This window comes from Leuciscus leuciscus (assembly GCF_965113295.1).
Source record: "Leuciscus leuciscus genome assembly, chromosome: 17".
Lineage (NCBI taxonomy): Eukaryota > Metazoa > Chordata > Actinopteri > Cypriniformes > Leuciscidae > Leuciscus > Leuciscus leuciscus.
Genome location: NC_138741.1, coordinates 34,479,640 through 34,551,728, shown reverse-complemented (window position 1 = coordinate 34,551,728; position 72,089 = coordinate 34,479,640). Strand labels below are relative to the sequence as shown.

At 42.7% G+C, this 72,089-nt stretch overlaps 1 long non-coding RNA gene across 1 annotated transcript; it reads right to left on the bottom strand.

Annotated features, from left to right (window-relative positions):
* Positions 1-36,706: 36,706 nt before the first annotated feature.
* Positions 36,707-38,017, bottom strand: LOC309478872. Its single transcript, XR_014199115.1, has 2 exons — positions 37,589-38,017; positions 36,707-37,225 (listed from the first exon to the last, which is right to left on the bottom strand). It is a non-coding gene; the product is annotated as an uncharacterized lncRNA (long non-coding RNA).
* Between the last annotated feature and the right edge of the window lie 34,072 nt (positions 38,018-72,089).

Genomic DNA, 72,089 nt, shown 5'->3' with positions numbered 1-72,089 from the left:
TAATATTATTTCCCCCATTATAATATTATTTTCTCGACCAGCACTGGATCTAGCAAGCTAATAATTGTCTCATATTATTCTGTTTGTTTTTCAGAGTCCTTTGAGTCTCTCTATAATGTGGGAAAGATGATTGGATCCGGAGGATTTGGCAAGGTGTACCTGGGAACACGCAGATTTGATGGCAAAAAGGTAAATCTTACTTAATTGTACAAACATTTTGCTCTTGCAAAACACATTTAAAACAATTTACAGATGGTTTAATACTCAGTGCAAGTTCAGGCGCTTGAATACTGTTACTGTTATTGAAACTGGGATGTTTTGTTTTTTTTGCAGGTTGCCATCAAGCGGATGTGCAAGATTCACAACGATCGTTATCTTAATATTGTAAGTTGTCCAAAAGCTGAATGTGTATTGAGTTGTTTAAGTGCAGATTACTGTAGTTAATACACCCGTAGGAAGCATTAGGTGTAAATGTGATCAACAAATAAGCCTAGAGGCACCAAATAACTTTGAGCTGAAAAGGCTCTTTTGAACGGATCTAAAAAGATCAAAGAAAAGTACATTTCAAAATGATGTTTTCTTCAGATTTTTACCCAGCTAACCTTCAGTCTGCTACTTCTCTCTAGCCTGGGAATCCCGAACCTCTCGTTACAGAAGTGGCGCTGCTGATGATGATGAGGCAAGAACCCATAAGCCCCTTCGTCATCCGACTATACGAGTGGTTTGAAGATCCTAGAGATTTCACTCTGGTTATGGAGTATCCCGAACCCTGCGAGAGCTTGCTGGACTTCATCACTCGTAATCATCAAGTGTTTGAAACAACAGCACGGGTCATCATGAGACAAGCTGTGCTGGCAGTGCAACACTGCATCCATCGTGGCGTTTTCCATAATGACATTCATGCGCAGAATTTCCTGTTGAAGAAACCCCCGCTACAGCTCAAGCTGATAGACTTTGGATGCGGTCAGCTGTTTAGTAGCGATGGCTACGACAGCAAAATATACATTGGTGAGCATTCTGGGAGTGTGGAAACCTGAATGTATAGACTTACTAATTATTTGATGGTTTAAAAAAAAAAAGCTCAACATTGTGCAAATGTCTTTCTTCCAGGAGTTCCGAATTACCGCCCACCTGAAGTCTTGACAGAGCCTCGATTCCACGCCGTCCCAGCAAATGTCTGGTCTCTAGGAGTGTTGCTGTACCAGATGGTGAACGGATGTTCTCCTTTTCACAATAGAACGGAAATCACACGAGCCAAAGTTACATTTCTGAAACCCAACTTATCCAAAAGTGAGTGAATAATATTGATAACATTGATAAACACACACATAAAGCAAAGGCTTTGTACAGAAACAGTTTAAGGTGAAGTATGTAAGATGTTTTATATATAGCTGTTTTATTTGGTCATTTATTCCACTCGCTGCCACTAGTGTCACAGAAACGACATACTTCACTTTTAAACTGAAGATAAGGAACATTTTACAGTATATTAATCATGTTTTAGATGCTGTTTTCAAAAATGCCAGGTCACATGGTCATGACTAACCAGCTCTCTCCTTATTGTACAGAATGCAGGGATCTGATTAGCCAGTGTCTAGCCAGGGATCCGACTAAACGCCCGACGTTAGAGCAGATGTTACAACATAAATGGATTAGTAATGGTCTACAGTAGATTGGAGAAGTTCAGGAGATTCACTCCATCAGTTTCAGGTGTGAGGAAGTGTAACAGGCAGAGAAGGATTATTATCTTTTGTCTTAAATTCTGGATTATTTGTAGTGAGATTTTCAAATGTGTGTTCATTGTAATGTTCTTGTTATAGTCAAGTCACCTTCATTTATATAGCGCTTGATACTATACAGATTGTTTTAAAGCGGCTTCACTGTAGTAAACAGGAGAATAACAGAATCAGTGAACCAAGCAGAATTCAATTCTGTTCTAGCTCTAAAAAATCATTCATGAGTTGACTTGTTCATATCATCTTTGTATTGGATAGGAAATCACAGCTCACAGGCGGCTGCTCTGCGCGGGTGTGTCCGACTACCACGTACCCGGCCGTCAGCGGACTAGTTCACCGGTTAGCAACCTACAATACTCTGACAAGAGGTTTGTGTTTAAAAACTCTGGCCAACCAGCTTCTCATCAGCCATTGTCTTTCTCCATCCGAACTATTATTTTTCACCGGTGGGTAACTGATGTTAAAGCAAATGACTGATGAAAATGAAAATAAGTCTAAATACGTTTTAAGTGCATCAAGACTTTTAATAACTATTCTCCTGTTTATTGGAAATGTTGAGCTAAATCCCGGGCCGGACTCAAATACTTGTTTGACAACTTTAGGCATATTGCATTTGTGGGGACTATATGCATTTGCAAACTATAGCAGATTTCTTACCGCTGTACCGCAACCACAGCGCATGTTTTTACTGATAACTCGCGAATATTTCCTCCATTCTAGACTTCCAACCCCGATTATCTTTACTCCCCCATTTTTTCCGATCTTACCCTCTGAAGTATCTTCTTCTAGTCCTTTAGTCAAAACAGTTAAAGTACAAAGAAGAAGACCTCATCCAAGAAAAAGTCCAACTAATTTAAGTCAAGTCGGTAGCACCAGAGGCTTTAAGATTTGCCATTTAAACACCCGAAGCCTTGTTCCCAAACTAGACGAATTTAAAATCTTGCTTGCGCAGTCGAAAGCACATGTAATGGCAATCTCTGAATCATGGTTAACTCCTAATATTCCGGATTCTTTTATGAATTGTATGGTAAAGACCGCATTAGCAAGACCGGCGGCGGAGTGGCCTTCTATGTGAGTCGGAAATATGCACACTTAATATCAAAGTTTGAAACCGAAACATTAAAACTGATCGTACATTTTACACCTCAACATGCAATTACCATTATTGTCACCTACAAACCCCCTAATGTCAGTGAAAGTTCTTATCTATCTCAGCTTTCTGACATAATTAAATCTGTTATATCAAAGGAGCTTGTAATTCTGGGCGATATCAACCTTGACTGGAATGATAGCTCATCAAAATCTTTAAAAGCTATTGTAATGAAACTCGGACTGTATCAATTAATTAAGGATCCAACAAGAATAGGCAAAACACGCAGCTCCATTTTCACATTTAGCTCCTAAACTCTGGAATGGCCTTCCTGATATTGTTCGAGGCTCAGACTCGCTGTCCCAGTTTAAAACTAGATTAGCATTCACATAATACTTACCTTTTATTCTACAGCTGAAGAGACGACTCGACGCCTGGGAAGAGACGACGCCACGCCTGGGAAGAGACGACGTGACGCCTGGGAAGAGACGACTCGACGCCTGGGAAGAGACTACGCGACGCCTGGGAAGAGACGACCCGACGCCTGGGAAGAGACGACGCGACGCCTGGGAAGAGACGACGCCACGCCTGGGAAGAGACGACGCCACGCCTGGGAAGAGACGACCCGACGCCGGCGATATGTTGTGCCCTAAATTAATACATGATTAACTAACTGTAAACTGTAAATTACTCCAACTTTAAATCTGATGATCACACCCTTGTTTCTGTCATGAATTTGAGGATGAACCCAAGCGCAGACATGATGCTTGACACACAGTTTATTTATGGTAGTGATGTTACATATGACACTGAAGCTTCGATGCGCATATCACACAAGCGAAACAATTTGTAGTGAAGCCCCGTATCGGGGCGTGTATCGGTTTACTAGAGTCACGTGATCGATGACAAACGAAGCCTCACTTTCTCTCCAGTCACGTGCGCGTTTCGCTTTGGGTGTCAGAAGGCTCGAACTCCAGATCTTATTTAACGAGTCATTGTTGCCTCAGTCTGGTTGATGTGTTTGTGAGGAGAGTGCTGTACTTTGAAAGTTAAACAATATATTACATTTAAATAAGCAAAATAAATTTTTCGCTACTTAGGCTATTATTTTTTGTTGTTGTGTCTTTTTGTTTTTGTAAAATCTTTGCACTTTTTGGTGATTTTAGGTAATTTGGTGTTGGTATTGGGGTTTAGGGTGGGATTAGGGGGGAAGGGGTGTTGGTGTTTGGTGAAGGGTTTGTATTTAGAGCAATGGCAACATCCAAAAATATAAAAATAATTTAAAACTTTATCAACTTTCTGTCATTCCTACAGTTGATTAAGCACTATCAGTAACAAGTGTCATAAGCACATTTAATAACAGATGATCCTATCAGACAATGTCCTTATTCATTATGTGTGTATAGAGAGAGAGAGAGAGAAATATATAGAGAGAGAGCCTACATTAGATCTTATTGAATCATATAAGCTCATTTTATATTTTAATTGTCACACTTTAATGGGTAAAATAATTTATTTAATGAACAAATCAAACACAAACATGTAAGGTTTTTATTTGTACACATAACATTGAAACTATGGAGTGTGTTGTGGTTGCTTGATCTGCCAGAGCTTCTAACACAGGCTTCTGGCTGCTTTATTTTAAATAACCACCAGATGGCGCTGTTCTCGACCAGTTCTCGACACTCTCGAAGCTTTGAATCTTTTCCCGGAACAGTCAGGAGAAAGCCTCAGTGATTCATGAGGCTTCATTTCCCCATCCCTAATTTATGGACAAAAAACAGGGAAAACAAAACCCACGAGGGGGCAAAACATGGACAGGACAAGGAGTGACTAAACTAAGACATGGCTGACGCGAAACAGTCGTTCCGAAGCTTTGCGAGATCCCGAAGCGCAGATGTTTCGAAACACTGATCCGAAGCGTGATTCAAAACACCCATGTCACGTGACTATGGCCAAACGAAGCCTCGAAGTGTTTCACTAGTGTTTCATCAGGTGTGGTCCACCGAATCAGCGTTTGATTGACACGGTCGGGAACAGACCACACAATCGCACATCTGTATAAAAGTGAAATCATCGCATATGACCTCGTGGGTTTTTGTGAGAGAGTTTGATTTTGAGATAGCGGATTTTTGGTGATATAGTGACATAGTGCGATTTGATTAGTTATAGGCTATTTAGGCTTACATTTAAATTTACACAACACATTGACTGATAGGCTAGAGACAGACAGAGTCAGAGTGTATATAGTGACACATTAATAGATACATAGATATAAATATATATAGACAGCTAGATTAATAGATAGATACATATATAGATTATATATAGCCTACATATATAAATACATAGATAGATTATAGATAGATACATACTGTATATAGATAGATTATAGATTCATATATAGATACATAGATTTGGATAGATAGATAAAATGGAGGCTCCCCAGAAGAGATGCCGTACATCTGTGGTGTGGGAGCATTTCCGTTTAGAAACCCCAAATAAAGTGAGATGTGTGTATTGTGATCGGCTGCTAGCCTACTGCAACAATACATAATCCATGATGCGCCATTTGAGGAGAATTTGAAATTTGCGTATTTGCCCAGAACTCATGATCCACTAACTTACTGGAAAGAGAGAGCAGTAATCTTTCCTCATTTGTATGTCCTAGCTGAAAAATATATTTGCATGCCAGCAACAAGTGTCCCTTGTAGAGGAGTTTTTGAAAGGCTGGATAAATTATCTGTAAAAAAAGTAGTAGGCTAAGTCCTTCCACAGCAGAGAAATTTATTTTTAATAAAAATCTCTGAAATAGTGAGACATTGTGGCTTGATTTCTTTTATTAATATTAATTTTGCAGGACCAAAATAACATTATGCACAGTGAGGAGCCTATAGGTTACAAGCTTCACATATTAGAAAAATAGCCTACAATAATAAAAAAACTAAAAAAAATTAATGGCTCGTCAAGGTTGTTTCAGATCAACACCTGCAAGTGACCACTAGGTGTCACCGTTGAGACGGGTGTCGGATTGATTCGAAGCCTCGAAACAATATGGCCCATTTGGTTCAACTGTTTCATTGCTTCACGAAGCCTCGATCTGCCACCACTAACTAAGACTTGACAGATAACTAGACAATAAACCAACAGCAAATACAGAATCAGCACTTTCTCTAGTCTAGACAATACTCTTGAAAAGATACTCACAAGGTAAGATAATGAACCGGCACAGGACAGCAAACACAAGGGGATTAAATAGGGAGACTAATGATAACATAACAGGTGACACAGGTAAAGCAATAATGACAAAACGAGGATAACAAGGGGGCGGGGTTAAGTAACGAGACAACACAAGCACATGGCCCAAACAAAAGACCATGTGCTTGCACACAAAACACGGGTCTGTCATGATCCTGCCTCAAGACTAGAGAAAATCAAGGACACGAGGGCAGAATCATGACAGTTTCAAATTACAGACCTATTGCAATACTTCCAGCAATGTCTAAGTTGCTGGAAAAAGTCTTGCATAACCAGCTAAGGTTTTACCTTGAAACTAATAACTGGCTCAGTGACTGTCAACACGGTTTTCGTGATAAGAGATCAACCATGTCGGCGTTATTACTTTTCACTGAACAATTACGTGACGCTCTTAACAAAGGTCACATTACTGGAGCTATTGTTATTGATTTCCGTAAAGCCTTCGACACAGTGAACCACCAGATCTTGCTAAACAAACTTCACTCATTTGAACTGTCTCCATCTGTGATAGAAATATGGGTCAAAGACGATATGTCACCATTTTGTGTCTGCATCTGAAGACTAAAATTTCATCTTTGAATAAAATTTCATTATTTAATATTATGTATCTGTATTATTCTTTATTAATATTCATAATCAGTTGTATTATCAAGTGTAAAATGCACGAGTTAGACTATAGATTGCATGGACAAAAGTGTTTAAGGAACATATTTTAGACACAAGGAGGGTAGCTGGGAGGATTATGTATTCTGCTTAAAGGTACGAGTAAAATGCAATGTTCACTTAGCAGAGAGTTCCAGTGATGATGATACTTCAGATGTGTACACTTGGTTTTGCTCTTGAATGTTTCGACTGATGCAAATGTAGCATTTGTATACCACTAATATACACTGAGAAATAGTTTCTTAATGTGGAAAGGGGATTGTATCATGTGTAAGCATTAGCATATACGTTCTATCTTTAAACAATGTTTTTTCTCCCTGACAAGGAAGTGGAAAGTCGTTCAGTTGTGTATTTAAGCTCAATCTTACTGAACTACGGCAGAGAAACACGCAAACGCATAGACCTGGCATGAATATAACATCTTCTCAGAGTTTCTCTCCTGACATATAAGAATAAATATTTTTCTTAGCAAGATAACTGGTGTCCAGTCCCGTGAATCAAATAATAACGGGGAAAAGGCTTAATTCCAAGTCTACAGCATCAAATAAAATTTACAAAAGTAAAGTCTACTTTAAAGGTGACATATTATGCCCCTTTTCACAAGATGTAATATAAATCGATGGTGTCCCCAGAATGTGTCTGTGACATTTCAGCTCAAAATACCCCCAGATCATTTATTATAGCTTGTCAAATTTGACCCTTTTTGGGTGTACCTGAGTAACAAACGCATGTCATCCAGTGAAATGCCACAACACACTTAGCCTATATTGTTAGATTTTTTGAAAAATAAGTAGATGTTGTGAATAATTGTGATTAACTTTGCTGGTCAAGCTCATTGTTTAATATAGGTGGCCAGTTGATGGCCGTCAATATAAGCTGAAGTAGAAGTTTTTGTCATTCAGTTTAATGCAAATTCTTCAAAAAACTGAATGACAGTATCTCTGTATAAATAACAATTTCAGTATCGTATTTATATTACAGATAAATTAAGAATGATTTCACTGACAAATATGTTCAACTTAATATTTTTTGTATTGTTTGTTAATAGTTATAATTTATAAGTTGAATCACTTATATTTCCCACTGGGGGCGCCATAACTAAAACAACTATACAAAACCATACATTGTTGAGTGACATTTAAACTAGAAGCAGAACACTCCCCGCCAGACATCCTAAGGATGTCTCATTTAAGTCTTAATTTTCCTTAGGGAACAGAAGAACAACCTCTGTAATTGGTCTGAGATCCTTTACTTCCTTTCCAGATCCATTTTTAGTAACTTTCAACTGAACCTTGCGTACTCTCCCATCAGTGCTTTAAATACTTGGGACACAAGAGCCATAGGCCACTTGTTACGAGGGCTCTGATTGTCTTTTAGAAGTACAAGATCTCCTTCTTCAAGTTTAAAAAAGGCAAGCAGTTTCAAAACATAAATCATATAGGCTAAATGGGGAATCATATTAAATACAACAACTGTGTTATATACTGCTACTGTATAATTTCTCCTGTTTTTGTCTACTTTATCTCTCTTTCAACACAAGAAGTCAAGTCAAGTATATTTGTATAGCGCTTTTCACAATACAGATTGTATCAAAGCAGCTTCACAGTATTAAATCAAAATAATACAACAAGGTTTGTTTCAAGTGGAATTTATTGATTGATACAATTAAATTAAATATCCCCAAAATATCCCCAACTGAGCAAGCCAAAGGCAACAGTGGCAAGGAACCGAAAAACTCCATCAAGTGACCTAATGGAGAAAAAAAACCTTGGGAGAACCCAGGCTCAGTCGGGGTCAGTTCTCCTCTGGCATTTATGAAGTAGAGGCCGGATTGTATTTTGAACTGTAAGATTAAAAGAAGCACAAAGCGGGATCAGAGGATCCTGAAGACTCCCTGCAATGACACTGTATCCTCACCCCGAGTCTCAGCTCAAGACTTTCCTTGCTCCTTTTTATAAATAAACCTTAAATAAACATTAAACTAAACATAAAACAAAACATTAAAATAAAACATTCCAGAGATCCCGAAGACAGATCTCTACTTTATATTGAAGATGACATACTGAGTAATATCTTTCCATGAGCTAATAAACACATACAGTAGACAGTATCCCACACACAAACCCTAAACCCATCAGAGTAGAAGACATACCACTGAAATCATGCACTAAACATTAACTAAACAACATGCAATGCAAAATAAGACACCAGAATCTGTTTTTTACAGTAAATTACGTCTTGTTAAATCGTTTTTCACTGCATATGGTAAGTTAACCTGCAGTTAATCAGCGTAATTTTTTACGCTTATTATTGTTTAGGAGAAATGTCTTATTCAGACAAGGCAATGAGGTAAACATTTGAACCAGGGCTTAAAGGGATAGTTCACTTTGAAATTAATTTTTGGAATGTTTTAGCTTACCTCAAGGGCATCCAAGATGTAGGTGTCTTTTTTTCCGCAGTAGTTTCAATTTTGATATTTTTAGGTCAAACCGTTCTTGTCTGTCAGTCATATAATGCAGGTCTATGGTCATTATCATAAATTAAAACAATTCCCCGTCGTCCAAATTAAACAATTCCCCATCGTAAGTACACATTGATGGCCTAAGACACGAAACGAGCGGTTTGTGTGAGAAAACGAACAGTATTTATATCGTTTTTACCTCTTATACGCAGCCATGTCGAAGTGATCTGATCTGACGTGTGCGCAGACTGGTGCATAGATATATACACTAGATGTCGCTTTAAAGACATTCGTTCCAATGAACTGCCGTAGACAAGGCGACATCTAGTGCGCACACGTCAGATCAGATCACTCGGACATGGCTGTGTATAAGCGGTAAAAACGACATAAATACTGTTCGTTTTCTCACACAAACCGCTCGTTTCGTGTCTTAGGCCATCAATGTGTACTTACGATGGGGAATTGTTAATTTGGACGACGGGGAATTGTTTTAATTTGGACTCTGTGCTTGTGTTTTGAGATAATGACCATAGACCTGCATTATATGACTGACAGACAAGAACGGTTTGACCTAAAAATATCAAAATTGAAACTACTGCGGAAAAAAAGACACCTACATCTTGGATGCCCTTGAGGTAAGCTAAAACATACCAAAAATTAATTTCAAAGTGAACTATCCCTTTAAGACCGAAAAATATTGTAATATTTTAGACATATTTTAACGTTTATGTTAGGGTGACCACGCGTCCCGCTTTGCGTTGCACCAGAGAATGTCTAATATGGCGAGAAGTTCCAGTCAAGTCAAGTCAAGTATATTTGTATAGCGCTTTTCACAATACAGATTGTATCAAAGCAGCTTCACAGTATTAAATCAAAATAATACAACAAGGTTTGTTTCAAGTGGAATTTATTGATTGATAAAATTAAATTAAATATCCCCAAAATATCCCCAACTGAGCAAGCCAAAGGCAACAGTGGCAAGGAACCGAAAAACTCCATCAAGTGACCTAATGAAGAAAAAAAACCTTGGGAGAACCCAGGCTCAGTCGGGGTCAGTTCTCCTCTGGCATTTATGAAGTAGAGGCCGGATTGTATTTTGAACTGTAAGATTAAAAGAAGCACAAAGCGGGATCAGAGGATCCTGAAGACTCCCTGCAATGACACTGTATCCTCACCCCGAGTCTCAGCTCAAGACTTTCCTTGCTCCTTTTTATAAATAAACCTTAAATAAACCTTAAACTAAACATAAAACAAAACATTAAAATAAAACATTCCAGAGATCCCGAAGACAGATCTCTACTTTATATTGAAGATAACATACTGAGTAATATCTTTCCATGAGCTAATAAACACATACAGTAGACAGTATCCCACACACAAACCCTAAACCCATCAGAGTAGAAGACATACCACTGAAATCATGCACTAAACATTAACTAAACAACATGCAATGCAAAATAAGACACCAGAATCTGTTTTTTACAGTAAATTACATATTGTTAAACCGTTTTTCACTGCATATGGTAAGTTAACCTGCAGTTAATCAGCGTCATTTTTTACGTTTATTATTGTTTAGGAGAAATGTCTTATTCAAGGCAAGGCAATGAGGTAAACATTTGAACCAGGGCTTAAGACCGAAAAATATTGTAATATTTTTAGACGTATTTTAACGTTTCTGTTAGGGTGACCACGCGTCCCGCTTTGCGTTGCACCGCACAGCATTTTCACCCCTTGTCCCGCACGTCGCATATTGAGAAAATGAATGAGCATCAAAAATAATATAATATACATGACCATGATAACATGTCTAACCTTTGTGTCTCTCTCTCTCTCTCTCTCTCTCTCTGTGTGTGTGTGTGTGTGTGTGTGTGTGTGTGTGTGTGTGTGTGTGTGTGTGTGTGTGTGTGAGAGAGAGAGAGAGAGAGAGACACCTGAATAAATAATTGTGAAAATAGATAGAAATGTAACAGTATGACTGTAAGCGTTGAGGACTCAGTTCACACAAATAGAATGAGATAAAAAAAGATAATTGAATCAGTTGAACTTGTAGGATACTGAATACCTGACAAAATTATCAGGGTTTGAGAGTAACAGTTGGATTGCATTTCTAATCCAAAGTAAACTATTAACAACATTTTTTTAATAACCAGTAATTTAGTGTATTCTAGCCTATAACGTTAACAGTACAGTTCCTATTCATATTTAAATTTAAGGCCTATAATACAAAAATAGCAATTAATGAATTGTGATCTGAGGAGAGTTTCTGCAGTGGTTCAAATTAAAATCAGTGTTAAAGTCGGCATGAAACGGAAGTTGAGATTGTCATTTTTTTCCTTGTTGTGACGTATATCCGAGTGAAACGGCTTCTGAAATTAGAAAAAAAATGTAGGGCGGGGCTTGATTTCGTCCTTCGGGAATTGATTGGATCGTTGGAGGTGGGGCGTTGCAAACAAAATGGAGGCAGATTTGAATGCCAGTTTACATTCAGTTGTGGAGGATTTCTCTCCACCGGACTCCCCACCGTTACTCTCCCATGAAGGATTTTTTTATTGAGGAGCCCGGCGACGAGAACGAGGACGAGCTGCTACATTTTTAGGCAGGAATCAGCCCATATTTATATGAGCCTCCCGCGAACCAAGATGAGTCAAGTCAAGTTATCAGTCAAGTTCACCGTCGAGAGCATCTCGACGTGTCCGATAAGTAAATAACTAGATTTAGATAAGATAGATAGCCTACCATTCGGACTCTTCGAGATGCTCTCGAGGGTGAACTTGACTGATAACTTGACTTGACTCAAAACGCTCAAAACGAGACAGACACCGATAGCCGCACCCTCATCGGCTCTGGCCGCACCCTTTCGCCATGGCACGTGACCGAAAGAGAAGAGAGGTCGTTTCGAGGGGGGAGGGAAGGGTAATGTATTTGATTAAAGATTATAAGGGTAAATTAATTTTTAAAAAATAATGAAGTGCACAGATAAATCATTTATAATAAACACTACAATATTACATATAAAAAGAAGATTTGTCAAATTTGATTTCATGCCGACTTTAAACAAATAATTCTAAATTAACTGGATCATGATGCTTTAAGTAATTAACCGAATACATTAATCTACAAATTACATTTAACAGATTTTATCATATGTAATACAATTTAAAACCAAGCCTTTTAACACTGTAAAATATAAGACAGCACTTTTTAAGTTATTATTGTTACATGCTCAATTGTTTGATGTTTCTCTGAGATTTGCTCATTTCTTTCAAGGTATTATTTATTCCCACTGTTTTATGCATATAATGTTTGTCCATCAAAGCTCTGGTAGTATTTTCTAACAACTAAAATACTTTCTTTATGTTGTTTTCATTTGTCATGAACTCTATATTTTAAGATGTACTAGGTGTTGATAAATCACATTCAATTAATGTAAAGGGCCTATGTCAGGGGTGTCCTGTCCTGCAAAGTTTAGCTTCAACCCAATAAACACATCTGAACCAGCTAAGCAAGTCTTCAGGATTACTAGAAATATACAGGCTATACACTCTCAGAAACAAAGGGTACAAAAGCCGTCACTGGGATGTTATATATATACACTCACCTAAAGGATTATTAGGAACACCTGTTCAATTTCTCATTAATGCAATTATCTAATCAACCAATCACATGGCAGTTGCTTCAATGCATTTAGGGGTGTGGTCCTGGTCAAGACAATCTCCTGAACTCCAAACTGAATGTCAGAATGGGAAAGAAAGGTGATTTAAGCAATTTTGAGCGTGGCATGGTTGTTGGTGCCAGACGGGCCGGTCTGAGTATTTCACAATCTGCTCAGTTACTGGGATTTTCACGCACAACCATTTCTAGGGTTTACAAAGAATGGTGTGAAAAGGGAAAAACATCCAGTATGCGGCAGTCCTGTGGGCGAAAATGCCTTGTTGATGCTAGAGGCCAAAGGAGAATGGGCCGACTGATTCAAGCTGATAGAAGAGCAACTTTGACTGAAATAACCACTCGTTACAACCGAGGTATGCAGCAAAGCATTTGTGAAGCCACAACACGCACAACCTTGAGGCGGATGGGCTACAACAGCAGAAGACCCCACCGGGTACCACTCATCTCCACTACAAATAGGAAAAAGAGGCTACAATTTGCACGAGCTCACCAAAATTGGACAGTTGAAGACTGGAAAAATGTTGCCTGGTCTGATGAGTCTCGATTTCTGTTGAGACATTCAGATGGTAGAGTCAGAATTAGGCGTAAACAGAATGAGAACATGGATCCATCATGCCTTGTTACCACTGTGCAGGCTGGTGGTGGTGGTGTAATGGTGTGGGGGATGTTTTCTTGGCACACTTTAGGCCCCTTAGTGCCAATTGGGCATCGTTTAAATGCCACGGCCTACCTGAGCATTGTTTCTGACCATGTCCATCCCTTTATGACCACCATGTACCCATCCTCTGATGGCTACTTCCAGCAGGATAATGCACCATGTCACAAAGCTCGAATCATTTCAAATTGGTTTCTTGAACATGACAATAAGTTCACTGTACTAAAATGGCCCCCACAGTCACCAGATCTCAACCCAATAGAGCATCTTTGGGATGTGGTGGAACGGGAGCTTCATGCCCTGGATGTGCATCCCACAAATCTCCATCAACTCCAAGATGCTATCCTATCAATATGGGCCAACATTTCTAAAGAATGCTTTCAGCACCTTGTTGAATCAATGCCACGTAGAATTAAGGCAGTTCTGAAGGCGAAAGGGGGTCAAACACAGTATTAGTATGGTGTTCCTAATAATCCTTTAGGTGAGTGTATATAAGGCTACCACCCCAGTTACAGCTTTTGTTCCTGATGAATTGTGTTGGAATAGGCTGGAGCTAAACTGCAGGACATTGGTCCTCCAGAAGCGTGATTGGTCACCATTGGCTTGGGTTAACCGTTAAATGTTGTTAAATCTATAAATGAATCTGCACAGCTGGGTGTCTGCAGGCAGATGTGTGAGTCAGTCAATACAATTGAAAATGTAATGTGCAAAATGTTTTTTATTTTCACAACAATGCATGCAACCAAAACTGAACATGATTTGAGAGCGACAACAAGTTAACACATCCACATTGGGGAATGCTCACCCAAAACACAAACAACCCCACCCCCAAAAGTCATCCATAGGATTGCTCTCTGTTACATATTTTGTCCCAAAAATAAATCAGCTACAATGCGGAGCAGACACAGAAATGAAGGGGTTACACCATAAAACATCCACAATGCAGAACGAATACAAAAACACACACATATAGGCCTACACACACACACACACACACACACACACACACACACACACACACACACACACACACACACACACACACACACACACACACACACACAACACCATGTTCAGGTTTGACTGTATTGTAAAAAACAATGATACTTCAGATGACTAAAGATTTTTTTTATTGTTATAATAATGATTTTATAATGTCTAAACACAAATCTAAATGAAAACTTGATGAAGATGAATACCTACAATATGATGGAAACAATGGAAATGGCAAACGAGCCAGTGAGTGATGCGCTGCTGCCATCTAGTGGCTGTCCTTCAAATGTCATGTTATTTGAATTTTAAATGTGTTTGCTTTCCAGTAGATGGCAGCAATCTTCCACTAAAACATGGCACATTGTCCATGCTATCTCCATGAACGAAAAAAAGAAATTAAATTAGATATAAATTATAACAAATGCAAATACATTTTGCATACGAGAGTTACATTAGGTATGTTTTTTTTTTTTAAATACACTTGTTATTAATCAGTCCTATGAGTTATGAGCTCAGTTTGTAGAAATTATACTTGGAATAATACTTAATTAGGAAGAGCACACAGCAGCTTCTGGTGTCACACACACACACACACACACACACACACACACACACACACACACACACACACACACACACACACACACACACACACACACACACACACACACACACACACACACACACACCTACTGATTTCATTAAAAGGCGAGTGGGAAATGTTATGGATATGTTATCACGGTCATGTTTATCATTGTTTTTAAGTCCAATCCTTGTTGCCCATACAATAATAGGCTAGAGTAAAACATTTTATTTTTATCCATTTTATATAAGATATTTTCATTGCATTTTTCAATGGGACAATTAAACACAGGTAGGACCTACTTCCAAAATCAGTGCTCTTAAATAGGCTATAAAACCCCAAACTCCATGTCAGCATATTGTAGCCTATGGCTTGCGATCTCTCAAGTGTCGTACATTAGAAGCGAAGCATCGCAGCAGCACTAATTGTGTTCCCAGCAACATATTTCTGCATCAAATGTCAGCGAGTGGTGCAAAAGCTTATTAAAGTGGGATTTGAGTGTGCCGTACGGACTCTTATTCTGGCTGTACTGAAGACGAAGCGGTTTGACCAATCAGATGAAAGGGCCGTTTCAGCTCCGCCCACATGTGCGAACGAAATATCAAAGCCATAAACCAATTTGTAAACCACAAAAAATGACATGTAAAATAAAGACATGTTATGTTACATTGTTGTGTAATGGGATTTTCTGGACTAAAGAACAAAGAATTTTTATCAGCTGAAAGGCAGAATACAAATGTTTTAATTTAGATAAACATTAGGCTATATAACAGTTTCAGGTTATGTTTTAGTGTCGGTAACATGTCCCACATTGTCCCACACAAACTTATAATCGTCCCACATTTGGTTTGTTTGATGGTGGTCACCCTAGTTTCTGTTCATGCGTTCCTTCTGTAACATTAACGTTCCGAAAACTGTTTGATTAGAAAAAAATACCGGTTAATAATGTCCTTTAAAAAATAAATACAAAATTGACCTATACTTTAATAATAAAAAGTACGAAGCTGGAAGGGGCAGTCACACTACACTTTTTGTTCCATTGACTTCCATTAATATGTATACGAATGCTGGAGACCGGAAACACAAACTCGTGTGAAAAAGTTTGGTATTTTATCCCTGCATTATCACTGCATTATCACTGCTTGGCTGTAAGTTCTGCACTCCTTCACAAACTTTAATCATTCCGGCCATTATTTCCTTTATTTCTCATTTTAACTGCAAGAAGACGTCCTGTTTGCTCTCCTCAACCAATGTTGTTGTATCTGGGGCTGGTTTTACCTGTACGGTTGCCTTTCCTCCCCAACAGAACAATCTGGTGCCGCTCTAACCATACCCCAAAGTTCCCTACGCAATCCTGCATCACAGAGCCCTAAAATAAGTTAGTCCCGTAAGATATTCCCCCTAGTGGTGCCTATTCTCCAACCGACTGCTCAATTCATGAAGTGCCAAGGCAAACTGCCTAGCATTCTCATCTGTCCTTTGTTTACGAGTAAAAAAATATGCAATTTAATTTTGTTTCCATCAGGCATTGATCGAGACTGTCAGCCCTTGGAATTTTTAAAGGAAAAAAAGGCCAGATTTTTTATTTTTTTTGCCTACAACCAATCAGCCTTAAACCAGAACCGGTTTTACACATGAAGAAAACTCATTGCTTGGTCACCGGATTCATGGAGGCCTAGGCATTAAAGCCCTTCATTCGGCTTTATATTTGTTGATGTGTGGACAGGAAAGGCAGTTGAATAGTCTTGCAAGATAATGAAGTGAAGTTAAAGTTGTAACAGGTAGCCTATTATCACCTATATATTTAACCTGATGAAAAATTAAATGGTGATCTAATATTGAAGGCCTCTTTTGGTGACTGGATTGCAGAATGTGGGGTACCCTGGATCTATAATGCTGGCCTTCCTGAAATGCCCAGAGTTTACAGCCTGGTCTTTAAAAACTTAATTTATCCTCTATGGTATAAGAAGCCTACATATCTTAAGTCAATTATGAAACTGTAATGTACGGTGGCCCAGTAGTGTACAACACAACGAAATTTAAAAAGCAAACATACATTCACAACACAACGAAATAGCCGCAACACAACGGAAATGCTCCCGACCACCAGGGGTCAGTGTCGGCACTGAAAAGCCGATATTTCCTCGGGAGTCGAGACACGATAAGAGATTCTCTGTGTAAGTGATGTGATCTTAAAGGAGAACTTGGTAACTTTTTTAACTTAATAAAACTGTCTAGAAATCATTTGGATGGTTAAACAACCTGTTCTGGTGATATTGGTGACTTTCCCCGCTCCCCCCAGCGTTCCCAGGTGGAAAACCAACCTTGCAACTTGCAACACCACCGTCCCGGCAAGTTAGAAATTGGAAGTCTCGTGATAAGCGAGAACTAGAACGAGAACGAGCGCGAAACACAAATTGCTTTACGGCAATTCGACATAAACACACTCGCATGTATGATGTATTACCAGATTACCCACCTCGGTAGACATAGCTCCACGCGATACAGTTGGCTTGCTCCGATCAAAACAAACGCACATGAGCAGCGGTAGAGAGGGGGAGGAGGCCGCCGCAAATGAGTTTTTTACGACTGTGTTGTGAAATATACACACCCCCCCACAGCTGTAGGGGGAGCTCGTGGGGAAAACATGCGACAACAAAAGGGAAAATCAGCGAAGAAGTGACTAGAGTTCGCTAGAGTTACCGAGTTCTCCTTTAATGTGTAATTGATTTTTAAATTAACAAAATATTTTCACTGAATGTTTTGATATCCTGAGAATCTTAATGTATTGATTCATGAAACGAGCAGAAGATAGATACATTAATTTTGATTTAGACAATTTTTCTCTGCTCTTGTTTCATGAACACCCACTGATAGTTAACGTTAGCTGAACTGTTATCATGTCAACCGTTGTCTTCCTATGCTGGCATGTTTTGTCTACTATTTGAGAACTATTACAGCCTTTTGCAGCTCGTGTGGCTCTAATGTCCAGTTTTTGGCTGAAGAAGTTGAACTTGGTAAGTATGCGTTAAGTCTGCCTTGGCACCTAAAGTTATTATTGTGAATTATTTCACTTATGTATAATAAATCATCTTTCTTTCACATCACTTCATTACGTGTTGTCTCTTGCCACCCCAATCACACCAAATGTTATCATGACCTCAAAGTTACCTCTTCTGACCTTAGATCATAAGAGTTCGTAACAGATGTTACTCACGCAAAGTGACTGTGGCGCTAGCAATAACAACCCAGACATTATAGCTGCTTATTACCTACAGTGTGCCACTCAATTTGGAGTCATACCAAAGCTTCTTCGCACAGACTGTGGCACTGAAAATGGAAATATGGCTGCAATCCACTGTTCTGGGATCAGTCACACAGATGATGACCTTGCAGGGGCTTCAGGCCATATGTACAGTGTGACTCCTCAACCACAAACCAACGAATTGAAAGCTGGTGGTCATACTTCAGGAAAACAAAGGTGTAATAGTCCACACAGTCATGATATTTAGGGGTTTTATTTAATATACCTTTTCTTGCAGAATTTTAATTTAGTTTGAATCTAATTTTCAATTAAAACACGTTATAAGAAAATAGCCCATTAAATTTATACCCGGCTTCACAGACAAGGCTAGTCCTAGACTAAAATGCATGTTTGAGCTGTTTTAAATGAGAACGTATCTTAAAGGTGCAGTGTGTGATTTTTAGCGGCATCTAGTGGTGATTATTGCGAATTGCAAACACCCATTCACTGACGCCCGCTCCCTGTCTTTTCAAACTCGAATGAGAAGCTATGGTGGCCGACTTATGATAAAAAGATGTTGTCGTCGGAGTCTGCAGAGAGTATCAAGTCAAGCCATGAGGTTTCTTTATATTATTTTAAATTATATTTACTTCATTGTTCAGTTAAACCACATGTTATTGCGATTGTTATTTTTACTTGTTCATCATTGTGTTTGTCTTTTATTCAATGAGTTTAGCACAGCTTTTTTTTCCATGCTAGTTAGTAAAAGATAAGAGCTAATTATGGATAAGAGCATCAAAGCAGCTAGGTAAGGGTAAATAGCTAACGTTACGATGTCCGTGGCGTCGTTCAGACAGCATGGTTTTTTCCACGTTTGCAGAGTCAGGGACAACCTGACTATGAGGTAACTAGAAGAGGGAGAGGTAGAGGGAAATGATTTTTGCTTCTTTTTCTCCCTTCTTTTTCTTGATTCGTCATATTTTCTCTTCTTCGAGTCAGATTTACCCTCCTTCGGCTCTTGTCCGATAGAATAACTGTGGTCAGTCACATTCATTTTCATGAAACTCTGCTGCTGCGTCTTTTTCTGCTGTTTGTCAATCGAGTTAGTGACGAAACGCGATCTGTAGCGCTGTTTGTTCGCTGTCGGCTACGGTAGAAACATGACGTCACAATATGTCGACCTTCATTGAAAGGGGTGGCCGTGGTTATGTAGATATAAATGACTCATTCTAAGTTAATACAAACATAACGGTTCATTAAGTAAGGTCTTTATACACCACTGAAAACATAGTTATGGATCTTATTTTGCATTTCTGCCGTTAGATCCTCAGAAAAAACACACATTGCACCTTTAAAATATGTCAGTGCAATTGTTTTGTCACAAGATGCACACCAGTAATGTTTTTTTCTGTGACATGTTTATAAATATATATTCGGAGATCGACTACTTTTGACTGACAAAATTCCAGCCACCGGAAAACTGATAAAGTGAGTCGTACAAAACCTTTCTTTTTAGTAAACTCTGTGTCCACAAACCATGCTGGAGTTCATGTGTAGAGCCTCTGGTGATACTTCAGCACAGTTTGGTGTTGTGTCGAGCCGCATTAGTGTTTTAAAAATAGCGATTTTGATGCTATCATAGAAGTGCCCCATTCACTCCCATTCAAAAGGCATTTTGACCTAAAATGAAAATACAGTCAATCTTAAAAGTGGCGTTTCCATCCTATTTATGCTTTTACATGAAAGTTTGACTCGGGTAGATTAACAAAAAGAGCCTAGGTTCAATTTTGGCGAGAGTTACCCTTTAATGAATGCAAAGAACACTCACACCATTAGGGCAGTTAAAGGCACACTATGCAGTTTCCGTTTTTGTCAAACATCGACCCCTAGAGTCGCTGTAGAGTACTTGTGTTTAACATTACTGTCGTAAATACCACTCACGCAGAGCCGTCTCTGCACTCTTCCGACCGCGCTTTCTTCGTCGACTCTGCCATGATCACGTCTGAGGGTGCTTTCACACCTGCCTCATTTAGTTCAGTTGAATCGCACTAGAGTTCGTTTTCCCCATTGGTGCGGTTCGTTTGGGCAGGTGTGAATGCGGCAATCGCACTCGGGTGCGCACCAACAGCGGACCAAACAAGCCTACCGAGACCTCCTCGAAGAGGTGGACTAAACCAGTTGCCGTAGTCAGCTGCGCTGTGCATTATGGGATGAGGAGAAATGTTTGTTGACAGTTTGCACTTTAAGCATGGCAGCTCGCGGACACACTTGGAGTTGTGAGGAGTTGCGGAGCCTGATAGATATTTGGTCTGATGACCATATTAGGTCCCAACTGTCAAAAACCCACAAGAACAGCGAAATATTCGCTTTGTTTAGCAAGCAGCTCAGGGAAAGGGGATTTAACAGGTCTGTGGAGCAGTGCCGGGTTAAAGCAAAGAAACTTCGCCAGCAGTGCATACAAGTGCGGGATGCACTTAATAAAACAGGCAGCTCAGGTAAGGAGAAAGACAAGTTCCCCTGGTACGATGACCTCGACAAAACACTTGGGACAAAACCTGACGTTGATCCGGTCGATGTTGTTGAGTCCTGTCGTGGAAATTTTAAACTGTATATTAAACTAACCATGTTTCTAACATCTAACCTTATTTGAACAGGATGTACTGTACGAAACCAATGGAAAACTTGTGTCTTTGACTGTGTGCGTATGTATATGTAAAAATAACATAGTTTGGGAAATGAAACTAGACAGTCTGTTAGAATCTTGTGATTAACTAATGAAGTCATCATTAAAACAAAGTTTGCTTGTGCCAGTGACAGAGGAAAAGGGTTGGGGCTTTTGAACCAATCATATTGAAGGTGACATGTTAGTCTTATGGCGCTTTTCCACTACACAGTACCAGCTCGACTCGACTCGACTCGGCTCGGCTCGGCTCGCTTTTCGCTCCGTTTTCCATTGCAGATAGTACCTCCACAATAGTACCTGGTCGTCATAGCGACGCCGCAGGAAACTGCCGTGACTTAATCTTTTACGCGAGACGCGCGAGACACACCCGCTACCCACACACACAGGACAATGGAGGAAATCGAGTGTATGCTGTTTTTGGATGTTTTTGTTTTTGCTGTTTTTTATTCAGGATACTCCGTCTGGCGCGTGCAATGATGACGCAGTGAATAGTGACGATTCTCTCTGACCAATCAGCAGTCTGCTGTGTTTCCACGTCACATTTTAGTATCGCCTCAGCTCGCCTCAGCTCGCTTTAGAACCTCGCTGGAGGTGGTACGAAAAAAAGTACCTGGAAGCAGGTACAGGTACAACTTTTACACAGTGGAAAACCAAACAGAGCCGAGTCGAGTCGAGTCGAGTCGGTACTGTGTAGTGGAAAAGCGCCATTATTTGTTTTCTCGATTCTATAAAAACTGTTGTATATGTGTTTTACGGTGGGATTCTCAATGGAATTTGTCTGAGATCCTCCGGCCTTGCTTCTTGGGAGAGATTCCCTGAGAACTGCTCGAAGACTCTCCTGGCCGTTATTAAAGCATTTAGAGGACATTTGCTGATGTCTGTCTGTTAATTTCTGCTGTGCAGCAGGTCAGTTTAGGGAAGCAAGTAAGTTAGGGTAAGAGACTCGGCCAGTTGTCGACTGAAGACGCAAGAGCTGGAGTATAAAAGTTATTAAGTGTCGATTTGTAGACGCTCTGTGTCGATGAGTAGACGCAACAGTTTTATTCTAAATAGTTGGGTTTAGGGGTAAAAATCCACTACAGTCCCATGATAGTTCAACATACATAATACATAATACTGGTTACAGAGAGCACACAAATGTACTTTTCTTAAAATCAAAAACATTAAAATTCATTGACCTGGTTCATTTTCAAACAGCACAAATCATGTAGGCAAGGCAGGCAAGGCAAGTTTATTTGTATAGCACATTTCATACACAATGGCAATTCAAAGTGCTTTACATAGAATAAATTAAAAGAATAAAAAGAAAAAAGAATAATTAAAACAGTTTAGAAAAATAAAATAAAATACAGTACTTTTAAAAATAAAAAAGAATGTTATTATAGATCTTTCCTTCAAAGGATTCCCTTAAATCTTTCAACCATCTTTTGACCTTCAATCTTCTTACGATTTCCATCTATCAACTTTCCTTTAACTTTCTTTTCTCCCTCATTTACTCACACGTTCTTTTCACTTTCTTTAGCACTGCGTTCACATTCTTTCTCAGACGAAAACTTTAATATCGTCATTTAAATACTGTTCTACTTTCAAACCCACATTAATACACGTCACTTTCACATTATCACCTTCTGAGTGGGCATTTACAGTTTCGGGCTAAATGCCCTGCTGACATAGAAGAAATTAAAATAATTAAAAGAAATAAGAATAATTAAAACAGTTTAGAAAAATAAAATGAAATACAGTACAGTACAGTCGGACGAACAGTGGCACAGTGCTCATTCAGTAAATGCATAGCTAAACAGAAGTGATTTGAGTCTGGATTTGAATGTGACCACTGTAGGAGCACATCTGATCTCTTCTGGAAGCTGGTTCCAGCTGCGGTTGGCATAATAGCTAAAAGCAGACTCGCCATGTTTAGAGTGAACCCTTGGTATTTCTAGCTGATATGATCCTAATGATCTGAGTGATCTGTTGGGTTTATATTCAGTGAGCATATCTGCAATGTATTGAGGTCCTAGGCCATTGAATGACTTATATACCAGTAGTAATACTTTAAAATCAATCCTAAATCTAACTGGGAGCCAGTGTAAAGACCTGAGGACTGGTGTGATATGTTCATATTTTCTGGTTCTGCTCAGAATCCTAGCGGCAGCGTTCTGTATGAGCTGCAACTGTCTTATGGTCTTTTTGGGAAGGCCAGTGAGGAGTCCATTACAATAATCCACCCTGCTGGTGATGAAAGCATGCACAAGTTTCTCTAAGTCTTGTCTGGAAACAAAGCATCTAATTCTTGCAATATTTTTGAGATGATAGTGTCACGGTGTGACAAATGAGGGTGGAACTAAAGTTTGCCGCAATTGTGTCCCCTCCGGTACAATAACAAGGAAACACAACCCCCCGTGTAAATGTGTATCTGTTGCCTTGCCAACCGGGATGAGGAAATCGACATCAGGTGTGGGGAATTAATCTAGAGCCATGACGAAGCTATGTGGGCATTGAGAAGGATATAAAAAGCCAGCGAAGAGAGACTGTTGTGTGGTTCTCTCCCGTGAGAAGTCGTTCTATTTGAGTGTCGCCGAGAAGAATTGTGGGGTGCAAAGGGAAGTGTTGCTGGAGGGGACTCGAGGAGTGTGGAAGAGTTGTGAAAACACACCGTTTGCCTGGAAGGGAGAGAGATAAGTAATCGACCATTGTATCTCGTACCTGCATGTTTCAACGCTGAATTTGAGGTGGATTGGAGTGCTTTGATTGTGCTATCTAAATGTCACTGAGTGAATTATACTGATTCATGTTCGATCTCTTGCCCTCTTCCCCCGTGTTGGAACGGTGTTGTGAATCCGTCTATGTCTGTGGAGGAAAACCCTGAAACATCTTTTTCCCAACATTGGAGCTCGTTGCTTGTGGCACGGAGACCCCTGGGTGAGTGCTGGCCTTATCTGCACTTATTGAAGTGGATTGCAGTGCTTAAATTGACGTTTCCCCCCTCACGTTGCATGTTTGGAGTGAAATTGCCGTGTGTGTGTGGAAGATTTATTCTCTTTTGCCGTGCACTCCCCACGTGCCATGCTGGTCTACTGTCCGTAACTGGAGCTTAATAATGTCGATCGGCCCCATCTGTTGAGGACTAGAAGGAACAGAAATCTGTGAGTCAAACTAACCTCTCTGTTTTGAAGTAGTGATTCTGACTGTCTTAGAAGAAGCTCTGTCCAGCCTGTTGACTTAAGTTCGCTACTTGCCTGTCAACCCACCTGTATGGTGAGAAGGTTTGCCCCCCTTGCAACACACGTGAGACTGCACACTCTATCTGCAATCTTGATTCTGTTTGTCTTAGCAGGAGCTCCGCTCAGCCTGTTGACTTTGAGTCTGCTGCAGCCCTAAGCCCACCTGTATGGTGTGAAGTTATCTGTCCCCTGCAACACACGTGAGAACTGTATATTGCTGTTGAAGTTGATTCTGTTTGTCTTAGAGGAGTTCCGCTCAGCCCGCGACTTGAGCCTGCTACGATCCCAAGTCTATCTGCATGGTGTGAAGCCATCTGTCCCCTGCAACACACGTGAGAACTGTATATTGCTGTTGAAGTTGATTCTGTTTGTCTTAGAGGAGTTCCGCTCAGCCCGTGACTTGAGCCTGTTACAACCCCAAGCCCATTCTGCATGGTGTGAAGTCATCTGTCCCCTGCAACACACGTGAGAGCTGTATACTGTTGTCGAAGTTGATTCTGTCTGTCTTGGAGAAGTTCTGCTCAGCCTGCGACTTTGAGTTGTTACAACCCCAAGCCTCTCTGCATGGCGTGAAGTTATCTGTCCCCTGCAACACACGTGAGAATTGTATATTGCTGTTGAAGTTGATTCTGTTTGTCTTAGAGGAGTTCCGCTCAGCCCGCGACTTGAGCCTGTTACAACCCCAAGTCCATTCTGCATGGTGTGAAGTCATCTGTCCCCTGCATCACACGTGAGAATTGTATATTGCTGTTGAAGTTGATTCTGTCTGTTCTAGAGAAGCTCCACTCGGCCTGCGACTTGAATCTGCTATAGCCCCAGGTCCATCTGCATGGTGTGAAGTTATCTGTCCCCTGCAACACACGAGAAGCTCCGCTCGGCCTGCACCTTTGAGTCTGCTATAGTCCCCGGCCCATTTGCATGGTGTGGAGTCACCTGTCCCCGGCAACACACGTGAGACCTATATACTGCTGTTGAAGCTGACTCTGTCTGTTCTAACTGTCTGTCCTAGAGAAGCTCCGGTCAGCCTGTTGACTCGAGTCTGCTGCAGCCCTAGAGTTCAAACTGTCTACTTACCTGTGGAAACTTACCTGTCCGTCGTAGGCCTCTGTGAACTTTGCATCAGTGTGGGAAGAGGATTAGCCCTGACTGTATACCCACCTGTAGAAATTCACCTGTCTGTCGTCGGTCCCTGTGAACCCTGCATCAGTGTGGGAAGAGGAAGGGTCCCGACTGTCTACTCACCTGTGGAAACTCACCTGTCTGTCGTCGGTCCTGGTGAACCCTGCATCAGTGTGGGAAGAGGAAGGGCCCGACTGTCTACTCACCTGCGGAAACTCACCTGTCTGTCGTCGGTCCCTGTGAACCCTGCATCAGTGTGGGAAGAGGAACAGCTCGACTGTCTACTCACCAGTGGAAACTCACCTGTCCATCATAGGTCCCTGCGGACCCTGCATCAGCGTGGGAAGAGGAACAGCCCCGACCGCATACACACCTGTGGAAATCCATCGATCCATCTCAGGCCATTGCGAACCTTGTATCGACGTGGGAGTGGGTCCCGGAGACTGCTGCATTGCCTCGATTCCGGGGAAGAGGAAAGGAAGATTTTAGCTTAGGTTATTCAAATTACTTTTAACTTTAATAAAAAGAACTGTTATTCCCTTGAATTCTGTTTCCGTCTAGTCTCTGACACGCTCCTCAGGGTGGACCTGGTTCAGGGGTGGGCGCAGTCCGGCTTGGCCCATCCCGACCTGTGACAATAGTATGCTGATTTAGTTATTGCTTTGACATGACTACTGAAACTAAGGTCTGACTCTAGTGTCACACCAAGATTCCTGACTTGATGTTTAGTTGTTTGACCCCTAGAGTGAATGTATGCGTTCACCTTGAGAACGTCATCTTTGTTTCCAAACGCAATAACTTGAATACAAAAAATATTGTTGTATGGCACGTACAACAATAAAAGGTTTTTGTGTTTCTGTTTGTGGAGTGAGGTTGTGGAACAGTTTGTGTGTGGAGCTTAAGCGATGTCCAAGCGTGACCCAGTTTAAGAAGCAGTACAAACACATGGTTTTCACAAGGTATAGGGAGGAGGAAGGGATTTAGCAATCGGGTGGGGTTTTTTTGTAAATTTATGTATTTGTTTTCTTATTTTATTTATTTTCTATTTTTTGTAGATAGGTATTATGTAAATGTTTATTAGGGAAAACTGATTGTTTATTGAATAGTGGAGAAGGGGTAGGTTTTAATAAGCTTATGCTTCATCCTACTCCTTTTCGGACATGTTGGTTTCATATTATTATTATTAATTGTTTGGTTTGTTTGTCTTTTATTTTCAGTCTACTTTCTTTTGTTACTTGTTTTATGTTTATGTTCGAAATAAAGCATTCAAAAAAAAAAAAAATCAAAAAAAAATCAAAATCAACATTGCCATCGTCAGATTCCAATGATGCTACTGATGCTAGCACAGTTGACCGGGCTATACCGCATCTGACACAGAGGTTGACGGTGAGTTTATTTAGTTTTTGCACTTGCCAATACCAACCACTTGTTTCAGAAGTTATGGCGTAACTTTAGGCATAGATAGTATACTTTGCCTTGCCAATATGACAGCCAGTTTACTTCACATTAACCAAAAGCAGCTAAATAAACCTGTTGCTTGTTTTCATGTTATATTCTCTTCGTTATACTCACTCACTCACTCACTCACACTGCATTGTGTATATAGCAACATGCATTGTGATATATTTTTTTCTGCATTAAAATGACATGAGTAACACAGGGAAATTGTGTATTTCAATAAACAGTGGGAGATTCAAGCAGCGTTTCCTGAGATGTCACAAACACCATTGCTGATGCAGGACTGTCTACTACAACATTTTATTTTCGAAATGGAGAAAAAGAATGTTTGTTCAGATGTGTCAACTTTACATTTGTTACTAATTAAACAGGAAATAAAACAGTATTTCAAACTAAAAAGTATTCCCATCCCATCCATTTTAAATCAGACAAAACTGGTTCAGTATGTGGTGGTTCCTATACTAGCACATAAGAATAAGTGAAAATGAACTCATCAAGGGAGATAACACACCTTAACTATTTAACATAGTGAATACTAAATGCAGAGTATTTGCAGGTGTTGGCCATTCATATAGTAGTGAAGTAGCTACACAATGCATTTCTAATGTCGTGTTGCTGCTGTGCGTGTCCCTGCTCATCATGTACAGATCCTTCTTCCTCTGCAACGGTTTCTCCCTCCAGAAATTCCTCCTTCTGTATCTCACAGAAATGATGCAGCACACAGCAAGCAGACACAATGCGGCTTACAAAAATTATGTGGGTCTCATTTTCTTTAAGAAGGCAACGCCAGCGTCCTTTGAGGCACCCAAAGGCACGCTCAATGGTCATACGGGCTTGCCTCAATCTGTGGTAGAAGTTGAGCTGCTGTGGTGTTACTGCTCCTCCCTCTGGGTAAGCTTTCATGAGCCAAGTTAGTAGAAGGTAAGCCGAATCACCCAAAAGAAAAACAGGCACGTCGACCCCCTCAAACGTTTCAGTCCAATGAGGTAAAAGAGTGCCTGCACTGCCACGCTCATACAATGATGAGAGGGAGAAAACACGGACATCGTGTATCTTACCTGGTCGTCCAACATTAATGTCCCAAAATCTCATTCTATGGTCCACCACACCTTGCAGAATGATGGAATAGTCTCCCTTCCGATTGTAATAACAAGATGAGTTGTCAGGTGGAGCTCTGATCTTGATATGGCTTCCATCTATCGCACCTGCCACCTGAGGGAATCTCCATTTGTCATGAAAACCCTGTATTATCTGCCTGAACTCTGCTGCAGAGGCTTATGTACAGAGGCTTCATTACCACATTTATGGCAGTCACAACCTCTTGGGTGATAGTGCAACATGTTGATAACCCAACACCAAACAGTTGTGAGATGGATCTGTACTCCAGGTTTGTGGATAACCTCCAAATACAAATTGGAACACGAGTCTCTATAGGCACAGCCTGTCTGAATTGAGTGGTCTGTCATGTCAGCCAGGGCCGGAGAGTGTCAGTAGTTTGAAACTGCCTCTTCCCATTCTGAAGTTTTTCAGCCAATCATCGTCTGTCCAGGTGGCGTAGATGTGGGGCCACCAACTTTCATTACGTGGGTGTGTCCAAATGGCCCTGTGTTTAACAGAAAGATGAAATTGGTCATCTAGTCATTATGATAACTTTCAGAAAAATAACTCTTAATTTATATTATTATTATCATATGTAAACTGCTTTCATTAATATTGTTGAATTAGAGCTATGTTATTTTTGCTATTAGGATTTTACACCTTTAATAAGGTTTCTCACTTAACAAAATTACTTTATGCTATAACATAATTATGCCTGTAATCTGGACAGATATTTTAAACTGTTTAAAAATCTTAAAACGAGCTTATATAAAAATTGAGTGCACCTCAAGGAAAGCTGCCTTTTTCTCATCTGTTTTATCTTCAACTGTTCCATTAATGCCAACTCTCCCAGTGAGGTGATCGTCCACCACCTGGACCTGGACCACCGTGAACAGTAGAAACGTCTCAGGTTACGTATGTAACCCTGGTTCCCTGAGAGGGAACGAGACGCTGCGTCGAGACGCGGTGGGAACGCTCTGCGTGATTGCGTCGTGAAGCACGTGTATAATCAGTCCAATGGAAAGACGAGACGTCATAGGCGGGTGACGTCATCGACCAGGAAGCTATAAAGCACCCCTGCGACAGACCGCGGCAGCTTCTGAAAGCCGAAGCAAGTCGATCACAGGCATGCAGGGAGTATGGCAAGGCGACGCAGCGTCTCGTTCCCTCTCAGGGAACCAGGGTTACATACGTAACCTGAGACGTTCCCTTTCAAGGGAACTTCGAGCTGCGTCGAGACGCGGTGGGAACCCTATACCCACGACGCCATATGACAAATGCCTGTTCTGTATGAAGACCATGTGCATACTAGGAAACAAGCACCCTAGACCCTGGAGTGGAGCCTAGGTCCAAGTCATAAAATCTAACAAATGTATGCGGTGAGGACCTGCCTGCCGCATTACAGATGTCAGAGTGAAACTCCTGATAATAAAGCCTTAGAGGCAGCCATACTCCTGGTAGAATGGGCCGGGACAGCCAAAGGTGAAGGCTGTCCGGCCGCTTCATAAGCAAGTGAGATAGCCTCAACTACTCACTTGCTCATTATCTGTTTAGATGCAGGGCAACCTATCTTAGGTAACCTGAAGCAGACAAATAACTGCTCTTATATATATATGCCACAGGTTGCAGCTCTGTGGACATAAGCATCCAAGAGCCCGGACAGGGCAAAACAGATTAAGTTCTTCCTGATCTGGCTTGTATTAAGGTGGAGGACAGAAGGCCTGCAGCACAAATGACCCACAAATTTAGTAGGAATACAACCCGGCAAGGGGTGAGGAAAGACTATCACCATACCAGGTGCAAATCCAAGTACGTGCAGGCCTCAGCCTCAAGTACCACGGAGAAGATGAAATAAGGATCTCTCCTCAGAGATAACCCAGCAAAGAAACATTCATTGCAGAAATCAAGTACTGTACCATAGGGCAGATAGCAAGATTCAGAAGGCATTCTCCGCACCAGGCAGAGAATAGTTTCCATTTCAATGCATATTCAGTCTTCTCGTGGAGGGAACTCTAGACTGGAGTATGGTCTCCACGACCTCAGTCGAGAGACCTGAATCTATGAGCTGGGCCCCCTCAGAGGCCGAGCCCATAGTATCCATAACTCCGGAAGAGAGTAACTCCCGGGAGCAAAGATATCGGGAAATGCGTACAGGTGTAGCCTCAACCACACCTAATACGTTGCATCCAGTTCAAGCAGAGCTGGATGCATCAGGGAGAACCAAATGGGCAATGCGTTGTATAAACGATGCGAAAGGTAGACTTGAGTTTTGACCGAAGTTCTCCTAAAGGAGCTCCACCACCTTGGGGTGAAGTCCCCATTCCCCGGGCCTCAGCCCCTGCCTCAACAGGATATCTGCTCTGATATACGAGACCATCAGTGTGTTGTCCGGAAGGACAAGCACATGGTGACCTCTCAGGTCTGGCAGGAAGTATTTGAGAGCTCGAAATACCGCCATCATTTCTAGCCGATTTATGTGGCAAGAACGTTGATGGTCCTGCAAAAGACCTTTCGCCGAGCGGCCACTCATGACCGCCCCCCATCCCGTGAGGGAAGCATCCGTCGAAAGCGTTACGCGTCGACAAGAAGCCCCCAGCACTGGGCCCTGGGCGAGGAACCAAGGTTTCTTCCACATGACCAAGGCACGAAGGCATCGCCGCGTGACCTTGATCGTGTGAAATGGATTTCCCCTCGGAGAAAACCCCTTGATCCTGAGCCACTGCAAAGGTCTCATGTACAAAAGGCCAAAAGTGATTACGTTGGACGCAGCTGCCATGAGCCCCAACAGTCTCTGAAACTGTTTCACAGTGAGTGACTGGCCTAGTTTTATCCCCTTTACGGCTGTGAGAATCGCAGAAATACGTGCAGGAGACAGACGTGCTTGCATTATTGTCGAATCCCATAAAACACCCAGAAAAGTGGTCCTCTGAGCTGGGAGGAGCACACTCTTCTTGGCGTTGAGCCACAACCCCAACCTCTTTATGTGAGACAGAACGACATCTCGATGCCGAACCGCCAACTGCTCGGACTGAGCTAAAATCAACCAATCGTCGATAAAGTATAATACGCGAATGCCCTGGAGTCTCAGAGGAGCCAGAGCTGCATCCACACATTTTGTAAAGATGCGGGGTGATAAACCTAGGCCGAAGGGAAGAACCCAATACTGGTATGCTTCGCCCCCGAAAGCAAACCTCAGGAACCTCCTGTGATATGAGGATGGATAGATAAGTAAGCGTCCTTCAAGTCTATTGTGACAAACCAGTCCTCGGACTGAATCTGTGACAATCATTTTAGCGTATAGCATACTTTGAACTTGAGATTCTGAAACCTGCTGTTTAATTGACGCAGGTCTAGAATAGGACGCAACCCCTCATCCTCTTTCGGAACAATGAAGTAACGGCTGTAAAACCCTGACTGTCTGCTGGGAGGAGAAACCCCTTCTATAGCTCCTTTTGCAGAAGTGTCAGTACTTCCTGCTCCATAACCAGAGCCTGCTCGGGGTCCACCACTGTGGGGAGGACCTCTAGAAATCTGTGCGGACGAGAACCGAACTGAATTCTGAAACCCTTTTCTAAAGTGTGCAGGACCCACTGAGAAATATATGGCAGTAGTTTCCACGCTGCCAGAAATTCTACTAGGAGAACCAGTCTCTCGAGACTGGCCTCTGGATTTGGTTGAACAGTCACTTTGGTGCCCTGAAGCGGCGAACCGGCAGGGAACAACCAAACTGACCGTTCTACGCCCCTCCTCGGAGGATCGTATGGGGACGCTGACACCTCGGTGCCCTGAACGGAGAACCGGCAGGGAACAACCGAACTGGCAGCGCTGCGACCCTCCTCAGAGAGTCGCACCCCAGAGGGTGCCGAGGAGAAACGATTTCTCAAAACCGTCCCTGCCCCGGGGAAACCTTCAGAAGCCTGATAGCCTCAGCGTCAGGACTTCTTGTCTAAGTTTTAATAGAGATAACGACAGTCCTCAGATCTTGCCTACCTCTAACTAGCTTTGTTCCGACGACCCTCCTCGGAGGATCGCTGGAAAAAAGCAGGCACCTCGGCGCCCTGAAACGGCGAACCGGCAGGGAAACCGAAATGACTGCTCTACGACCCTCCTCGGAGGATCGTTTGGGGACGCTGACACCTCGGTGTCCTGAAACGGCGAACCGGCAGAAAAACCGAACAGCCAGCGTTGCGACCCTCCTCAGAGAGTCGCACCCCAGAGGGCGCCGAGGAGAAACGATTTCTCAAAACCGTCCCTACCCCGGAGGGGACCACCCTCAGAAGCCTGCAGCCTCGGCGTCAGGGCTTCTTCCATTTTTAGCTATTTTAGAGATAAAACAGTCCTCAGATCTTGCATATCTCTTTTCTTTAACTGGCTAGACTGTGACCGCCACCCAGGTCCCCATCGATTGTGGATGAGCCCGAATGGCGAATCTTTGTTTTACCGCACTCTATGCTGCGAGGAGCTTAAGTATGCTGAGACTGCTCCCGCCCAGCAGTCTCAGGAACGTTAGATCGGTGAGGAAGAAACCTTTGGAACGCCACTGAAGAGTTTATTTCTTCGTTTTTTTGAAAGCGGAGCGTCCAGAAGAAAAGACATATTTTATCTTAATTTTTCTTTACATCAGAAAAACTATATATATATATATATATATATATAAATAAATATAACACTCCGTGGCCACCAGCAGGAAACAACCGAACTGGCAGCGCTGCGACCCTCCTCAGAGAGTCGCCACCCAGTGGACGCCGAGGAGAAACGATTTCTCGAAACCGTCCCTCCCCGGTATAGTTTATCTGTTGCGCGACGCAATTCTCGAATAGCGTCAGTGCTGTTACATCCTCACATTCATCCATGCTTATATACTTTACCTACCAGTGCTGCCTAATAATATTTATCTATTATTTATGGTGGCTGGTGGGTAACGTCGGGGTTATTATGACACCAACACGGGAGTGAGATAGCTCGCAAGCGTCTCTTTAACCCGAGGCACTGTCATACCATGATACTTAATACCCATAACATTACTATAGTAAAAGTTTAGGGATAAAACACACAAACAGAAACCGGTTTATTCCACGATCTCGACACCTCAGTGTGGAGATAGGGAAAAAACGGCACTCCCCGACGAGGAGGCTGAGATATAGAGTTTTCCTTATACTTTCACTCTCATATATGTTCGGCTGGCCAGTAATATTTAACTTAGCAACAGCATTATATAAAACCTCCTTTTATAAGCTCCTCTTTATTCAACAGAGTTATGAGCTGACTTATTTATTTATTGAAAACTCATAAACATCTGCCTTATTTTCTTTTATTTATTTATTATTAAAACAAAAACACTAACGATACCAATTCCTCGGAACTGGAAATCGCAGCATGAGTGCCTCATCCCGGGGAGGAGAAACCGCAGAGCGTGCTTCTCCCCGAGAAAAGGCACGTGGATCGAACAGGTGTTTGTTAGAACCATTTGCGATCCCCAAGATGCGCGTCGACGCCGTGCCTCGGCAGCAGCGGGACCCGCGCCTCGGGGCGCGCGCACCGAACCGTCCTCCTCGAAGAACGGCCGGCGGGAGCGGAGCGTCCTCACGGACAGCTTCTCGCAATGCTCACAGTCAGCCCCCTCGAGAACTGACTGTTGGCATGCTCCACTCCCAAACAAGCAACACAAAGCTGAAGTGTGTGTCCCCACCCGTGATATAACGTGGGGAGGGAACAACACAACACTTGCTTGCTCTCTTTTGCCATAATAAATATATATATTGCAACTTGACAGACAACAATAAATATGACAAGGACAGAATACACAGATCGCTTGCTGAAGGCACAGAAAGCTGCCGCGGTCTGTCGCAGGGGTGCTTTATAGCTTCCTGGTCGATGACGTCACCCGCCTATGACGTCTCGTCTTTCCATTGGACTGATTATACACGTGCTTCACGACGCAATCACGCAGAGCGTTCCCACCGCGTCTCGACGCAGCTCGAAGTTCCCTTGAAAGGGAACTGCAATCATCCGCCCAGCAAGGAAGTATTCATCTTCTCTGGCAGCTGTAGTAAACTGTTATTGTCCAGTTAGTATAAAACAAGACAATTATGAACAGGGCAGATAAAAGGTAGATGTAAGTAAATCATTTACTTGTGTTGTTAAAGGTGAGAAATCTCCTATTTTCTGGACCATCAAAGATTCTCCGTGCCCATAAACAGTCCATTAGGAGGGTTAGAAACTCACGTTTGGGAACACCTGTCTCCACTGCATCTTCAGTTGTGCCTTTGTCATCTGTGAATTTAACAAGCATGTTGTGTAATGGGTCGTATGATGCTTGAATCCACGAATTGCTCCATCCCAAACATTGGCTCTATTTATGTTGAATCTGCTGCAAGACGTTTTTATGATCTTCAATGAGAGATCTGTCACAATATCTGCAGCAGTTAATACATCTGTGCTGTAATAAATAAAGAGGTTTTGATTAAGTTAATGATGAAATAAAAAAAATAGTCAATAAATTTGGGAACATGATATCGAGACGGAGTAATTAATAAATGAATTAAGAACATTTCTTCTTGAACATGTTGTCTGCTCTCATCTGACTCTTTCCAGTCACTTTAGATTATTATTGGTCCATAGAGACGTGTGTAACTGCTGTAAAAAGACAAAGATTAACAGGAATTTACATCAATGGACATACAAATGTAATTAGGCTACTTGTAAAGCAATCATGTGTGTGTTCTTGGATATTTGTTCAGTTTTTTTCCTGCTTCCTAGATTTGTCAGAAATATATCAATTATTAAAATAACATTAGAACTGACCATTATAAAGACAGATTACATTTTTTCATTTGTTGTAACAAAGTAACTTAGCAAGGTATGAACATTATGAACTTACTTGGTCCAAAAAAGGCAGAGAGAGATCAGGGGGTCTGAAAAACAACAACTATGTATTAATTTGAGCAACTCCACTCCTAACCTCCAAATAATGTCTTGTTAACTAATACCTGTTTGATGTGCTTCCTTTCTTTGGTGTGCTTGCTTCATCTGGAACATCCCATATCTGTATTAAAAAAACCACAAAAAAAAACAAATACAAGTCACGTGTTAAAATGAGTTACATTTAAACGTTATATTTATGTAAGCTTTACTCTCATAATGTGGACTGTGAGACTTTACGTGCACTTCATTGTCTTCGCTAGAAGAATCCCTGGTACAGTCTTCAAACAACAATGAAAGTAATGAAAATTCACTTTGATTTAAACCCATTCATGTAAATAGTCTTTTATACATATGTCTTTGTACGATTTTCATTAAATTAAATATGCTCACCACTGGCTAAAAAGTCTTGAAATGTGCTTATAAACAGTGTTATTCAATGATAAGCCTTCCCGAGTGCCTCTTTGTACAGCTGTAGTTTTGAAAGGGCTTTTTGTTCCTGGAATGTTTTTCACCTCTGAAGCATCTGGGTCCAGCAATACATAGCAATACCAGAGCCCGTCTACGGAGAGCCTGGCCACTCCCTTTTAAGTCCTATTGTACCGAATTTTGGTTGTAGTTCCACCAGAGTTCCACTGGGGGCGATCGCCCATGAGTGCAAAATGAATGGGAGTCTATGGGGCTAGACGGTTAAATTTGTCTCTTTCACCCGATTGCCGTTGAGAAATCTCAGATTTGATTGTAGGATTTGCAAGTTCAACATGGGTTATAGGTCGAAAGTTGAATGAACAAGTACTTGGTCTGTGTACTTTTTGATCATTTCATTTCCTGTTTGGAATCGAATAACGAGAAATGAAAACCAGCTCGTTTATTCGTTTTTTAGTTTAGCTTAAAAAACGAAAAATGAGATTTTGGCTCGATTTTTCATTTTTCGTTTATGGTTTAAAAGTCAGTTTATGGGTTCGATATTTCATTTGCACACATGGGCGGTGCTGAAACGCCCCTTTCATCTGATTGGTCAAACCGCTCCGCCTTCAGTAAGCTGTGAGCTTCTTTCTGTCAGGCAGAATAAGAGTCAGTACGAGTGCGGCACTGACAAATGCACTTTAATAAAATAATGTCTGAAACCACCACTCACTGTTAACTACACACAATATTTGAAGCAGAAATATGTTGCTGGTCACGTAATTCGTGCTGCTGCGATTTGCAAGCGACCCCATTAATGTGAACTACAGTATGCCAGATTATATTAGCATATTTCCCATTGATAAATACAGTGCAAATAGTTCCGTCTCTTTGGATAAAAGGGAAGTGGAAATAAAAATCAATAATAGGCTGAACTGTACCATGATAATATGTCCGTAACATTTACCACTCTAGTCTTTTATTTACATCAAAAGGCAGGTAGGCGTGTGTGACACAGCCTATGGGCTATAAATAATTTTGAAAATTGAATAGAAATAAAGTTTATATTTTTGAATATAAATATTATTGACTTGTCGACTATGAAAATCCATAGTCGGGGACACCCCTAATGCAGATATACAATAAAACACAAATGAATTGCTCTTATCTGTTCATTGAAATAATAATATGACAGTATAGGTATTATGTCACAGGTCGGGATGGGCCAAGCCGGACTGCGCCCACCCCTGAACCAGGACCACCCTGAGGAGCGTGTCAGAAACGAGCTGGAGACAGAATTTAAAGGAATAACAGTTCTTTTTTATTAAAGTTAAAAATAATTTGAATATGTAGCGCTTACTCTCTGGCTATTAACCTAATGCAATTTATGGACCAGCGTTTCAGAAGAATCAGATTCGCTACTGAGAAAGATGCCACAACAACAGTGAATACTCGTTTGAACACACACTGTATTTTCAAGTGAATGACAACAGGTGAATTACATTGGTTGATAAACAAATAAAATGAAATAAAATAAACAAAATAAAATGTAGATGTGTTTCTTTAGATCTCCATTTTTCTCTTTGGATTTCAACAAGTAAACCCCAAATAAACAATGTGTAACCCAATTGGACAACAATATTTTTTCAATTCAATTCAGAATGTTCAGTCTTTGTGAAGAGAGTTTCTTTAAAAAAAAATCTGTAGAAAACGTAAGTGTCCTTTATCTGTTGGTAATGAAACAATGTCCATCCGAGAAAAACAAAAGATGAGGAAAGGTATTCTTTTTCCTACCATTCGCAGTTCAAATCAGTGCAAATACTTGATTTCCTCAATTGAAAGATCCAAGAACAAACTCAAGGGAGGCTCGCCAGTCCAAACCCTCCTCAGAACCACTGGAAGAAGGCCAGGACAAATCCAGTATACACAGCGAATTTGGAAGACAGAACCACAGAAAAAAAACCTGACCTTGAACAGACAAGGTCATAAAAGTATCATTAATATCTTCATTGTAACATACAATAAACATTTTTACTCATGACAGTAAATGAATCATACATTTTACCCATAACTTGAACATTTGTAAATAAATTCTTCAAATAAAGAATATTTCTTTTACAAAGGCAAGGTTTGTGACTTTCAACATAATGTAGGCCTACTGATTAAAACATTAACCACTTTACTGTCAGTTTAGCTGTTATTAACCAAATACAGCATTAAACATTTTTCTAATAGATATAAATCACTCACAGATTAAATTTCTCTTGCTTTTCCTCTTATACAACAATAACAGTACAACAATTGTAACAATTTCAAAGCAGTTCGACTTACCAAGGAGATCGTCAAACTCACAGAAAATTCCAGAGTGGTGCAGGCACAGCACGTCCCGTTAAAATCGTTCTCTTTACCCTTTTTAATCAAAAATACACTCCATAAACACTTTAGCAATACTCTGATGCTATTTTTATATCACCATACACTTTTATATTAACCAACTGAATGTTCGTTTCACTCTCATAACAATACCAACGTCACTCATAACTAAGAGGAAATAAAATGCGCTTTTCAACTCACATATATCCATAGACAGAACTCATCTAGACGATTATTTTCTTTATTTCTGTTTCCCGGAGTGTCGTGACACCGCGCTCATCAGGCATCCGTGCACGAGAGAGAGAGAGCTGCCTCTAACTTTGCGCATTCACCTCGTGCAAAACCCGGAAATTAATTTTTCCGCTGCGCCAGATACTGCGCTCGCATTGGCTCTAGGGTGACCAGATGAGATTGGCTGAAATTCGGGACGGGGGGGGGGGGGGGGGGTGGGTGTCTATGGGTCTGGGGTGACGGGACGGGGAGCTTCTATGATATTAGACTGCGTAGCCTATAATAAAAGATAATGAATTTCAAACCTGAACCAAACATATTTTTATTCAAAGATCAACAGTCTGTCATTATTCTTTAGTCTGCCACAAAAAAAAAAAAAACACATTAAAATCATGAACTCAAATGTCATTGTGAAAAGAAAAAAAACAATGACTGTTGTAAGTAACAGTGCGTAAATCAGACCTTTCAGTATAGCCTAACGCTAATAAGCTTAAACGAAAATAACGCGATAATTGTGTAGTGAAGTATTTTTTTGCAGTGCCGCGAACAATCAATCACAATCAATCAATCCTTTACGCGTGCAGCAGTGACTGTCCTCGCGGCTGCAGCAACTTGCGCTCTAATAATAGGCAAAATAGGCTACAGAATATTTAGTTCTGTATTGACAGGTGCAATATTTGAAAATCGATCTTTTTTTTTTATCATTACATTTATATCTGCATTTATGTAAAAACTTAAACTTTCAAACATCAAAATGTCATTTATTAATATGTTTTCATGTCAAAATGACATACAAACATATTTTCCTATTCTATTTTGCCTTGCGTGTCGCGTGAAAAATAGGCGTCGGTTCTATTTCTAGCATGCACGCGTTTTCCGCGCGGCTCGAGGCGCGCCTGCGACGCGCGCCTGCGACGCGCGTGTCACGCAGGCAGTGTGCAAGCTCTAACGGACGAGTTAACCTGTTAACAGGGGAGCCGAAATAAAAACGGACACACCACGCAGCCAGTGTGTCACCGGCCTCAACCTCCGCAGACACTTTTTAATGTTTATCAGACAATAACTACTCAAGATTTTGCTTTAGTATAATTTTCGGGACAATTAGGGCCAGATTCGGGATTCGGGACAACAGTTTAGATTTCGGGACTGTCCCGAATTTTTCGGGACGTCTGGTCACCCTAATTGGCTCGTCTCAAGTTCAAAACTCATCACCATTGGTCACAGTATTACCCAAATGAAAATGTACATTAGTATGAAATTAATATTTTTCTTTCATAAAGTTACTACTTTTGATTAGTTTTCAATAATTCTCCCATCATTATATCATTATATTAATAACAATACATTTTTCTCTGTTACTCCCTGGTAACCTTGGTTACAAATAACCTAAACTAAAATCTTCCTTTCTTCTTCTTCCCAGGAATCGAGGCAATGCAGTAGTCTCCGGGGCCCACTCCCACGCCGGTGCAAGATTCACAGTAGCCTGTGATGGACCGGTGGGTTTCCACAGGTGAGTATGCGGTCGGGGCTATTACTCTTCCCACACTGATGCAGGGTTCACAGGGACCTACGACGGACAGGTGAATTTCCACAGGTGAGTAGACGGTCGGGGCCTTTCCTCTTCCCGCACTGATGCAGGGTTCACAGGGACCTACGACGGACAGATGAATTTCCACAGGTGAGTAGACGGTCGGGGCCTTTCCTCTTCCCGCACTGATGCAGGGTTCGCAGGGACCTATGACGGACAGGTGAATTTCCACAGGTGAGTAGACGGTCGGAGCCTTTCCTCTTCCCGCGCCGATGTAGGGTTCACAATGGTAGGCGATGGACAGGTGAGTTTCCACGAGTGAGTAGATGGTCAGTGCTCTTCCTCTTCTCACGCCTATGTAGGGTTCACAAGGGTATACGATGGACAGGTGAGTTTCCACAAGTGAGTAGATGGTCAGGGCTCTTCCTCTTCTCACACCGGTGCAAGGTTCGCAGTGGCCTGTGAGAGACAGGTGAGTCTTCACAGGTGGGTCGGTGGTCAAACGGGACGCGGTTGTCTCACCCCGACAGCCTGGACAAGCTTCCTCGGGGACGAATAGAATGGCGACTTCAAGCAGCGTGCACAGTTCTCACCTTCACTCTCTTGAGCGGTCCACTTTTCACTATGCGGGCAGACTAACAGGCGCGCAGTGAACTCGAGTCAAACCGGTGGGCGGGGCTTTGGCGACGGATAGCAGAGTCAACACCGCGGGTAGAGTGTGCAATTCTCACGTGTGTTGCAGGAAGATGGACACTTCACACCAGACAGGTGGGCTCTGGAGCTGCAGCAAACTCGAAGTCAACTGGCGGAGCAGAGCTTCTCTAGGACAGACAGAATCAACTTCAACAGCAGTATACAGTTCTCACGTGTGTTGCAGGGGACAGATAACTTCCCACCATGCAGATGGACTTGGGGTTGTAGCAGACTCAAAGTCGCAGGCGGGGCGGAGCTTCTCTAGAACAAACAGAATCAACTTCAACAGCAGTATACAATTCTCACGTGTGTTGCAGGAGACAGATAGCTTCACACCATACAGATGGACTTGGGGTTGTAGCAGACTCAAAGTCGCAGGCGGGGCAGAGCTTCTCTAGAACAAACAGAATCAACTTCAACAGCAGTGTACCGTGCTCACGTGTATTGCAGGGGACAGATAACTTCACACCATGCAGATGGACTTGGGGCTATAGCAGACTCAAAGTCACAGGCTGAGCGGAGCTTCTCTAGGACAGACAGAATCAACTTCAACAGCAGTATACAGTTCTCACGTGTGTTGCAGGGGACAGATAACTTCCCACCATGCAGATGGACTTGGGATTATAACAGACTCGAAGTGCAGGCTGGGCGGAGTTTCTCTGGGACAAACGGAATCAACTTCAACAGCAGTATACAGTGCTCACGTGTATTGCAGGGTACAGATAACTTCACACCATGCAGATGGACTTGGGATTATAACAGACTCGAAGTGCAGGCTGGGCGGAATTTCTCTGGGACAAACGGAATCAACTTCAACAGCAGTATACAGTGCTCACGTGTATTGCAGGGTACAGATAACTTCACACCATGCAGATGGACTTGGGATTATAACAGACTCGAAGTGCAGGCTGGGCGGAGTTTCTCTAGAACAAACAGAATCAACTTCGACAGCAAGTTAGTTTGACTCACGGATGCTGTTCCTTCTAGTCCTCAGCAGATGGGGCCGATCGACATTATCAAGCTCCAATTACTGACAGTAGACCACCATGGCACGGGGAGAGTGCACGGCAAAGAGAATAAATCTTCCACACACACACACACACACACACAGCACTTTCACTCCAAACATGCAACGTGAGGGGGAGAACCGTCAATTTAAGCACTGCAATCCACTTCAATAAGTGCAAATAGGGCCAGCACTCACCCAGAGGCCTCCGTGCCACAAGCAACGAGCTTCAATGTTGGAAAAAGGGTGTCTCGGGGCTTCCCTCCACAGACATAGACCGGATTCACATCACCGTTCCAACACGGGGAGGAGGATAGGAGATCGCACATTAATCAGTGTATTTCACTCAGTGACGGTTAGATAGCACAATCAAAACACTCCAATCCACTTCAAATTCAGTGTTGAAACATGTAGGTAAGAGATCCAATGGTCGATTACTTATCTCTCTCCCTTCCAGGCGAACGGTGTATCTTCACAACTCTTTCACACTCCTCGAGTCCCATCCAACACACTTGCCCCTGCACACCACAATTCTTCTCTGCAACACTCAAATGAAACGACGTCTCACGGGGGAGAACCCACACAACAGTCTCTCTTCACTAGCTTTTTATATCCTTCTCAATGCCCACATGGCTTCGTCATGGCTCTAGATTAATTCCCCACACCTGATGTCGATTTCCTCATCCCGGTTGGCAAGGCAACAGATACACATTTTCACGGGGGGTGGAGTGTCCTTGTTATTATACCGGAGGGGACACAATTGCGGCGAACTTTAGTTCCGCCCTCTCATTTGTCACACCGTGACATACCCCCCCGCCAAACCGTTCTAGTCCCGAGAATGGGAGCCGGACACCCAGTCTCCATATTTAGCTGGGGGCTGACCTCGGTTCTCCCGCTGGGACCGCCTAGATGGAGAAATAGGCTCTTCAGGTCGTGGCTCTATGCCTAGTCCCCTCGGGACCACCGCCCATCCCACCAACTGGGGCATCCATGCTGTTTCACCGGGGGGCTTTTCGGCAGCAGGAGTCGAATAATTCGGACAGGGGCGAATCAGGTTGCGATGCAACACCCGCTCTGGACCGGCTCTCCCTTCGGGACGGATGGCATACACCGGCTGGTCTGGGTGTGGTTGCCGCTGAACTACATAGGGCTGTGACTCCCACCGATCGCTTAGTTTGCCCTTCCCCTGGCGACGGTTGTCCCTTACCAATACCCTCTCCCCTGGTAGTAGCGGTACTTCCCGAGCCGTCCGGTCGTATAGCCTTTTGTTCTTCACTGCAGCCCGATTGATCTGATCCGAGACCTGCTCATAAGCCGACTGAAGGCGCTGATGGTGCCTGGTCACCCAATCGGTCAAACTGCTCCCTTCTTCCGCCGCCATGGTCCCCAAGAGCAAATCAGCTGGAAGCCTCACATGCCTTCCAAACATCAGGTAAGTTGGTGCATAGCCCGTAGTACTGTGTACGCTATTGTTGTATGCCTGAACTAATGCCGGGAGTCTGTCGGCCCAATGGCCCTGCTGGTCCTCCTCCAGGGTCCCCAGCAGGCTCAGCAGCGTCTGGTTAAACCTCTCACACCCCCCGTTCCCTTGGGGGTGATAAGGGGTCGTATGGGTCTTCTTCCCTCCATACAGCTGGCACAGCTCGTGTATCACCCTGGACTCAAAGTTAGGCCCCTGGTCAGAATGGAGTACTTCGGGACACCCGAACGGCTGGATTACGTACTTCCACAGGGCGTTGGCGGTGGTAATGGCAGTCTGATCTAGGGCCGGAACGGCCCAAGCGTACTTCGTGAACAGGTCCGTAACCACAAGGATATACTGGATCCGGTCCACCGGCCGACCCAGGGTCAGATAGTCCATAGCGACAATGTGCAAGGGTGCCTTGGCCTGAATTGGAACCAGCGGAGCCCGTACCTCTTTCCTGGTCTTAAACAGTATACAGCGTGGACACTTCTGTAGGTAGGCCCTCATCGTGCCCTCCATCCCGGGCCAGTAGAAGTGTCGCCGTAATAATGCTGTCGTCCTCTCCTGCCCTTGATGCCCCATCCTGGTGTGATAGGCTTCCAACAACGCTGACCAGCGTCCCTCGGGAACGACCACCTGACAGACCTTGTCGCCCCACTTGGGATCTTGAAGGGCCCTGCAGATCACCCCTTCCTTCAAGTAGAGTCTCTCTCTCTGGCCCAACAGTCCTCGCACTGTCCGGGTCTGAGCTCGGCATTCCGCACCGTCGGGCCATGCCTTCCGCCTCAGCCAAGTCCGGACCACCAGCAGATCCTCGTCCTCGCCCTGCCATAACCTCCAACGCTGCGGGTCCCATCCCCAACAACCCGGGGGTTCTTCCAATGGCTGGCCTGGTGCCTCCACAATCCCCACCATTAGTCCTTCGTCGTGTCCTGCTTCACGAGCCAATACCGGGCCCGATGATCCTTCCCCTGGCAGCCTAGATAGAACATCGGCGTTGGTATGTTCCCTCCCGGGCCGGTATTGGAGCTGGTAATCGAAGTTCGCCAGTTGTGCCACCCACCTCTGTTCCACCGCCCCCAGCTTGGCGGTCTGTAGATGTACGAGCGGATTATTGTCCGTAACCACTTGCACCCTTGCTCCCCACAGGTAATCTTTAAATTTTTCACTCAACGCCCACTTCATTGCTAATAGCTCGAGTTTAAAGGAACTGTAATTGGCGTCGTTTCTCTCGGTGGGGTGCAGGCTTCGGCTCGCATAAGCGATTACCCTCTCCTTTCCTTGTTGCTTCTGAGCCAGGACAGCTCCTAAGCCCAGGTTACTGGCATCTGTATACAGGATGAAAGGCTGTGTGAAGTCGGCATAAGCCAAAATCGGGGCCTGTAGTAACTCCTGTTTGAGCCTCTGAAAGGCTTCCTCACACGCTGGATCCCACTGGATCGATGGCGACCCTCGGCCCCGAACTCGTCCCGTACCTCCCAACAGCTGATTAATCGGCTTGGCGATTCTGGAGAAGTCTTTAATGAATCGCCTATAGTATCCGACAAAGCCCAGGAAGGACCTAACCTGGCGTACCGTCTTAGGGGTGGCCCACCCCTGCACGGCCGCCACCTTCTCCGGATCGACAGAAATCCCTCCAGCACTCACAATGTGGCCCAAGAATTTTACCTCCTTTCGGAAAAACTGACATTTATCCGGCTGGAGTTTCAGCCCATACCTCTCCAGGGAGAGAAAGACCTGCTCCAGATGTTGGAGATGGGACCCAAAATCCGGAGAATAGACGATCACGTCGTCGAGGTAGACGAGCGTGGTCTCCATTAATTGGCCGCCCAGGCAACGCTGCATGAGCCGTTGGAAGGTGGCTGGGGCGTTGCAGAGGCCAAAAGGCATCCGGTCCCACTCGTATAACCCAAAGGGGGTAGTGAACGCAGTCTTCTCCCTGTCCCGCTCATCCACCTGGACTTGCCAGTATCCGCTGGCTAGATCGAGTGTCGAATACCAAGCTGCTTGTGTGAGGCTGGTAAGGGAATCTTCTACTCGGGGCAGTGGAAAAGCATCCCTTTTAGTCACCTGGTTCAGCCGCCGGTAGTCCACGCAGAACCTCCAAGAGCCATTTTTCTTCCGTACCAGTACTATCGGCGCGGCCCAAGGACTGCTGCTCTCCCGGATAATTCCCTTATCCAACATCCCCCTTAGGAGGGTGCGGACCTCTGAGTACAGGGTCGGAGGCACGGGTCGATAACGCTCCCTGCTGGGTGCAGCCTCTCCGGTCGGGATCTGGTGCTTAACTGCATCCGTACGGCCGTAGTCCTCGTCATGGGTAGAGAACAAATGTTGCCATTTCGTCAAGAAACATTGGAGTTGTTGGACTTGGTCCTCTTCCAATCCCTCTCCATGTAACGACTCTCCTTCCAGGTGTGTCGACAGTCTTCCTCCAACCTCTTCCACGTGTCGACCCGTTTGTACCAGGGCCACCTCCACCACTGTTGGACTTACTCGACAGAATTCCACCTCTCCCTGTTCTCGAATTTGATGGGGCTTCACCGAGGTAACTCGGGCCAGGCATTGGTGGCGGTATAGGTGGATCGGGAAAGAATTTGTATTTCGGACTCTAACCGAGACTCGGCCTCTCCTTGCGGACGCCAGTCCCCGAGCGACTTCCACCTTGGGGCCATCCGGGTAGGGCTCCACCAAAACCCACTCCTGGGGGCTATAAAGCCGAGAGGGCACCCTGACCCAGACCACGGCCTCACTTCGAGCGGGGACGGACAAGGCATAACGGCAGGCCACTCTCCCAGTACTCTCCCGTTCGCCCTGCTGCTCGGCCAGGCAAACCCGGCGACAGTCGGCTCTCACCCGATCCCACTCCTGTCCATCTAGTGACGAGGATGCTCGCACTGGTCTGCTCCGGAACAGTTCCTCCCAACACTCAGAGATCACGTTCATGCCCAGTAGAGCCCGATGAGACCCCAGACAGCCATCTCGCACCACCACTACTCCCTTCTGGGGTACCACAACCCCGTGTATCTCCAGATCCATCACCAGATATCCTACGTATGGTATGTCAAGTCCATTTGCCCCACGCAGGGTCAACCAGGGGACTTCGGCCGTCGACCGACCCTGGGCGCCAAACAACTCATGAATCAGGCTCTCCGAAAACAAGGTTACTTGTGACCCGGTGTCCAGGAGACATTGTACTTCCCGGCCGTTGACCTGAATCGCCACAACCGGGCAACGGCCCACCAGATGTTCGTTGGGGAGTGTGGGAAACTGAGGGTCTAACAAGGGGGTCCCGACCACTTGACCTACAGTGGCCGGACGCTCTAAAAACTCCCCTGCGACGCCCGTCTGGAGGGGCACTGACGGAAGTAATGACCCGGTTCTCCACAGTTATTGCAGAGAGGACGACCCTGTTCATCCCACTGGAATCGAGGCCCCAAAGGCCGAAGTGGACGGCGTTCTGGGAGATGGCCCCCATCGGAGTACGCCCGCTCCCGTGGCGGAGGCAACAAACGGGGATGTTCTCGGCGAAGTTCCGCCACGAGGGACTTAGACAGTTCGGACAGTTGCTCACGTACGTCCTTCTTCAGCTCCTCCCGAAGGGCCTGCTTCCAGTCCGATGTAACAGGGGGCGATGGAACACTAGCGACGTTGGCGGCCAGACAACTGGGAGGGTCTACGCTCGCAGCATGGTCACGTTCAAGGGCTAAAGCTTCTCCACGCAGCTCTTCAAAAGTGAGGTTGGGTTCTCGTCGTAATTGGACCCGCAGACTCTGACGCACAGGGCCTTCTCGTAATCCTAATAGAAACTGATCTCTCAACAGGACTTCCTCATCACCCAGACCGTGATCCTGTCTCCCTTTCAAACGGGAGAACTGTTCCCTCAACTGTAGTGTGAATGCACGGACATTTTGTCGAGGCCCTTGCCTACAATTGAAAAACTGCGTTCGCAGGACAGCTACCGGGGTGGTGTCTCCATATTTCCCCGTAAGAAATTCAAAGATTGCTTGGGCCGTCGTTCGATTTGCTTCCGGCGCTGCCTGTACCTCTCTTCTTGCTTCTCCTTCCAGGGAATTTAAAACAAACTGTACTCTCTGAGGGGCACTCAGACCTTGAAGTCCGGCTAAGTACTCAACCTGAGCTTTCCAACATGACAAACTCACTTCTGATCCGGGGCCTCCGTACTTCTGGGCCCACGGGGCTCCCATAAAAATCGGCATCGCCGGTTGCCGCATTACTGGCTCTTCTTCTTCAGCCATCTCGCTCTGATCGCTCAACTCAAGGTGGTATCCTGCCGACTAACGCCAAATCTGTCACAGGTCGGGATGGGCCAAGCCGGACTGCGCCCACCCCTGAACCAGGACCACCCTGAGGAGCGTGTCAGAAACGAGACGGAGACAGAATTTAAAGGAATAACAGTTCTTTTTTATTAAAGTTAAAAATAATTTGAATAACCTAAACTAAAATCTTCCTTTCTTCTTCTTCCCAGGAATCGAGGCAATGCAGTAGTCTCCGGGGCCCACTCCCACGCCGGTGCAAGATTCACAGTAGCCTGTGATGGACCGGTGGGTTTCCACAGGTGAGTATGCGGTCGGGGCTATTACTCGTTTCCACAGGTGAGTATGCGGTCGGGGCTATTACTCTTCCCACACTGATGCAGGGTTCACAGGGACCTACGACGGACAGGTGAATTTCCACAGGTGAGTAGACGGTCGGGGCCTTTCCTCTTCCCGCACTGATGCAGGGTTCACAGGGACCTACGACGGACAGATGAATTTCCACAGGTGAGTAGACGGTCGGGGCCTTTCCTCTTCCCGCACTGATGCAGGGTTCGCAGGGACCTATGACGGACAGGTGAATTTCCACAGGTGAGTAGACGGTCGGAGCCTTTCCTCTTCCCGCGCCGATGTAGGGTTCACAATGGTAGGCGATGGACAGGTGAGTTTCCACGAGTGAGTAGATGGTCAGAGCTCTTCCTCTTCTCACGCCTATGTAGGGTTCACAAGGGTATACGATGGACAGGTGAGTTTCCACAAGTGAGTAGATGGTCAGGGCTCTTCCTCTTCTCACACCGGTGAAAGGTTCGCAGTGGCCTGTGAGAGACAGGTGAGTCTTCACAGGTGGGTCGGTGGTCAAACGGGACGCGGTTGTCTCACCCCGACAGCCTGGACAAGCTTCCTCGGGGACGAATAGAATGGCGACTTCAAGCAGCGTGCACAGTTCTCACCTTCACTCTCTTGAGCGGTCCACTTTTCACTATGCGGGCAGACTAACAGGCGCGCAGTGAACTCAAGTCAAACCGGTGGGCGGGGCTTTGGCGACGGATAGCAGAGTCAACACCGCGGGTAGAGTGTGCAATTCTCACGTGTGTTGCAGGAAGATGGACACTTCACACCAGACAGGTGGGCTCTGGAGCTGCAGCAGACTCGAAGTCAACTGGCGGAGCAGAGCTTCTCTAGGACAGACAGAATCAACTTCAACAGCAGTATACAGTTCTCACGTGTGTTGCAGGGGACAGATAACTTCCCACCATGCAGATGGACTTGGGGTTGTAGCAGACTCAAAGTCGCAGGCGGGGCGGAGCTTCTCTAGAACAAACAGAATCAACTTCAACAGCAGTATACAATTCTCACGTGTGTTGCAGGAGACAGATAGCTTCACACCATACAGATGGACTTGGGGTTGTAGCAGACTCAAAGTCGCAGGCGGGGCAGAGCTTCTCTAGAACAAACAGAATCAACTTCAACAGCAGTGTACCGTGCTCACGTGTATTGCAGGGGACAGATAACTTCACACCATGCAGATGGACTTGGGGCTATAGCAGACTCAAAGTCACAGGCTGAGCGGAGCTTCTCTAGGACAGACAGAATCAACTTCAACAGCAGTATACAGTTCTCACGTGTGTTGCAGGGGACAGATAACTTCCCACCATGCAGATGGACTTGGGGTTGTAGCAGACTCAAAGTCGCAATTGCTCCAGCTATTTTAATTGTATATCCATAAGCTATGTAAGATGTCAAATTGAAAGAATGAATGAAACAAATAATGCTTTTTGGGGCCCTAATGTGCTGGAAAATAACTATTAATTAAAAAAAATGTCTAAGGTTTCTTTACATTCTTAGCTTTAAGTGTCAATTTGTCAGGGTTTACAGAGGAAGCAGACAAGATGGTAAGTTTAACTCTTTTAATTGCAGAATGAACGGAGATGCAGAAAGATGGTGAGTAACAGCAACACAGAAATAACAGTGAATGCTTAGCTGATTGGTAAAGTCTTTCTCTTTCTCTCTCTCGTAGTATAAGGCTGAAGTGGAAGGCGGACTGGCAACAGGATGAGGCGCACTGGCAGAAGGATGTGGAATAGCGACAGGTAAGTATCCAGGTAAGTGAGTGGGGAGTCTGTGAGTCATGTAATGACGAGACCAGACAAGTGACTGCAGGGAGAGTGCACCTTATAAAGGGAGTGCTGGTGATGGGACACAGGTGACAGTGATTAGTAATCCGGGGATAATGAACGGGTGACTGGATGAGAGGGCGGAGAAAGAGAATGAGTGGGTGGAGGTGATGATGAGTGTGGTGGTGGAGATGGAATCCTGACAGTACCCCCCCCCTCCCGAGGCGGCTCCCGACGCCTGAGAAGGGCGCTGCCGGCGGCGAGGTCGACCCCGACCCCTGGGTGCTGGACGGTCCGGATGGTCTTCATGGAACTGGGAAAGTAGGGCTGGATCCAGGATGTCATCACGTAGAACCCAAGAGCGTTCTTCTGGCCCGTAGTCCTCCCAGTCCACCAGGTATTCCAGACGGGGACCTCGCCGCCGGGAATCCAGGATGGTATGGACGCGGTAGATTTGTTCCTCTTCTACAGGAACGGGAGGAGGAGGTACGTCCGTGGAAGTGCCATCTGTGGGAACAGGAATGACTGGGTCAGTGAAAGGTTTGAGTAATGAAACGTGAAATGATGGTGAAATCCAGTACTGAGGAGGAAGGTTGAGCCTGTAGGTAACTTCGTTCAACTGCCTCTGGATGGTGAATGGTCCGATGAATCGAGGACTCAGCTTACGGCAAGGCAGTCGGAGGCGGATGTCCCGAGTTGATAGCCATACCTTCTGTCCTGGCCGATATTGAGGTGCATCAAGACGACGACGGTCCGCATGTTCCTTGTGCCTCCGAACTGCCTGTTGGAGGTGCACATGAGCTGAGTCCCATACCCTCTCGCTCTGATGGAACCAGAAGTCGACAGCTGGAACCTCCGAGGGCTCACCCGACCAAGGAAAGATTGGAGGCTGATATCCGAGAATACATTGGAAAGGGGTGAGCCCGGTGGTGTTCTGCCGAAGGGAGTTCTGAGCGTACTCGGCCCAAGGGAGGTAGCGGCTCCAGCTGTCCTGGTACTGATGGCAGTATGTACGCAGGTAACGTCCTATCTCCTGGATCTTCCGCTCAGTCTGTCCGTTCGTCTGAGGGTGGTAACCAGAAGAGAGGCTGACAGTGACCCCGAGGAGCTTAAAGAAGGCGTGCCATACCCTGGAGATAAACTGGGGTCCCCTGTCCGAGACGATGTCCTCTGGGATACCGAAATTCCTGAAGACATTATTGAAGAGAGCCTCTGCTGCTTCAAAAGCTGTGGGAAGACCAGGTAGAGGAATCAGTTTACAGCCCTTGGAGAACCGGTCCACAATGACGAACACGCAGGTGAAGCCTCCAGAATTGGGTAGATCAGTCATGAAATCTATGCTGATATGGGACCATGGTCGTCGAGGAAGAGGTAACGGCACGAGCTTGCCTTCAGGTAGCCTCCTCGGGGTGTTGGTGATGGCACAGACTGAGCATCCGCGGACGAACTTGGAAACATCCTTGGAGATGGACGGCCACCAGTACCGTTGACTGAGGAGCGAGAGGGTATGCTTGCTACCCGGATGTCCAGAGCCCGGAACAGAATGAGCTGAGTCCAGAAGGGGTGTCCAAAGATGTGGAGGTACGAAGATGCGCCCTTCTGGACCTCCCGGCGTAGCGGGTTGGTGAGCCACTTCTTGGGTGATTTGTTGGTCTAATTCCCAGAGGATGGGACTGAGGATCATGGCTGGAGGGAGGATAGTCTCAGGATGAAGGTCTTCCACAGAGGCATGATGAAGCCGAGATAGTGCGTCCACCTTGCAGTTCTTACTCCCAGGCCGATATGACACCACAAAGTCAAACCGAGTAAAGAAGAGAGCCCAACGGGCCTGGCGAGGGTTCAGCCTTTTGGCTTCTCTGAGGTACTCGAGGTTACGATGATCTGTGATGACCTCGAATTGATGGTTAGCTCCCTCCAGCCAATGCCTCCACTCCTCGAGGGCCAGTTTGATGGCCAGCAGCTCCCGGTTGCCGATGTCATAGTTCCGCTCCGCCGGGGACAGCTTATTGGAGAAGAAGGCGCATTGGAAGGAGTTTAGGTGGCTCACCCTGCCGCTGAGATAATACAGCTCCAACTCCAGTGGAAGAGGCATCCACCTCTACCACAAATGGAAGTTCAGGATTTGGATGGACGAGGATAGGAGCTGTAGAGAATGCTTCTTTTAGGCGTTGGAAGGCCTGACTCGCGCTGGAAGAGAAGGACAGAGACTTGGGCCGTCCTTTAAGTGATGAAGTAAGAGGAGCACTGATTTGACTGTAATTTTGGATGAATCGTCTATAGAAGTTAGCAAAACCTAGGAATCGTTGAAGTTCTTTAACGGAAGAGGGTTGTGGCCAGTTCTGTATGGTTTCCACCTTCCTCTGGTCCATTTGAATGCCGTGTTGATTGATGATGTAACCCAGGAATTGCACGGTTGTGATATGAAATTCACACTTTTCCAATTTTAGATATAACCGGTGTTCTCTCAGTTTCTCCAGTACCTGGATGACATGTTGGTGATGCTCAGACAGTGAAGAGGAGTAGATGAGTATGTCATCTATGTAGACCACTACGAATCGGTTGAGGAACTCACGAAGGACTTCATTCATGTATCCCTGAAACACGGCAGGAGCGTTGGACAATCCGAAGGGCATAACCCGATATTCGTAGTGGCCTGAGGGGGTCACGAAGGCTGTCTTCCACTCGTCCCCTTTCCGGATTCGAATCAGGTTGTACGCACTTCGGAGATCCAGTTTTGAGAAGATGCGTGCACCTCGTAGCTGTTCCAGGGCGGCTGGGACCAGAGGAAGGGGATAGCTGAACTTTATGGTTTGTGAATTCAGTTGACGGTAGTCGATACACGGCTGCAAGCCTCCGTCCTTCTTGGCCACAAAAAAGAAGCTCGAAGCGGCAGGGGAGGTCGATGGTCGAATAAACTGCTGTTCCAAGGCTTCCTTAACATACTCTTCCATGGCCTGCTGTTCCGGGATGGACAGAGGGTATACGCGACCTTTTGGTAGGATGGCAAGTCGATTGCGCAGTCCCATGGCCGGTGTGGTGGTAATTTAGTTGCCAGTACCTTACTGAATACATCCTGGAACGCCCGATACTCCACTGGGATCTCAACCTGAACTTGAGTCTCAGGGCTTTCCACCGAAGTCGAGCAGAGAGGAGCACTGGATTCACCCGTAGTTGACTTGGAACGAACTGAAGGTTGAGTCTTCTTGATAGAACTAAGACAGGAAACGTGGCAGTCTTCACCCCAACGAAGAATTTCTCCGGTTTCCCAGTGGAGTGTTGGCTGATGTTGTACTAACCATGGGCGTCCCAGGATGATATCCGCGGTGGACTCCTCCAGCACCATAAACGAAATCTCCTCAGTATGCAAGCAGCCTATGCGAAGAATTAAAGTGGGTGTGTAGTGACGAACACGACCTCGTCCCAATGGCTTGCCTTGTATGGTCTGTATTGGAAGATCTTGGGCGAAGCGGCGTCAGCGGATATTCAGCTTCGAGACATTGGGTGGATATAAAGTTCCCCGCTGACCCGGAGTCGATGAGAGCTTGCGCTGGGAAACACACAGGACGTCAGGATATGTACTCTGGTACGGATTAAGGATTCAATTTTTGGAGTTAGCTGAATTGAACTTACCGCCGGACGCGGAGGTCGAATGGGACAGGTGCTGAGGAGGTGTTTCTCAGATCCACAGTATAGACAGAGATGATGCTGAATTCTGCGCTGGCGTTCAGAGGGTGACAGATGGGTGGAGTCAACTTCCATTGGGATAGGTGCTGGAGGAGTGAGGGATGTAGCCGCAGGCGGAGAACTTACAGTGGGTGTAGACTGATCACAAGCTGTAAGGCGCTGGGAGATGCGAATAGATTTCTGGATCAGATTCTCTAACCCCATGCTGTCTTCGTACACAACCAACAGATGGCGGATGTTGGGATTTAAACCATGTCGAAAAGCTGTGATCAGAGCGGTCTCATTCCAGCCGCTGGATGCGGCTAGAGTGCGAAACTGCAAGGCAAAAGAACTCACCGATGATTTTCCTTGACGAAGATTATACAGTTGGTCGTGAACAGACAGTTCGGAGACGGTTTGCCCGAAAACCTCCTTGAAATGTTGAGTGAAATCAGTAATGGATTTTACCACTGTAGACTCTGAATTCCACAACGACTGAACCCACTGAAGTGCTTGTCCTGATAGAAGGGAAATCATAAAAGCCACTCGGGCGGAATCGTTACGGAATAGATGTTCATTCATAGTGAAATATAATGATGTTTGAAGGAGGAACCCACTGCAGTTCTCCGCCTCACCGGAGTAGGTCGCTGGCCGGGCCATGGGACTCGCAGAGGCAGTGAACGAAGCAGCGGGAATATGCGGAAGTGAACGTGATGGAATGGAAGCAACGGATTCGGCAGGAAAGTCCGTGTATAAGTCCTCGGAAGACTCCGCGTTCTGCATGTTGCGGTCTGGTCTTCTGTCAGGGTTTACAGAGGAAGCAGACAAGATGGTAAGTTTAACTCTTTTAATTGCAGAATGAACGGAGATGCAGAAAGATGGTGAGTAACAGCAACACAGAAATAACAGTGAATGCTTAGCTGATTGGTAAAGTCTTTCTCTTTCTCTCTCTCGTAGTAGGGATGGCTGACGCGAAACAGTCGTTCCGAAGCTTTGCGAGATCCCGAAGCGCAGATGTTTCGAAACACTGATCCGAAGCGTGATTCAAAACACCCATGTCACGTGACTATGGCCAAACGAAGCCTCAAAGTGTTTCACCAAGTGTTTCATCAGGTGTGGTCCGCCGAATCAGCGTTTGATTGACACGGTCGGGAACAGACCACACAATCGCACATATGTATAAAAGTGAAATCAACGCATATTGACCTCGTGGGTTTTTGTGAGAGGAGTTTGATTTTGAGATAGCGGATTTTTGGTGATATAGTGACACAGTGCGATTTGATTAGTTATAGGCTATTTAGGCTTACATTTAAATTTACACAACACATTGACTGATAGGCTAGAGACAGACAGAGTGTATATAGTGACACATTAATAGATACATATGTGACGGGTCACTCCATCCTACTGTTGCTGCTACACATCACCACGGACAACCACTTGGATCAGGTTTCTTTATTGCTGGAACACAGTATGACAGTGTGGAATCGTGGGATCAGCAAATAGATCTCGGGACAACAATCTAAATAGCATGTAAAGCAAGTGACAATTAGCACGCTAGTTCACATGAAAATATACTTGGTTGCAAATCTCTAAAACATGGCTTTACAAGACACATAAATCATCACCTAAACTCAAAATAGTTAACTGAAATCATTATAAGTACATTGCGTGCAGGGCTTGACATTAACACCCGCCAACCCACCAAATGCGGGTGGATTTTGCTCGTGGCGGGTAACATAGTCACTCCAACTAGCCACTTTGGCGGGTTGAATAATTGTAGTCTTTTCAAAAGGCATCTGAAATAAGTGTGACACACTACAACTCCCATGAGTAACGAATATTCTAAATTCGAATATATATTCAAATAGTTTTAAAAAACAGAATTTCGAAGGTGAAAATGAATATTCGAATGTGGAAAAACGCCCGCGGTAGCAGAGGCGCGGCTGTCTGCTTTGCGAGTGGGCGCGCTGCCTGAGGGGTCAGGGACAGGTCATTTTATTTAATGTTAAACAGAAACATTACTAAAGTGTAGGCTACTGTACTGACTGAATAGATATTGCATGAATAAGGTAGGTTAGATACAGCAGTTTCATGCACTGCAGGCTTCCACTGGTTTGATTATTTACCGTTTCATGTCAAGGAAAAGTTCCATGTTTACCACAGCACAGCTCGCTCGGAGCGTTCAATGTCGGTTCTATATACTGTAAAACTTCAATTAATGTTAATAATATTTGTTTCAATCACTGAATGAAGCCTGCTATATAAGAGTCGCGACCTTAAATTGCTTGCACAAAACTCTTGATCAGCACTCAACATTTGCTTATTGTTGTTGTTCATTCAGAGAGCGTGACGCCTCATTCGCGCCGCAAGACCTCCAGACGCGCGTAAACGCGTCTTTACATTGACTTAACATTGAAATCACTCGCGCCAGACGCTCTATTCGCGTTTGGTGTGAACGCAGGATGAGGGTGAGAAAGAGAAAGAGTGCCTGCGAGTGAGCGAGCGAGCGAGAGTGAGGTCTGCGGTCTTGGCCATTAGTTGATTTACTTGTTTTTGTGTAGGTAATACGTTGTCAAATATGTTTAAACTTAAATAAACTACCTATACAAGTAGTTATGTCTCTTTGTATTAATTTGTCCTGTTATTGACGTAATATGCGCGTAATTGACAAAATGCGCAACCAGATGTTCGAATAGCTCGAATATAGGCTATGCCTGCGTCCCAATGTGCATACTATCCATCCTAAATAGTATGTGACATTAGTAATTGTCAATACTATTTAGGGCAGATAGGGTGGATAGTATGCACATTGGGACGCAGGGTTTTATGTGTTTTTTTTTTTGTTTTTTTTTTAGTGAATATTCGAACGTAATTTTTGAGCAATTTTGACAGCCCTACTGAGTATTACATGCACACAGTGTTGCCTTGCGCTTGCGCGCTAGTGACGAGTCCCAATTCGCCTACTTATACTACGACCTAAAAGTATGTACTTTTTTTGTGATGAAAAAGTACATACTTTTGAGTGTGTAGCAAAAGAGTATGCACGTTCTGGGACATACTTCGATGACGTCATGCAACGTAAACGACAACGTGGTTGCCTAGTTACGCACACCGCGACTGTTAACAACACTGCATGAAAATTGGGATTTCCGACCCCGTAAACGGCCGTAAATCTCCCTAATTTTCGGCAGTTAACGACAATTTACAGCCTGTGAACGTCGCGTTCGTCTGTGCCGAATATTGTCGGAAACGAACCATGACGTATGCAGAGCGCTCGCGCCGGAGGTGTGAATGGCTCTAATTACCATATGAATAGCAGCTCCCGCCAGAGAAAGGCTTGAATTTCCTCACTCACTATTGGTTGAACCCACGTGGTTTAAACAAGAAAAATCACTCGTGATTGGTTGGCAGATCTGTTACTATTGGTCACCCTCGCTCATTATAAATTCAAAAAATTATAATATTCATATAAATGATGATACATAAATAATTTTTTTATATTCATAATATGCTATTCTGTGGTATATTCATGTCATTGTTAACCTATGGACTACACTATTATTACCATCAAGGACATGAATTTATAAAGGAAAGGAAAATTTGCCAGGGACATGCTGTTTATTCAAAGGAAGAGCTTTATTAGCACAAACACAAAACAATATACACCTATGTACAAAGCATAGATCATCTGCACACACAACAAATTGGAAGCTCAGTGTCTGTTTTCATCTTCGGAGCTGTAGGTGACTAGCGGCGTTCTCTCTGAATTCGATCCACTTTGAAAACGTCTGTGGTGCGTTGCCCTGTATTTAGGAGTCGCCTCTAATCTCGACTGCAGCGTAGCACAGAGCTCTGTGAGCTGGTGGTTGAACTTCATCGGACATCAGATCTATGGTGGCGCACTTCCAAATGCCCACGTCATCCTCACCTAGCACACCGTCTCGCTTCTAGCAGCTGTAAAAACAACCAATACAGACAATCAGTACTGTGATGCACTGTGTATGGACACAAAACATCTATTAATGCACTTGAAAAATAGTCACATTGACTAAAAATCTTACCCTCTTTCTTCTCGCTCGACTCCGAGCTGAACTCTTCACAGCTTCGGCCTGCAGTGCCAGATCTGGTTGTTTGTACCTGAAGCTCCTGCGTACTGTCTCGTAGTACGTCTTACAGGCAGCTGGAAAACAATTAAATGAGAGTGATATGAATAAAAACAACGCAAGTCACAGTAAAATGAAACAAGGAGAAAATAGTCAAAGTTACTTATAATGTCGTCATGATCAGCGTCATGAAAATCTGGACTTGCAGACATAGCTCTGAGTAAATGTGAGGTTACGCCCTCGTTATGAGGCGAGGTTACTCTATGGAAACAAAATGTATGATTAAGATCGTAAACTATAACGGATCTATTTTCTTATACAAGAGAATGAAAGAATATTCTTTGAATCTTACCTTTAAAATGTTTGTAAGTTTTTATGAAAGTAAAAAAATAAAAGAATGTAAGATTCTTTAATTTTTTTTACCTTGCTCCAGTTCGTAGCGCCCACAATTTGTCTCAGAGTTGAGAAGATGGCATACTGCTTCCTGTAAATTACAGGATTATTTACAATTATTAAACAAATAATAGCCATCACTCCCATGACCTCTTGCTTTATGATGAAATCATGAAAAACTGAATATTCTTACATTTCACAAGGCCTGACAAAATACAAAAGTGACCGATGAGATGAATACTTACTGGGTGTCAACAGGTCTTTGCTCAGAGGTGCGCTAGCATCTTAAGGGCGAAAAAAACAAAGAATATTCAAAAATGTACAATTATTGAAATCAAACAAAAAGCTAAGAATTGCCACACTCTGCTCTTCTAAGCAAGACTGTCTGAAACATGTCATTAAGCCAATAAAATAAACTGTTACCAAACTTGATTCTCAAGCAGTAAGTAAAGACCAATTTATAGTTATGCGTCGACCTCCCGCTGTAGCTACAGAGTAGGCTGTGTACATAGCGTACCCTTTAGCACACCCTGACGTGCACCTCTCCCAAAATGTAACAATGCGTCAATTTTACGTGGACGGAAGCGCTGTGATTGGTCTAGAACGCCTCCCTCGGGTTTCACAGGCTTCTTTCTGCATGTGTAATTGTGCGTCAACAGGGACAACAATGCAGAAGTATAAATGAAACAGTGTAGCCTATAGCGTAGAGGCTCGGGCTTCGGTCTGACGCAAAAGTATAAATCAGCCTTAAAGGATTAGTTCACCTCAAAATGAAAATTTCCTGATAATTTACTCACACTGAGTGACAAGATATCCATGTCTGTCTTTCCTCAGTGGAAAAGAAATTAAGTTTAAGGAAAACATTTCCATATTTTTAATGGCATATACTTTAATGGCAACCAAAGATCTCAATGTTCCAAGACGGTTCAAATGTCCGTCTCAATGCAGCTTCAGAGTCTCTACACAATCCCAGTCGAGAAATCAGGTTCTTATCTAGAAAAACCATCTGTCATTTTCTAAAATTATATATACACATTTATGTATTTTTTAAACAATTGTTTGTCTTGTGCTAGTCTGCTGGCATTACAGACATTTGAACCTTCTTTGAACATTGGGATTGTTGGTTGCCATTAAAGTCCAATCTCTGTAGAAAAATACTGAAATGTTAATCCTCAAAACTAAATTTATTTTCCACTGAAAAAAGAAATAAAGGTTGGGGCAACAGATAAAGTGAATACTCACTGGAAATTTCCTTGCGCTGAAATCTGGCTGCACATTTCTCCGGGTCAGAGAAGGCTTCCACAAGACATTCAAAGTTTGACTTAGAGTCTGAAACACATGAGTCAGCCAGTAAGTTCGGTCATGTTGCCTATACTAAATTAATAATGAAATACTGGAGTCATTACTACGCTTAATTAAGAGTGAGAAGAACCTACTCATCTTGAATGGACAAAAAAAACTAATGTTTTTGTCTCATCTTTCCATAGAACATTTGAAAAGTAACTGAAACTACTGGACCTTCAAACGGGCAGAGGGACGACCAGACTCTGACCATAGACCGCTGCCCGTTTGAAGGTCCAGTAGTGTCAGTTACTTTTCAAACGTTCTATGGAAAGATGAGACAAAAACATTCGCTTTTTTTTGTCCATTCAAGATGAGTAGGTTCTCACTCTTAATTAAGCAGCTTAAATAACTCTGACCAGCACTGTATATATTTAAAATAGATTATTCACAAGCAGCAAAAAACTACTTGTCTTGAATGGAGTGTGACTTTGTGCAGAGCAATGTTTTGTGCAGGGGGAAAAGTACTTACCAGGAGTGGACATTTCACTGCCAGGACGCTCCATTTGGAGACACATGGCACAATCTTTATTAGATAAAACACATGAATAAGCCTGTGACTTATGTTGTACACAACACAATATTATGTTTAAGTTGTCATCAGTACTCACCAGTATTGTGCAACATGCTGGTGTCCTCAATGGGCTGCAGCTTCCTTCGTACATTATTGAAGGGGGTAACGTTATATCTTGACGCTTATACAGAGGTAATGTAAAATAAAATATATAAAGTTAAAGAATTAAATTTTTAAACTGCAATTATAAATGAAGAGAAAACGATTACCCCTGATATTCTCATCCGAATCCAATAATACTGCAAAATGTTTGTATAAAATTTCAGGACCAATTTGTATCAACCGATTTTATATTTCATCTAATCACCTCATCGTCCTTCTCCTCTGCCTGGTAACGTTGTTACGTTAGGTGTCACATTCACGACGCACATTTATAAATTAGACAATTCACCTTTAAACCCACCTTGCATCATCTGTGAACCCCGTAGCAAGCTGCTATATGGACAAGCTAACTTAGTTAGCAAAGAGCTAAGTTAGCCAGTCAGACTCAGAACTCTATGCCATGCTGCTATCGGTTTACGTGCAGTTTAGTATCCCAAATTGACATAATCTCTCGTGTACAGCTAAAATAACATGGACACTGAACATGAACCATGAGCAGCAAGCTAACTTTAAAAAAAAAAAAAAAGCGCCAAAAGCTAACGAGAAGTTGTTTACACAGAGAGTGCGCGCGCGCGACCGGCTCTCTCTCTCTCTGGTCGTTCTTTAACCCTTAATCACTGTTAAAAAAGGACAACACTTAAGGTGTTTGGGGTCATTTTGACCCCAAACTTTTAAAGAGCAATTGCATAAGGAAATATAATTTTTTATATGGAAAACTATATATCTTTTTTTTTATTTACTTCTAAACTATCCATTTATGCTGTGTTTTTGTGGAAATGTTGAAGTTTTTTACCTATTTACTGCACAAATACATAACTAGGCCATAAATTGGCTCATGAAAAATGATTTTTAAAAGAAAAAATCACTTAAATGATGATCATAATTAAATATAAATAGTTTCTGGACATTGCTCAATGTGTTAGGGATAGAACACTGCCATCTAAAGGTTAGTTGAAAAACTTTATTTCTTATAGGAAAGGAATTAAAGTGCAATGGCCAAAGATATCCCATAGAGGGCCATAGAGAATCATTCATTCAACAAGCTTGTTCCATGTTGCATATGTGACATGTGTGTGTTTGTGTGTGTTTGTGTGTGTGTGTGTATGAGATAGAAAGTTCGTTCCACTTTGGGTTTATGCTCTAGGACCAGACCTTGATTTAAATGTAATTTTTTTTTTGATTTATGCCAGTTTTGTTTATTTTATTTGCCAATTTCTAAAAAAATACTCTCTGTTGCAGTGACATATATGTGTGTGTTTGTGTGTGTTTGTGTGTGTTTGTGTGTGTGTGTGTATGAGATAGAAAGTTCGTTCCACTTTGGGTTTATGCTCTAGGACCAGACCTTGATTTAAATGTAAATTTTTTTAGATTTATGCCAGTTTTGTTTATTTTATTTGCCAATTTCTATAAAAATACTCTCTGTTGCAGTGACATACATGTGTGTGTTTGTGTGTGTTTGTGTGTGTGTGTGTATGAGATAGAAAGTTCGTTCCACTTTGGGTTTATGCTCTAGGACCAGACCTTGATTTAAATGTAATTTTTTTTTACATTTATGCCAGTTTTGTTTATTTTATTTGCCAATTTCTATAAAAATACTCTCTGTTGCAGTGACATACATGTGTGTGTTTGTGTGTGTTTGTGTGTGTGTGTGTATGAGATAGAAAGTTCGTTCCACTTTGGGTTTATGCTCTAGGACCAGACCTTGATTTAGATGTAAATTTTTTTAGATTTATGCCAGTTTTGTTTATTTTATTTGCCAATTTCTATAAAAATACTCTCTGTTGCAGTGACATACATGTGTGTGTTTGTGTGTGTTTGTGTGTGTTTGTGTGTGTGTGTGTATGAGATAGAAAGTTCGTTCCACTTTGGGTTTATGCTCTAGGACCAGACCTTGATTTAAATGTAATTTCTTTTAGATTTATGCCAGTTTTGTTTATTTTATTTGCCAATTTCTGTAAAAATGCTCTCTGTTGCAAACACATAACATTTGTGTGTTTGTTTATGTGTTTGTGTGTGTGTGTGTGTGTGTGTGTATGAGATAGAAAGTTCGCTCTACTTTTTATTTATGCTCTAGGACCAGACCTTGGTTTCTATGTAGAAATTTTCAGATTTATAATGGATTTACTTTTATTTTTTTGACAAATAAAATAAAAAAAAGTCATTTTTTTCATTTTCCCATTCATTTTCAATGTGGGGTCATTTTGACCCCAAACACCTTAAAAGGTAAATTTTTTTTTACACACCTTTAGAACAACCAAATCAAGCCCAGTTTTTTTGTGCATGTTTAGATAGATTATTTAGGAAAAGTTCCAGAGTTTCATGCCCCTGAGATGAAGTTAACACTTTTAAAAAATGAAGGAAAAATCCATTGGGGTCTGTGTGACCCCAAACACTGATTAAAGGTTAAGTTAAAACATGCGCCCCGTCACAAACGCAGCCGTTCATCTACATTACTCACCGATCAAATAAGACTTTGGCGGGACAAAAATTCACTTTGGCAGGCGCTAAAACAAGTTCAATGCAGGAAAATTCATGCGTAAGTTTCCATTAGACTCGCACGGTAGCCAGGCAAATGGCGAGCTCAGCTGTTGTTGACGCTGTGTGTGCTTCAAGATTATGACGCAAGTGCTAAGATTCTGATTGGCCAAGAGAAAAAGTGCTAAGATTCCGATTGGCCCAGAGAAATATAAATTATAAGATTTATCCAATAATGTTTCTCAATTCTAGCCTGCATGGCAGTTTACTGTGAGAATACAGGAATATAATTGTTTGTGTTTTGTTAGCTTAAGTTTCAGTGTGGATTGTTTGTGTAACCTTTAGACATTAATGAAGATAATTTAATATTTTGTCTAAATCATGCAGAAAACCATCTATCTTTGGATAAAAGCGTCTGACAAATGGATAAATGTAAAATAATATATATTGCCACTGTACACTGTAAGTCCAGATGTTCCTTTATGAACAACAGCCTTTTAAAGTGGATTTTAATGTGGTTATTCAATTTGTCCCATTTTGTCTGTTTAATAATACTGCTATCACAAAAAGGGCAGTAAAAATTTCTGCAACATGTTGTGCATTGCTCCAAAAGTGGTAGCGCTATTCAAACTCCACTGTCTACCTGTCACATTCAGGATTGATTTTAAAATGTTACTATTTGTTTATAAAGCTCTTAACAAACAGGCCCCCCAATATCTGACCAATCTCCTCTGCCCGTACACTCCATCTCGTACTTTGAGATCCAGTGATCACTGTCTTCTTATCGTGCCCAGATCCAGACTTAAAAAACGAGGCGACTGCACTTTTGCGACTGCAGGCCCAAAACTTTGGAACAGTCTACCCCTCTATATCAGACTAGCTCCCTCAATTTCCATCTTCAAAACATCCTTGAAAACTTATTTATTTTCTCTTGCTTTTAATACCCCTTGACTATGATACAACTATTGCCTTTTTTTTATTTTAGTATTTTTTTTTATTTTTTATTGTCCTGTTTCTGCCCTGCATTTTATCTATTGCCCTGTACAGCACTTTGGTCAGCCTTGGCTGTTTTTAATTGTGCGTTATAAATAAATATTGTATTGTATTGTATTTTTTTTAGAATTAAGTTAATACCTTTTAGTCACCTGGGATAAAACTCCCCCTGCTACCCTCATTTGTAAAGCTCACAGCAGTCTCATTTACATGTTAAAGCATTAGAGGGAGGGGGGTCACGGGGCAAGCAAGTCCCACGTCAATTTCCGACAATTTCCAACAGTTTGCAGTGTTGCCTGTAAATTGCCGTTTGCAGTCGTAAACCTGAACTTCCACGACAATCTACAGCGCCGGTAACTGTCGAAAATCCCACTTTTCATGCAGTGCAAAACATTTTACATTTCATTCATTCATATATACAATATAATTTTATTTACTATTCCCATCTTTTTTTCCACAATACATTTACAATGTGTTTTACCAAATGTAGGAGTGAAGCAGGGCGTCGTCGTAGATCAAACAAACGCAGGTCGTTTGTGAGGCGGCTGGTTCTGACATTCATGTGCAAATGTGTGTAACGAAAGCTACTTATTTTCTGAGTTAAAATATTAAAAATTTATAGTGTAACTATTGTTTAACGTATTTTATACTTTATCTTATACTTATGTATAATACTTAAAAATACCCAGATGAAAATGAACCATGCTTTTACTATAGTAAAAGTGTAGTAACCATGTTTCTTTGGTTGGACTGATAAAGTTAACATTTGTACAGCCACAGTATTACTACAAATAAGTCAAGACAGAAACATCAAATGAAATACATAAAAAAGACACTTGCATGACACTGTACTAGAGCCTTTTTATTTCATCAATTTCGTTAATTATATCTTCATCGGACCCTACAAGATAAACACGGTGCTTTTCTGGCACAACATAAACCCATTAATATTACGAGACAATAAAATATAACTTTAATTAGGGTTAAACATTTGAATTCTTACACTTAAAAACTGAGGGCGCATCTCCGCTGCAGCATCCGACTGCCTTTACATCACCACCATCACCACAAAGCTCCTCCCTCCCGCACGCAATGGGTTGTGGGCAATATTAGCAGAGAATGTCTAATAGGAAGAGAATTGGCACTCTCTGCTTACTTCCGGTTTCTGGACTGGCTGCAGTAACACGTCTCTGTCCATGCGGGGGCGCTCGCAGGCGAGTGCAGAATGAATGGAGGTCTATGGCGAAAAACCTTCAAAATCCACTTTTCTCAGGATATAATTTTTTGTCTAGTAATTTGAATGTTGTATTCGAAAGGAGATGCAAAGAAATTACACATTGCTGGGTGTTAGATTTTTTAGAGTCACTTATTTGGTTTAAAAAGTCTTTTAAAATGTCAATGACGTCAGAATGCTGACGTCATTAGCAGAATGCTAGCGTGTTATGGGCAACAACAACTCAACCTGTAAGAAATCGAAAAGAAATAAGTACTCGTTCATTCAACTTTCGACCTATAACCCATGTTGAACTTGCAAAACCTACAATAAAATCTGAGATTTCTCAACGGCAATCGGGTGAAAGAGACACATTTAGCCGTCTAGCCCCATAGACTCCCATTCAGTCTGCACTCGCCCGCGATCACCTCCAGTGGAATTCTAATGGAACTGCAACCAAGATCGACACAATGGGGCTAATAGGAAGTGCCAAGGCTCTCCGTAGACGGGCTCTGATATTAGCCGTTAGAGTGTGCATTGATCTGCACTTCGAATTCTAACCGGAAATAGTAGACCATCCGGGTATCTTTGGAATACTCATTTCAACATACTACGATTTGGGACGTACTAATTCTAGTTTCGCATACTATTTAGGACGGATAGTATGCGAATTGGGACTCAGCAAGAAACGAAGAGACAGCTAGCTGCCCTGCTGGAGTTACGCCGTATGCCGGTGGAGCTATGTGGCGACATATAATACATAATACATAGTTTTATTTTTAAAAAGGAGCTTTACACACAACCTTATCAGAGCTAATGATAATTACCTGTGTTGTTATATATTTATGTAGTCTTGATTTGGGTGTGTACAGTGGTTTTACATTTAAAAGGGTTGTAAATCTAGTTCAAGTCAATTTTAGCACGCCATAGTCAACTTTTATCAGGTAATTTCACAACAACAAAATGTGGCTAGTAAAAATGCTGTGTGGCTAGTAACTTTGGAAAACCACTAGCCACGTTGGCTAGTGAGCAAAAAAAGTTAATGTCAAGCCCTGATTGCATGACAAAATACGAGACATATGTACTTAGAATTATAAGAAAACATCGATTGTCCCAGACCTCCCAAATTGCGTGACTTACCCATTATCTCTTTATCTCCAGTGTGGGTAAATGCAACGCAAATCCCACAGTCACACTGAATCAAACTGCCCCTAGATGGCGTAGTTGCATCACTTTTAATATAATTTAACTAGCAACTCTTTTTACTCCGCTACACATAGATATAAATATATATAGCAAGCTAGATTAATAGATAGATACATATAGATAGATAGATAGATACATAAATACATAGATAGATTATTATAGATATATACATATAGATACATAGATAGATTATATCTAGATACATATCTAGGTACATATCTAGATACATAGATAGATTCATATAGATAGATACATAGATAGATAGATTTGGATAGATAGATAAAATGGAGGCTCCCCAGAAGAGATGCTGTACATCTGTGGTGTGGGAGCATTTCTGTTTAGAAACCCCAAATAAAGTGAGATGTGTGTATTGTGATCGGCAGCTAGCCTACTGCAACAATACATCATCCATGATGCGCCATTTGAGGAGAATCTGAAATTTGCGTATTTGCCCAGAACTCATGATCCACTAACTTACTGGAAAGAGAGAGCAGTAATCTTTCCTCATTTGTATGTCATAGCTAAAAAATATTATCTGAAAGAAGAAATATTTCTTAAAAAGAAATTATCTGTAAAAAAATAAGTAGGCTAAGTCCTTCCACAGCAGAGAAATTAATATTTTTTAATAAAAATCTCTAAAAAAGTGAGACATTGTGGCTTGATTTCTTTTATTAATATTCATTTTGCAGGACCAAAATAACATTATGCACAGTGAGGAGCCAATAGGTTACAAGCTTCACATATTAGAAAAATACAATAATAAAAAAACAACAACATTTTTTAATGGCTCGTCAAGGTTGTTTCAGATCAACACCTGCAAGTGACCACTAGGTGTCACCGTTGAGACGGGTGTCGGATTGATTCGAAGCCTCGAAACAATATGGCCCATTTGGTTCAACTGTTTCATTGTTTCACGAAGCCTCGATCTGCCCACCACTATCTCGTAGTATACCCAGGATGGAAGGCGGACTGGCAACAGGATGAGGCGCACTGGCAGAAGGATGTGGAATAGCGACAGTTAAGTATCCAAGTGAGTGGGGAGTCTGTGAGTCATGTAATGACGAGACCAGACAAGTGACTGCAGGGAGAGTGCACCTTATAAAGGGAGTGCTGGTGATGGGACACAGGTGACAGTGATTAGTAATCCGGGGATAATGAACGGGTGACTGGATGAGAGGGCGGAGAAAGAGAATGAGTGGGTGGAGGTGATGATAAGTGTGGTGGTGGAGATGGAATCCTGACACAATTATCATTAATAATTTGTCTTATTTCTATTTTTAAGATGCAATTAAGCAAAAAAACAAACAAACAAAAAGACAGGTATTTGCCTCATATATGTACAATATGTATTTGATGAACTCTTAAAGCCTATCTTTGTGGAAAAAAGGTTAAATATTATTATTTTTAATGACATTCATGTGCAATGGGGAGAGTAATACAATATTTTCCTATGAACCACAGCGTGTTTAACACACAAACGATAAGTTCAGTTCAATTAAGTGAAATTAACAGTTTTGCTTTGATAGCTGGTATAGCTTTATTCCTTACCCGTCGAAGTTATGGTTTGAATCTATCTGCCATGTTTTCTGTTTGTTTGCGTTTGTTCTTTGCATCGTTTATCTACTTCTGTTAATTTATTTAAGTGTAGACAAAGCTTCCATGCAGGATCTGGGTGCTCGCTGTGTGAAAAATCGATCGTGTAGGCTACTGTAGTGCATTTAAACTCGCGAAGGGGAGTGCGATTTGTCCGGGGAGTCGGATTTTGGGCGGATTTCCGAGTGGGCGGGTTTTGGTGAGCTTTTGGGCTGGAAATCCCTGTCCCAATCTGGCAACACTGGGCGAGGACAGTCTGCGCAATGAAAGCCCGTTGCAGAAGCCGAGGGAAACGCTTTATAAAGCAGCTTTCTGCCATTGGAACTCATTCTCCTTCACCGACGATCTCCTTCTCTTCGCTGAGACTCTCTGAGAACTGAAGCATCAGACAGCAGATCCAGCGATCTCTCCTCGATAATAACACTGAGCTCAATATGCCTTTACCGGACTCTATACCTGAAACACCTGTAACCCGGCCAGCTTTGTCTGTTTCACAGATACTGCAGTGGTTTGCTTGTGTCAGTGGTTTGGTTTCAGCTGGATTTCAATGCTCGTCTTCTCCAAAGCTACGGCTCGTCGCACAGCTCTTTTCGACAGCAAACATGATCGGTTCAGGTGTACTTCACTTGGTGGAAGTGTTCTCATCTGAGTTTAGCTGGATGAACCTGATTTCAGCTGTGAACCAAATTGGATGTGGTGTGATTCGGGAGTTCAGAGGATTTCAGCGTTTGACCAGAGCAGCTCAACAAGCCGATGACAACATAATATAATGCGGTGAGATCCAGGCAGTCGAGGAAACTGAGGAAAGATGGAAATGAATAATCACTAATCAATAACGAATGAAAAGAAAAAAAATAACTAAGGAAAAATAAAACATTTTTTTTATATTTTAATGTTGTACTCAAATGACTGAATGTGACACTTCTCTGGTCCAGTATGTCTGTATAAACTGGCTTCAGAAACTACAGCCGTTTGAACAAACTTCAGTGTCACTGAAGTTCAACAGAAGATCCTTCAGTTTGCATCGTCGTCTTTCATCTATCATCTTCAAGAGCGAATGTGATGGGACTGTTTTCCAGAAAGTTCCTGACAGTTCTTGACAGGGGCGTCAGACAGGGGGTAATAGTGGAACTGAGTAACGGGCCCTTGGCGAAGGGGGGGGGGGCCACAAAGATATATTGATGGTGTTGTGAGGGGCCCACCTCTTGGTTCTGTGACTGGGGCCCAACATTTGGTGCTACGCCCCTGGTTCTTGAGATCTAGCTGTTAGGTTGGTGTAGAGTTGATAAATGTTGCTAGCCCTTTAAGGTTGGGGTTACATGGGAAGGTGGGTGTGATCCGGTTGGACCGGCGGGAGTGTAGAACAGGAGAAACAAAATAAAAAAGACGTAACACGTTCGGTTGTTAAGGAGTGCATGGAGACATTGAGAGATCAGAGCCGGACGTGGGAAACACAACGGTATCCCTTGATGAGTGCAAACAACCCATGAATTCTGTCCTACAGCTCTGTTCAGTTCAGTCACCCTATTCGGTTTTGGAGGATGCCTGCAAGGTTAAGCCAATTGTGGATTCATTTCTTTCAACAAGGGGACTTCACTTGCTCCATCTTAACATCAGAAGCCTTCTCCCTAAAATCACAGAGATACGTCTCCTCAGTAACAGCAATATTTCAAATTTCAAATTTATTAAGAGGAAACCCCTTGAGATGTAACATCTCGTTTTCAAGGGGGCCTCAGAAAAGAAAAGAAAAACTTACATAACAGGTATACATAGCTTACAGACAAACAAAAGACAAGGTACAAAAAAACAAACAAAGTACAAAAGCTCTCCCTCACACCAAAGCCACCCATACCCTCCCAATACCAACCACTAGGTCAACAGTTAAGGACTTTAGTATAGACATACATATATGGTCCCATATAAACATACACACATATACATATACATATGCATACACAAATACATAAACACATACATAAACACATACTGTACATGCTCATATGAGAAAATATTAGGCAAGAGAAAAACAGTTGCAGCTTGTATACAAGTAGTTAAGGAGAGACATCTTGAATTGATGAAAGGAGGAGATAGATCTTAGAGACCCAGGTAAACTATTCCAGTCGGATGGTGCTTTAAATTTAAAAGCTCTCCTCCCAATTTCTTTGGATATATGTGGTACAGAAAAGAAAAGATGGTCAGTGTCTCTTAAGCTGTAAGATGATTGATAAAGAATCAGGGGTTGTTTCAGATAGGATGGGTAGTTTGAAAAAATACATTTATGTACAAACTGCAACCAGTGAAACTGTCGTCTCCCATTTAATGAAAGAAGGTTCAGTGACAGATACATTTGACAGTGATGAGTTCTAAATGGACACCTTAAAATAAATCTGCAGAGACTATTATAAGACACATCCAAAGGTTTGAGGTTGGTTTTGGCTGTGTTCTGGTAAACAACATCCGCATAGTCAATTATAGGCAATATTAACTGAGTAATAATTTTTAATCTGATCTGTTTTGTAAAACAATTAATAGAACGGTATAACAGTCTTAATCTACAATTTTTTTTTTTATAATGGAATCAATATGTGGTCTGAAGGTAAGTTGAGAGTCGAGCCAAAGGCCCAGATATTTAAACTCCTCTACATTCTCTAGTGGTATACCATCTAGAAATTGAACCTCAAGAAAATTATTTTGTTTATGGTATGTGGATCTGGTTGCGAACAACATGCTATAAGACTTCTTTTTATTCAAAAGAAGCAGATTAGAAGAGAACCATGTTTGAATTCGATTAAAATCAGATTGAAGTGAAGTTTGAATCTCGGATATATCGAATTTAGATGTATATATAACTGTATCATCTGCATATAGATGAATCTGACAGTCTAAGCTAAATTTAGGGAGCTCATTTATGAAAATGGAAAATAAAAGCGGCCCTAGAGAAGAACCCTGAGGGACACCCGTTTCCATTATTCTAGGTTTTGAAAAAGAAACATTAAGATACACACTTTGACGTCTGAAATGAAGATATGAATTGAACCAGAGAACAGCTGATTTGGAAAGACCAATAGCATATAGTTTGTCTAGAAGAATATAATGATCAACCATGTCAAATGCCTTAGTGAGATCAATAAAAATTGCACCTGTAGACCTATTATTATCTTGTGCAGAAAAAATATCATTGGTAAATGCTGTAAGGGCAGTTGTTGTAGAGTGATTAGGTCTAAATCCAGATTGATTAGGAGTCAAAAGAGAGAAGTCATTAAGGTATCTGGACAGTTGCTTAAAAATAAGCTTTTCAAATATTTTAGCTACATTACTAATTATAGAAATCGGTCTATAATTGTTGACATCCATTGAATCACCACCTTTATGTATTGGTATTACTTTTGCAAATTTCCACATTAATGGAATTGAGCATGTTGAGAGTGACAAATTAAATAAGTCACAAAGTGGAAATGCTAGGACGTGAGAAGACAATTTGATCAACTTAATGTCCAAACCATCAGGACCAGCTCCATTAGAAGATTTTATTTTTAGGATTGCCTGTTGGACATCAGAGGGATATATTGTTGAAAACGAGAATGAGCTGTTGTTCACAGTATCTGTTATGATAGAACAGGTGCGCTCAAATGATTCTGAACAACAAATGGAAGAAAAATGTTCGTTAAGGGCATTGGCCATTGAGATAGGATCAGTGATAACGTTATTGTTCACTCTAAGTTTGGCAGGAAGACTTTTGTTGTTTATGTTAATTAAGGTATTAAGTTTCTTCCAGAATTGCTTAGGGTTTTTAAAGTCTTCAGATAAAGAATGCTTATAATAATTTGATTTTGCATTCCTTGTTTTGGTTGTACAGGCATTTCTTAATTTCTTATATTCTAACCAATCAGCAGCGTCCTTTGTCGTGTGGTATCTGATCCAGGCCTTATCACGCTGTTTAAATAACTGTATTAAATCACCATCAATCCAGGGTAAGTGGCTTCCCTTAACCCTAACAGATGTCCAAGGTGCATGTTGGTCTATGATTTTAAGAACCTCAGAAAGAAAGAAGTTCCAGGCATCTTCAACAAAGGAAATCAATTGAAATCTGGACCAATTAATGCTTATTAGGTCTTGAATAAAAGCCTCTGTATTCAGCTTTTTGTACTGTCTTATCCTAATTACTTTAGGTGGCACTCGTGGTAGTCTTATTTTCCAAACGCAAAAAATGATGGAGTGGTCACTAAAACAATCTGGTAATAGACCAGATTGAAAGATTCTATTTGGGTGGGTAACCAAAATCCAATCCAGAAGAGACTTGGATTTGTTAACCACCCTAGTCGGCTCAGTAATGAGTTGAGTAAGGTTTAGACCATTAAATAAATTTTTCTCATGAAAGGATGAACGATCCAGCCAATTCCGATTGAAGTCACCCAGTAGAATCAACTCATTTGCATGGTCTAAAGAATTAATAGTAGCAAGAATACAATTAGTCGATTCAACGGGGGAATTTGGTGGTCTATAAATGTTACCTATGGTTATCTGCTTGTTTTCATGAAGAGCAATATTAACAAATAAGCATTCAAAATGTACAGCACTCTCTTTTGGAATCATGAGTTCAGAGGATAAGTGAGATAAAATATAAGTGGCCACTCCCCCACCACGAGTACCCCTGTCTGCTCTATACAGAGTATAACCATCAAGTTTGACATCGGCATCAGATGTATCATTATTCAGCCATGTTTCAGATAGTGTAATAACGCTGGGCTTATTGTAAGAAAGCCAAGCTCTTAGCAAGTCAATTTTATGTGTCAAACTCCTGATATTCAAATGAATCACGAATAAACCTTTACCTATACTGGTTCTTCAAAAATGAATGAAAAGGATGGTCAGGGAGAAGGGGGGGAAGGGGAGGAGAGAGCACAGACATGTACAAACATTTACATACATACACATAACACACACAAGTACACAATAAGGTGGGACTTTTTTGTTTTACTGAGACATGGCTGGACGACTCCATTAAGGATGCTGAAATTGAAATAGAGAACTATTTTTTAATCAGGAGAGACCGAAACCGTAAAGGTGGAGGTGTGTGTGTTTATGTGAGATCGGACATTGGTTTTAATCAGAGAACGGACTTGAATAATGACCAAATTGAAGCGGTCTGGTTAAACATTCTGTTGCCGAAGAGCAAGCCTATTTTAGTTGGAGCATGTTACAGGCCACCTGATAAGACAATGTTTTATGAAATTCTGGAAGAAGTGTGCTCAAAGTGTATGGACTTTGTCAAATCGGAAGTTATCATGATAGGAGATTTTAATACTGATATTCGAAAAACTGACCGTTCTGGCTATAAGGCGTTAATGAATTTTTGTCGCTCATTTAGTTTACATCAGCTGATCAAAGAAACAACACGTGTCTGTTCTTCCACTCAAACTATTATTGACCTTGTTTTAGTGTCAGATAAGTCTAGGATAACAGAAAGTGGAGTAATTGATTATGGA